Genomic DNA, 72,089 nt, shown 5'->3' on the forward strand with positions numbered 1-72,089 from the left:
CATGTATTGAGTACCATGCCAAGGTTACAGAAACACAAAACCTGCAATACAGTAATTGGCAGGGAGCATAGCAGTAATCAAACCTTTCAAATAACGAATGTAAAATACTAGTTTCAATTCTTAATAGGTGGATAGGGCTAGTTTTTAATCCATATCTCTTATTCATGTATTCATTTTTTGTCTTCTCTTAACTCCCCAGTCTGCAAAACTAGAGCAAACAGATAGGCTAGTTATTTTATGCAAGGTCAACAGAAATGTCAAAATAAATCAGAGAAGAAAAGAGAAATAGAGCATCAGAATATGATCTCAGTCGTATGATGATTATTAATATAGAATAAGAGAATTAATTCCATACAAAGTCAAGGTATCTCAAAAAAACTCCAAATTCCAGCTTAGCGAAGTAATGACGTTAATGAGATGAAAAAGTGTGTTACACTTACAGACTAAAAAAGTGTGCAAATGGCATCATCTCTGACTATATATCCTCTGCTTCCAAGCTTAATGCTTGTTGCTGCCATAAAGGAATTCACTTGGTGTGTGTTCACAATCATGGCTGAAATGTGAAAGACCTGAGCTCCCTGCAAACAAAACACTAATTTCTAAGTGTAAGAAACCTTCTTTGCGTGTCACAATGTGTTAGTCATGCCAACAGAAAGCAAGCTCAGTTGATAAGGTATTTTTCAAGTCAGATGTAAGAGGTTCACAAAAATAGCAGAAGGGTGAATAAACAACTGAATCAAAACACAGTCTGTATCATAGCCCTTTGAGGGGGTTCATTGCAACTTGTGTTTGGTTTCCTTAGCATTTTTTTCCTCTTACTAGCTTTTCCTTGTTAATGACTGCAACACTCAAGTGATATTTACCTACGACGGATAACATTAAACTAAATACCAAGTCACTTGTCATTTTGATCATTGGAAAATAAGATAAAAAACCAAAGGAACAACTAGACAGAAATACCCAACACCAGCAGGAAAGTGATCTCAAGTGTGACTGGCATTGTACAGCAAGCAATAAAGTGAATGAGACTTTATAACATCAGAGTCGGATGTCAAAGTTCAGAGCTTTTTATATTGTTGCTACACATTGCTGTCTCTTTTATGTGATAGCAGGTCTACAGTGCAGACTCCTTTACCGAGACATCTCTCTTTTTTGGTTCTGTGTGTAATGAGTCACATTAAATCAGCCATTTTGTTTCAAATTATGGTCCCAAGCAAGGTCTTTTGTCTGTGGAGTCTAATGGAAGGCAATTAATCCCTGGCAATATAAAGCTTTAATCATATGAAAAATGTCTAATCACTGTGTTTGTAATCTCTTGGAGCAGAATCTAATGCAGAAACTCAGTGCTCAAGTCCTAACTTTCCTTTTTAATGAATGTCAAACCCTGACTTCCTTTAAAGTTTAAGGCATGCGCTAACACACATGCTTCTGTGAAATACCTAGTTACGACTTTCAGAGACAAACACTGTGAAGTGAATGGGATTATTGTTTCAAGTACAGGTTGTTGGCTAGGTCAGTGTACTGCCATGCTGTGAGTCCTGCAAGAATTTGTGTGCTGTCCCTAATGAGAATTTCAGCATTATGAGTTCAGGGAAAGGCTCAGTATTTTTTTTTTCCTATTCTGATTTATCAGCTTTTTGACGTAGTAGCAAGATTTTTAACAACAGTAATGCTCTAAAACACACTAGAGTTATAGACACAAGAGAGAATTTGCACAGTGCTTATAGTCTGAAAATTTGCTTTTGCGTTTAACTGTGAATCTCTGAGAACTTCAGATAAGATATGGAGTCCCATGTTCATCAGCTGAAAAATTTCTTCACAGAAGCAGCTTTGCTTCTGAAGTGACAATAAGCTTCCCTGATACCGTGGCAGCCAGTCCTATATTTCCTTGCCATTCTAAGTAGCAAGAACAATTGTGCACAGGAGAATGTACAGCCTTGTGTACATCTATTAAGTTTTGCAGACAAAGACCTCTGAACATCAGTGGTTTTTGTCATGTGGACAACTGTTCATCAGCAACTGGACTGAAATAACTAGTCTTGGTCTCATGTGCTACACATTACACTACTGAATAGACAATGGGTGAACAGTTTTCAACTCTTATTGGGGTAATCTATTTGAAACAGATGGTTCATTAAATAAAGTCTTTCTCATCCATGCTCTTTTGGTTTTCCTTCACAAAGGAATCAGTTTCAGCACTTGGCTGACAATTGCAGCTGTTGCTTATCAGTTCTGTCCAGTCATACTGCTGAAGGTAGTGTTCATTTGCACAACTGCATTCATTTTCACCAATACATTCCTTTCCTAACACTCGCTACCCCTTTTTATATTCAATGAGTCTTAAACATCTCTGGATTCAGTTGAAATAATGAGATAAGATGAATTGGAAAGAAAATAATCTCTTAGACATGTATGCTCTTCTATCAAGAATAAATGGGTTGTGCAATTGAGATCTCACTAGAAAAAGGCCTTCAAATAGGTCAGCAATTCTGTAGGAATGATTCTGTACTAGTCGGGAATTTTAGTGTGTCAACTGCAAAGAGTCCAATCCCAGGTACTGACTTCAGATGGTATATATAACACAACTCCACCAGCGTTGCCAGAGACTATGGGTCATATTTAGTCTGCTGGCTCTTAAGCAGCAATAACTGAAAAGGAAGGGAAAAGGCAATTTTGTTCCTCCTACAGTTGACAGTTTTATGTGCTCCCCACTTTTTGATGAACAGCAGAATTTCCCTTTTTTCTCCTTTCATCTCTATTCACATGTCAACTTTTTGAGCTCAATGCTGAAAAATGTCACTTGTCATATCTAGACCCTAGTAATACTTTCATATTGACTTTCAGGCAGTTACAGCAATGCTGTTTAAATGTATATTGACTTACCTGTAACAAAGACACAGCTTTCAGTTTCTCCACAGTTTTGCACTCCCTGATGACACTATCCACTGCCTACAGTCTTAAGTCATCACTCAAAAGCTATGTTACACATATATGACAGAGCTGAAGATGGATGTTTAGTGTAAAAATCCCTTTGTCTGAATAATGTTTTTCATCTTAAAATCTCAAGCTGCTGTATCATATATTAGATGGATTAGGCAATAAGAAAAAAAAATCCCCCCATTTTTTCTTTTTTTTTTTTTAAGAACATTTTCAACACATATTCTGATACTGAAAAGAAACCTACTTCACTCGTTGCCTCAGGGTAAGTACTCATACTCCTCATCATATGGTCATGGCCTTTTTTCTGACTGACAAATAGATACACAAAAGGGCTGACACTCCATTCAACTCCCATTGCTCCTGAGGTACTGAGATTGCTGGAGGAAGTCCCCTGTCTCACTGAAATACCTGTGCTAACTTCCTTTCAGCTGCACTCATGCTTACAGTCCTTTTTATTTATTTATTTTTTTTTTATTGCTTCCAATAAGTCACCTTGGAACGTTGCTTTTGACACTATCATTCAGGTTTTCTATTCTCTTTTAACAAAAGCAGAACACATCTTTTCATTTTCAGTACTTTAGTATACTACGAAGCACTCAGCTAGTGAAGTTCACATTTGGACTGGCAGCTATATTATTATTCCTCCTCACCATGCCATTTTGTCCTAACAGTGGTCTCCAAAAGGTAAGACTGTGTTGTTAAGTCATCATTTATGACTCTGGCATAAACTTCATATTTGGAGGCAAGAAAATTCAGGACCAGTAGCCAATAGCAAAGACATCTTTCACAAATAAGCTTGTAGAGTTAGCACATGCCATGCCTTCTCACATGCATGTTAGGAAGGACTACACTGCTTGCCACTTTTCCCTTCCACTCCACCCCTCCACACCATTTCATATCATCATATAATCCACAGCACTAACTATGGAAGCTTTCTAATAAGTATTCCTGAAAAACTTTGTGACAGTAGTCTGTAAAAAGCCATTTGAGCTATATTTTATTTGCTCACAACAGCTAGATCCATAAAGCTCCACCCTTTTGGTATCCAATACACACTGGTGTGCAAAATAAAATATTAAATATTCCCACATGAAATATGTCCACATTGCAATATCACCAAATTCTGCCAGATGCTAAGTTCCAGTCAGTCACAATGCTCGTTCTTTAATTAATCTAATAGTTAGCCTCAAATAGTTAGTCTTTTCATGACTCAAATTGTCACTAAATGTCATTTCAGGTTCACAGGTGACTTTTTTATGTGCGGAGCATTTACATTGTCTGAGATATTACCACCAACACTCAGAAATTACCTTCTAAAACTGAATAGCATCTGCACCAAAGAATTTTTACTATCCCACATTTCATAAGTAAAAAGTTCAACTATATTCTCACATCACCTTGTCGATTTCAAACAGTGATTTCAAAAATATCATGTAGATTACTCTTGCCAAAGAAAGTTTACTTTGCAAAAATGCCTCCCACTTGACTGAGAATTACACTTAGTGTCCAAGAAGATGGCTCTTTACCCTAGGTCACTGTGACTACATACAGACAAATTGGCTTTGGATATACGTTAAATCTCTGCCCTGCTCAGTCTTTAATTTTAGAATTAAACAAATAAAGTGTTTTGTCATACAAATCAGTTTCTAAGATATCCTGGATATCTTTCTACAACCTGCTCTAAAAGTTATTTCTGCATTTTTCAAGTGCAGCAGCCAATTGATTATAAAGACAACCTTTACAAAACTAGAAGGTCATCTTGCATAGACAGATTGAAACCGTAAATTACTCCTAAGTCAAATCCTTCAGGTCTTACTGCTGTAAGATCCTTTGATTAACTTCAACAGCAATTTTTCACAGTTTGAGATTTCATTACAACAATAGCTTATGCTAAAAAAAAAAAAAAAAAAAAAAAGTAGTCCATATGCCTTTCCAGCTTATTCAGCGGTGTTCTTGGCACAAGAAAAATGTGCTAAAAGGGCTGCCCATGTTGCCATTACATCTGTGAATGCTCCTGAGCTTTTCAGGCAGCAACAGTTCCCATACTGACAATTATTAATGACATCTTGAAGAATTCTACAACTATTCCATTAGGGAAAATCAAGTATCATCAAAGGATTGCCAATTATTCCTCTTTTTCTGTGTCACAAAGGTGCCTGTCAGTGGGTGTCAAGGGGGATACATTTAGGTCTTTTACAGTCAGATGACAGGAGTTAATATAGGGACATCTTTATTATGGGGGAGAAAGGGAAGCAGAAAGAGGTTGGGCAGATTTTTTATTCTATTCTGTGTTAAACACCACAAAAAGAACACCTTTTTTTTTTTTTCCTTTTTTCTTTTTCCTAAAGGAGAGAAAAAACATAAAACTCATAAAAACTCATAAAGGAGGTCATATTTTCTCTGTCAGTTCTAGAATATACCTTTGTCATCCTGAAGATTATCTTTTTCTAAAATTTCCTCATGAATTCCTGAAGGTGTAAAGTGGGGAAAAAAGTAGCGAATAGAATATCAGGACAATGTGATTACGGCCAGGGAAGATGTCAGAAGGAGCTCTTTTATCTTCCTTTTTCCATTATTTACCTACTCATACTGCAATAACCATTTCCCTATCAATGAGCTTGTCACCTTCATATCCAAGTTGAAACACCAGACTGAATACTGTAACTCCCAGAATACAGGTGTTGCAAACCTGGCTTTGATATGAAAGAAACCTAGGCTGAAATTGTATAACTTAAAACGTTATGTCCTTAAATATAAGCAGTTAAATTTTGAGGACAGATGTACAGTATTTTTAAGCATAAATATAAAATTCTTACACAGTATTACCATTTAAAATAAAGCTTCCTGGTTAAAGTTATTGGAAGATACGAGAGTAATAATACAATTGACTGAAACAAGCCCTCTGAGGGATTTTTATAAAAATTATTTACAGTCTTCAGAAGTCAATCTTTTGAGACTGTTTATTCTATTCTTTTATAGTTGCCACCTGTTTCTAAAAGGAAAAAAAAAATTTCTTCATGCTTAGCAATGCAAAATGTAAATTATTGCTTTGTTCCTTAAATCCAGCCTATCAAAACCACTATGCAAACAAAGGACATTATCTGGCTTTCTCCATAAGTGGAGCTCGTTTTTTGCACTCCAGATGAATTTTTGCAGGGGTGGAGAGCAGAACAAGATTGGCCTAACTACAGGGAAAGAAGTGCAAATGTGTAATTTTTTTGTCCTTTTTTTTTAAGAAAACAAGGTGGGAAAGTATGAAGTCTTACATAGCCTGGCTTTTTCCGTGGAATTTTTAGGCACAGGGTGAATAACCAGGTTGCAGAGCAGAGTTCTGCCCAGATACTCCAGTGCATCAGCAGTGTCCCAATTGTAGGTATACTAGGAGGACTCAAGATTAGATCTTCTGTGATGATTTTCAAGATCATCGATTTTGTTCAGGAGGGAATGTGTTTTTTTCTGTTGCTGTCAGCACTGCCTGGTGAAAAGCAGTTTAGATTGTCCTTGGCATTATTAATTCTTTCCTCTCTTACAGTTATTCTTGCCGCTATATCAGCCAAGGTCACATAAACTGTTTATACATCTGCTTTAATTGAAGGCACAACAGACATTAAATGGGAGACATTACTTGCTTTCGCTTCAGCTAAGATCACTTGAAGGTCCATGTTTTTGATGTAGTCTTTTCTTAGATTAATTTCTGACTAAGCTGCTGAGTGTATTAAGATCACTACTGATGCAGACACTCTGTACTTGAAAGAAAATACCCGATTCACAGCATCTGAGGCCTGCAATTGATTTTCAGGATGAGAACCACAATGCTGAGCATTCAGCAAATGGTTGATTACTAGCGTCCCATAGAAAAAGAAAAAGTAAATACAGCTTTTTCCTCCCCATTTCTATATACTAACGGTACCTAAGAGCACATTCATGCAAGATACATGGACGTAGCGTGATAATCACTGACTGCACCAAGAATTTTGACAGTTGTGGACATGGGATGGCAGTATGCCATAATACCATCTTCTCCTTAACATGGCATAGTATGCTCTAGGCTTTTCCATTATGTTATCCCATGTGTAGAAAACCCTGAGTTGGTAATTAGCTTAAGAAAGAAATTGCACATGCTTCTATTTTGTTCTTTCAACGAAAGACTCAGTAAGTTGAATTAACTAAAACATTTAAAATAATTAAGAACTAAATATAAATTAGAGGTTGTTGATTTTCCAAAATGAGTTTTTCTTCCCCCTTTGTCAAAGATGAGAAGATTTTTCTAAAAAATGGAAAACTTCATGTGAAAAAATACTTATGACATTTCCTGGAAAGCTCTTCTATCGAAGAATCTCTTTCTACTTGGTTAAACTAGAATCAAAGTATTTCAGGTATGTAATCTCTTATAAAAGGTTTTGGTTTTAATCTCTTAATCACTACATAACATTTTTATATAATTGAAACATAAGAAATTGCAGAAAGGATTATTTCCAGTTCCTTTCTACAGCTGGCTTCTTTGGCCAGGCTGCAGCTCCAGTAAAAGGGATAGTATAATGAATCCTGGGAGTCACATATATGGATTTGCCATGGAATTTCTGTGTTCATAAAGGAACTATCACCCAGCCAGGGAAGTTTCATCTTTAGTGAATAGATGTATAAAAATCCAATTACATCTTCAAAGAAATTAATGAGGCTTAAAACAGAGAACATGTTTACGGCTGGACTGACTGAAGCTTAAAAAGAAGGCAGGATTTTGTGTTGTTTTCCTATTTTCATGTATATTTTGGGCTGCCTTGTTGCACCAAAAATCTTAGTATTTCAACTGAAGGGGCACTTAGCCAGAGAATATTTGAGGTTTCAAGAAGAATATCGGGAAGGTAATAAACTGAGATAACCAAAGACGTGAAATCTGTCTAAAGTTTCTTATTGCTGTGCTCATGGGACCCATTGTTTATCTCTCCTCTTCTTTTCTCTCAGAGACTTTAAGTGTCAGCACAGAAAGAAACCACATTTAAGAGCTCCTCTAGTGGAAAGCATAGGGCTGATACCCTTGTTAAGAAAGAAGAAAGGGCTCAACTACCTGCATTCATGTTACAGACAGACCAAAATATATAGGTTTGATTTTCATGCTGCTTTTAACTTGAATGATGCATGACAAAGTCCTTGCCTTTCCTGTACAGCAGTGGAGATCCTAATGGTGACATCTGCATAGACATTAGTGATGCAGGTAAGAAAAGTATGACTCTCTTGCATTGCCAACAGGTGCCATTGCACAGCCAGTTCATTTCATTAGCTTAAAGTTTCAAGCTGGATACCTTAAAAACCTATTAGCTTAAGGTTAACTGTCTAAGGGGATAGCTTGAAAAACTGTTTCATTAAAAGGTTCTGGGACTAAGTATCTTTAAGTCATGACTACCTGTTGTCAAATTTAAACTTTTTTTCTATTATTTTGACTGCTTTATGTACAATGAAGAAAGAATGAAAAAAAGACTCAAACTTACAAAGCAGCTAAACAATTAATTTCAGATGATTTAATAAAATTAAACTGAAAACAGTGTCAAGACTTGTATTATCTGATCCTGAGGATTCTCTGAATAAAAACAGCCCACCTACCAAGAGGCCATATTCCCTACTCTCCTTACACGTGTACCCAGGAACAGAAATGAAAATCTGAAAAAGATAAAATACCAAGAATAAAAAGTGTCTTGTCACATGTCCAGTGAGGACAAAAAGCAATCTATTTCCACAAAAAATGTTTTTCCCTTGCCACGGTGCATTATCAAAATAGGAATACATTGGTAGAAATACTAATTTCATCTTCAGTATACTTGATATTAATATCATACCATAAAAGCAATGCTGCAATCTACTGCTTTACTGATACAGCTTTAATCCACCTTATCCCCCCCAAAAAAAAATTCCAAACACCTTATTGGATAACATTGGCTCACACTCAATGGTAAAGTTAAAAATCAAAGAGAAAACTCATGTTCTAATGTATGAACATTTGGGATTGCTGAGAAATTCAGCTCCCTCTTTTAATGGCTGGCACGTTTTACCTGGGTATTTAAGTCCCTATGTAAAGTGAAAAGCTGTAAAAAGTTGGTTAAAAATTCACATTGCTCTTTGCCATGGAATTAATCTCTGGAATAGAAAAATGGTGGAAAAAACCTTTCAGTAGAAAGGACAAGCTTCCAAAAGGTGATATGTTCCACTTGTAAACAGACTGTGAATACAAGCACTCCCTCCACCCTATTCTAGCTTTGACATTACAATAGCACTTTGTACCACTCATTGATATTCTCCCAGCTGTCACCTACTTGGATCTCTTGTATGCCAGCAGGCCAGTTTTTATCAGAAGACATATGCCTAAATTTTTCCAGACTGAAGGATTCAGACACTTAAGGAAGAAGGGAAAAGCAGTAAAAAAGAAATGCACTCGCAACCCCAACCCTCACAAAACAACAAAACATACCCTATCATATATTGCAAAGAATATTAAATAGTTCTCATGCATGCAGACTTCTCAGGAAAGCTTGATTTCCCTGTAAAAATGGCCCTGGAGTTTACCATGTTTTTTCCTAAATTGAGGTGTTTGTGTTGTTTCAGCATTCAGAGAATATTTCAGAGAAGCCTAAAGGGGATATTACATAAGAAATAAAAAAGTGAGAGACTAAAGGTGTGACAGCCGTGAAACTAGATATACCACAGCTATGGAAAAGGTGTGCCACTGCAGACATACACTGGGACACTATTTTCCCAGATCTGGCCATGCTCCATACAGCTTTGATTGCATTTGCCTTACAGAGCATCGAAAAAGACTACCTGTGTACACTGTTAGCACCTCTTTTCTTCTAGGTGTATGCACCCTCAGTTCAGCTCTCAGGCCAGTAATTCACAAAGCAGCAGAAGTCTGTGCTGAACTGCGTGGAGCTCAGCAGGCACCAAGAAACCCCCCTGAGAAGCGAGGTAACACTAGGACATTTCACTTCCGCTGAGTTCTTGTTAACATACCCATGCTGCTGCACAGTTTGCAGACTATTGCAACCTCTGCTCACAGAGACATCACTGTGGTTAATTTTTCTTTACAACTTTAATCTGAAAACTAATCATGGTCTTAAAATATCTGATAAGAGGGTATACATGTCACCTACATGTACTGACAAGTAATTTTGAGTTCTTAGGAATTAATTATGAGTGAACTTTTGAACATCATGGAATCATAGAATAGTTTGGGTTGGAAGGAACCTTTAAAGGTCATCTAGTCCAACCCCTCTGCAATGAGCAGGGACATCTTCAACTAGATCAGGTTGCTCAGAGCCCCGTCCAACCTGACCTTGAATGTTTCCAGGGATGGGGCATCTACCACCTCTCTGCAACCTGTTCCAGTGTTTCACCACCCTCATTGTCAAAATTTTCTTCCTTATATCTAGGCTGAATCTACCCTCTTGCAGTTTAAAACCATTACCCCTTGTCCTATCGCTACAGACCCTACTAAAAAGTCTGTCTCCATCTTTCTTATAAATCCCCTTTAAGTATTGAAAAGCCACAATAAGGTCTCCCCGGAGTCTTCTCTTCTCCAGGCTGAACTACCCCAAGTCTCTCAGCCTTTACTCATAGGAGAGGTGCTCCAGCCCTCTGATCATCTTCGTGGCCCTCCTCTGGACCTGCTCCAACAGGTCTATGTCTTTCCTGTACTGAGGACTCCAGAGCTGGATGCAGTACTTCAGGTGGGGTTTCACCAGAGCGGAGTAGAGGGGGAGAATCACCTCCCTTGACCTGCTGGCCATGCTTCTTTTGATGCAGCCTGGGATACGGTTGGCTTTCTGGGCTGCGAGCGCACACTGCTGGGTCATGTCCAGCTTTTCATCCACCAGTACCCCCAAGTCCTTCTCTGCAGGGCTGCTCTCAATCCCTTCATCCCCCAGCCTGTGTTGATACTGGGGTGGGGTAGCAAACTGGTGTTTGAATGCTTTATTGTGAACCTCAAAAGTCAGCAGAAATGAGTGTCCCTGCTTATTTGAAGCTACTTTTTTTTCTGGTTTATTCCTCCTGTCATTCCTAGTCTGAACTCAGAGAAGCATCCAGAAAAGTAGAAATATGGTTAAGGACATTAAGCCATAAAAATGGAGCTCACTTTAAAGCTTAAGCACGGGGAACCAGTCTTTTATTTCATAACCTCTATTTAGGAGCACAAGTGACGTTCCTGATCAGGCTTCAGCAATTCCTCCCACCTGGAAGAATCCTTGAAGACGATGGAGCAAAGCATGACTCTTGTTCTAATGCATTTGATCCCTGGATGCCATCCTAAACTGCTACACAGATCCACTGATTTGCTGTAGGTTTGCTAATGCATAAACAGTAACAGTTGCATCAATTCCTCCAAGTATTAACTGATTTCTCATCTTTCACTAGGTATTACAAAATTTTGTGAGGATAAACAAAGCTAAGGTCTTATAGGAGGTAAGTTCGGCTTGGCTTTATTCAAGCTGGTATACTTCATCATCATCACCACAAGGCATTCAGGAACAGGAACTTGCTGTGCGGAAAGACTTTGGCACAGTATTTGCTCTTTGGAAAGGGTCTGCCTGTAGCCAAGAGAGATGTTGGGCTGGAAGGAACTCAGGTCATTGACAGAGAAGGATGGTTTGACATAGCGTGAAAAGCAGAAGTATGTGGCCTTGAGAGAAACACGCTGAGAGTTATTGAGGGTTTCTTGGGTGGGAGAAGAGAAGAAGGAACAGTTTGGAGAAGGGGAGGGAAATTCACATGGTGCATGAAAAAACTACATCTCTACTACCTCTTTCACAGAAGCAATGTCAACTGCAATCAGATGGAGTAGTGCAGGAGACTACACATTCAGATAACCGTGCAGGGACAAAAGCTACAAGCTAGATCAAATTCCTGGTGTCAGAACTCATCCCCTAGTCCCATTTACTTGTCTCCACTTCATGTAGAACCAGCTGTTTTAGAGGAATGCTTTGCAACTACCCCCAAAAACACGCACATGATGGTTTTGCCTTTGGGAAAGTCCCTTTCCAGCCCCAAACTCTTAAGTCAAACACGGAGTCCAGAGCACAGAGATCTGAGTATCCACTTTTCTTTCTTTTTTTTTTAAAAAAAACCCCAACTTTTAAGTCAAGCTGTAGCTATGTTCATTCCATATATTTAAAAGTTTTTAAGACTATACTCTTAGCTGGGTACCATAAAAATGCCTGTTAGCAACAGGATACCCAAGTACAGTATAGATCGAATATATCAAGTTCTTCCTTAATTATTAATTCATTTCACTTTATTGACACAGATGACCCATCTTCTTTTTGTTTATGTATAAGAAGAAATATAAAGTCTTGCCTGACCTTTACGCTGTTACTCTTGCTGGTGTTATAAAGATTAAATGAGGTGGGGTTCACAAAGCACTTTGGGAACTTTATGTTCTACTGTTATTCATTATTTAGTAAGACATGGGGACTTCCCATCTGGCCTTCAGCAGGTCTTTTAGTCTCTACACCTCTGCTGTACTATTTGTTTGTTAGAAAAAAAAAAAGTGCCTCTCAATGGTAACTCAGAAGGTTTCCTTTAGACAATTCATAAACCAAGTGAAGCAATCAATCATTGTTAAAATGGTTTGGTTTCTTTCATTTTGGACATTGGCAGTTTGCACATACCAAATCCTGGTATGTTGCTTTAGCTGTTTGCCAAGAGTAAATTCTGGAAAGATCCTCCACTAGGTCAGTTCAATCACCTCTTTCCTTTTGCTCTTTACCAGTTCTGGAGCTCTGTTTTGAGGTTACAGCAAAGCCCGGTGAGATCTGTACTGTGGGCATGTGGTTAGCAATTAGACATTAGTAGTGGCATACAAACTGCTTCCTTATCTGCCACAGCAGGATTTCAGCTGGTGCTTTGCAAGTGTGCCAGGGTATTCATGGGATGAACTGCCACAGATGTCTCTGCTGAATCTTCAGTGTTATTGACTCTGCTAAGACGGTATCTCTCAATAACAACTCATGCTGGAGCCAAACTTTTCTACAAATTCCATCTTTCCTAGACTCTGTGTCTCACTGCTGCTTGGATGACCTCATTAGGGTGATGAGTAGCTTTTGCAGGAAGGAGAAAGGACTGTATGTTACCACTAGTAATTTCTGTATATTTTATCAGCTATGGGATTTTCTTAAACTTCTCTATAGCTCCAGTGTTTCAGAAATACACCATCATGTAGGTGTTTTCCTCCTCATCCCTAGACTTCTGAAACTTCTAAGCTGGGAACAGGTTTTCCCAGATTGGTTTTTGGTTACAATTAGTTTAATCCTCCAACATTGAATGAAAATATACATCAGTTTTAAGAAAGTGTTATCATACTAAACCTCATATTTCTGCATATTGGAGGGATAGTATTTTAATATGGAAGCATGCAAATGTCCCCTTATGCTATGTGTTATCTAAACAAACTGGAAAACAACACATTAAACAACTGTATTGTATATTTAGATGGACTGTTGGATAGAGGCCAAGACAAGGGAAGGCAGAATAGATGCAGAAAGACAAAGTGGCTTTAAACCAAGGTCACTCAGCAGATCTGTGGCAGGTCCAGGAACAAGGAGAACTCGGACTCTTTGCTCACGAGGCAGTGCCCTCAGCAACAAACACTAGAAACTGTGTGCACACATTAAACAATTTCCCTAACCATTTCCATATGAAGTTTCAAATTTTCCTACACTAAAAATGTCAACATGTCATGTTGATTTCCCATTTTTGTATGACAAATCTTTCCCCCATCCTGATCATTGCTCCTACCACCTACACTAGTGTGGCTTCACTACAGTCCTAGAAAATGGTTCCACTACATCACACCAGAAAGGGCAAACACCAAGAACAACCAGGTGTAATCATTCTCCAGGTAAAGTATCACATGAGGGTTCAATCTTTTTCCAAATTTGGCTGAGTGCCTTTAAATGCATCAGTTTTCTATCATGCATGAACTGTTTTAATCCCAGTTCTTAATCACTCATGATAATATTTAATGTGGTGCTATATTATAAGTCCCTTATTGCACAGTTCGTTCTAATGATAATCATCTCTCTTATATGGGTATAGGTGGGAGCAACCATGGCATAAGTTCTTCTAATACACAGATTTTACTTTTTACATTGGATCTGAGATTCATCAGAACACTAATCTGGAATTCACAGTTCAATTAATTTTTCATTTTATTTTAATGTCCTTTCTGCAAAGCAAATCACTAGCATTTGTTTTATTATTATTATAAACTTTCACTGCATGGCTTCCCCAATCAAAACATATTACAAGAAAATTTCTTCTCTTTCCATGATTTAGAAATGGTTTAATGACAATAAATGACACATTATATTATGAGAACAATCCTCCTCCATAAACAGATTAAATTCTTATAAATCCGCAGCCAGAAAGCATTTTCAACTTTGTTACTTCAATGGATCCGCGTTCCACAAGGTCCAGTTCCATGCAGTAAAATCTGTGGCACACATGAAATCAGCTAAATATGAATGAATAACTCAGTAGGATAGCATTCTTGTGAGCACAGAATTGAAAATGCAGAATTTCTCCATACCTTATTTTCATTAGCTTGCTAGTGGTTATTTAGGAATGAAAGATTCCCTCCCCAAAAGAAGGTGTCGACATACAAATAAAGAATTGTAGGAGACAAACCCCCTGACTTTCAAGAAGACTTTTCAGTCTTTAACAAACCTCCACCCACAAAAGCTCCTTTTGCATATTTAACAGAAGTGCTATCTACTTAGAATGAACAATTGCAATGCAAAGATGAGCCTAGAGTAAAATTCCTGCAATTTAAAAATCCATAGCAACAGGACATTCAGAGTCTAGTCTGATTCCGTGCAGCTTGAGGCCCTCTTGAATCTGAAGGCAGCAAGTAGTTGTACATTTTTCTACAGAATGAAAAACCCCACTTTACAGCATATGAAGTTAGTTGCTATCAATGACTATTAATCACTCTGGTTGGGTTGTTGATAGAGTCAGTAATATTTGGCTTGCACAGCTGCACTATGATATCCAATAGGACCAGACTAAGAAAGAGAAAACACAGCTATCCATAGATCAAGCAGCTCTCAGACAACACGGGAAAGGACTGTAGTCTGATCCCTCTTGACAAGCTTGCTTGATGATTGCAAAGTACTTTGTATGTTTGCTATCTTCTAAATGACATTGAGAACACTCTTACTAAATAATACATGCACAAGTACAACAGAAGTCTAGCCCTTTCCAAACAGCATTATCCTTATTGAGGCTCCAATAAAAGACAAAAATATTTGAATCAGAAATGATTGAATCACAGAGCTCCTATGGAATGAAATATACAGATAGACATATACAAGTTAGTGGTTTTGATAGTAGCTTGTAGTCAATTAACTAAAAAGGCAGTCCAATAAAACTGTCTCTAAAATGATTTATGGAATTGGCAAAGATCGCCATGCCCTTGAGTAAGAGACACTGCAAAGCCACTCAAAGCATACTTGAACATGTATGTATGTAATAGTTGTAATGAAAGGGCAGCATCTCCCCACCAGCACTGAGCTGCTTTCTGCCTTTAGAAGAGACTACGTTGTTGTCCCCTCTCCCCGAGTAGTAACAGGGGGCAATGCAAAGTGTCTAGCTTTCCATTCCCACCCTATCACTCTCTTTAGAGAATGCATTGTAGTTCCTAAAGTACTTGCCAGGTAAACTTAAAACTCAGGAAAGCTTCACGTTTGTAATTAGTCATATTTGGAAAACAGAAAAGGTGTTCATCATTTATGGGCCCCAGCATAGCCAGGCTCTTAACAGAGACAGCAGGAGAACCTAAACCAGGGGATCCTCCTCCGCAGTCACCAGCATGCCAAGCAGATGACCAACCCTTCACCTTTCTCCTGGTGTGCCTTTCTCATACCCCACCTATTCTACATGCTTTCTCCAGGTGAAACCAAGAAGATCCAGGTGTTCGCTAGAAGTGCTGAATAAGGCCCTTACGCAGGCAGGAGTTAATTTGTTTAAATTAAGGATTATCAAATTATTAGAATAACCTGACTTGTTTTCAGTATAGTTCTCCATCTGAAGAAAAGTTCAATCTAAGTTCTGCAATTCTTCTCTTAAGCTCCTGCTACCTAAGTTTTCAGCTACCTATTTTCCCCTCAAAAATTTTACATTCTATTGGAGCAAATGAGCCAGAAAACAAAGCTGAGAGGGAGAGGATTTAGCTCCAGCTACAGGGTCAGCACAACTTTATATACACCTGACATTTTAATCCTCTCAGTTAAGCATGAACCTCAGCAGGAAAAAATACAATTTCTCAAACTAATTTCCATGCACAGACATCAGGGAAGAAATTCTAAGCAGATGAAACTCACAGCTGTTCACCACAGGTTTAACTCTAGATTTCTGTTTATCCACATGTCAAGTACCATTGCAAGATCAAACATTAAAGTTGCTCTTTAGTATCAGTCCCCAGGCCCCAAATCTTCATGGAGTGATCAGACTTTTGTTTCCTACCTGCATCTCTCTCAATTATAGCTACTTCTAAAGTGCTTTACACAGTACCTGATGTGTAATGATGTGTTTGGGGTTTTTTTTCCCCCAACTGGCAAGCGCTCTTGGTTTGGTGGTTTTGTTAAAGCACTAGGAATTACATATGAATGCGTTATGCCCATGATGAATGTAAGGGTTAATTATATAAACAGGTTAAGAGGGTTTGTTTTGATCAATTTGCTAGAGAATTGCATGCTGAGAGAATTTTCCAGCTTTATCAGAGTTAGTTAGCACACAAATCAATACACTTTTCTACTTGCATATGTCTTTCTCTCATGTCACATCCAATCATTATCTGAGATAATAGATTTTAAAGATGAAGACTTTTGTTCCTTGTGAACCTACCCTTCTTTCCAAGCTTGATTTTTCCATGAAGCCATAATGATGGGTTCAATTCCTATAGCAACCTATGCTGAGGTTAAAACACAGCATTGCAACTTCATTAGACTTTAAAGTATAAATAAAAGAGTGTATATTGAAGGAATGAAGTCTTCAGACACCTACTTTGCTTGTTAAAAATGAATAAAACTAACTAGAAAAATACAGTATATTGCTCTGTGTATAGCTTCTCCCTGAAAGTCATGACCTAATAGGTTTTTCATGAGATCTAGACAGTGAATACAAATGAATAAACAGGAATGTGGTAAAATAACATCAGTGTTGGGGAACTAAAAGTACTTTGCTATTGCTGGCATTTGAGAAACTCTGATACGATAGATATTGTGATGATCAATGCAGATGAGTCTTTCCCTAACAATTGCATATTTCCTTACATTTGAGAGAGGCTGAGTGTCTGATGAACATACCTACTATTCCACTTGGTGTACCCCGATGTAACATCAAATGTATAGATTGAAAAGAGATTCTATAAGGTAAAAGAGAACATAATTGCTACTGGCATGCTAAAATCTGTGAAATAAGATCATCTGTGTCATCCAGAATCTTAATTTTGGACCACTGCAGAGAGTAGAGGCCACCTTCATTCTGAGCAAAGAATGCAGTCAGTATTGCCTCCAGGGCCTTCATTCATAAAACCCAAGAAAGACCTGCTCATTCTTGTCCAGTTCTTTTTCTTTTTTCTTATTTGGTTGGTTGTTTTAAATAGATCCATTTCATCTTACCCTAATAATCAAGTAGAAGAAAGGCCAAAAGTGAAACCTGAATGAAAATCAAAGTTACTAATTCAGGAAAAATCCTACAAGGGTGCTTAGAAAGAAGAATATGAGTTCTCATCACTGGGATTCTGAAGCTTGCTTTGAAAGCATTTTGTCTCACTTATTATACTTCCATATTATTTGCTAGATAGGTACTACAAAGAAAAATAATGATTTTCATAAGATGAGTATGTAAATGTTGCTCAAGAAGATGCCTCAAAATATTGCTTGCTTATTAACATTTAGTTCACTGGCTTTTGTGTTTACACAATATTCCAAGAGTAAATATGAATGTGACTAGGGTAGTACTTCCCAACATAAGCATTAGTGTCATTCTTTTGGAAAATATCACCATGATTTTGACAAAATTATTGATTTTTTGTTGGCAAGGCTAATTAAAATTCCAATTTTACCGAGAGCAATGGATGCTCTTTTCTCTTATGGTGACAAACAACAGCAAATGCATGGCACTATTATTAAGCAATTTACTGAGATGAGAATCAGTTTTATTTCACCTATACAAAACTACATCACTCATTCATAAAATAATAGCATAAAGGAAAATAAATACAAAAACCACTGCAGCAAAGAGTGAAATGCCTTACCAAGATGACAGATGTATCTAATCTTATTAGGCACACAGACACTATGTTAATAATTGCATTAACACATGTACAAAACACAATTCTGCTAGAACACTGTTCATTTTGTCTGCTCATTGTAAACAGACTAAGTAGTTCTCTTCCTCACCTTCAAGAAGAATTTTAATTCTCTCTCTGGAAATAATCATCTCCTTAAATAAGCATCTCTTCCTTGCTACACTACTGTCTGATGAGGGACTCAAAGCCAATATCCTGCCTATGTCTCCAGAGCTTACTTCCCAAAGGAAGGTGTGCATCAGGTCAAACACTCTTAAGAGAGATTACAGTTCTCAAGCAATCCTGGTTTAGAAAGAGGAATTCCAAGAGTACTTGCCCCAGTCTGTATCAGGACGTGAAATTTCGTTCCACAATCAGCATATAAAATGTTATGTGTTTAATAGAATATTTAACTGTATATAAAAGAAAGCCTGCAGGAATGACATAACAGCATATAAAGTATCTTTATAGATTTTCTGTTTTAAAATATATCCAATTTCAGAACCTGTCGCAGAAACATGGACAATAAATGATTTTATTCTTCCTTATCCATGCTGAAAGACTTCTTTCTCATTTAAACCCAATTAAACTCAGAGTCTAATTCAACCATTCCAGAAGTATTTATTACACAATATAAATGCCAAATTGCCAAACAGACATGGGCTTTGCCTTGTCTCCCACAGAATAAAAATACTTCAGCTCATAAGCTGGCTTTTAATAACCTTCAGTCTATATATCCATTGCTCAAGGCAATCATTCAAGGAACTTTGGAGAGCAATGAAAACAGAAAGGGTGAATTTCATTCAAAGCTAAATAAGTTTAGTCAGCTTGGCAAGAGCAGTAGTACCTCCTTCCAGAGGGGTGAAAAAGTAAACATTACTAGCACCATTTCTGAAGCACTGACTACCCTGCAAATTAAAACTTAAATTTACTTATACTCCTGATGACCTGTAACAAGATAATTACTGCATGATACATAAAGAAATAATATTAAATAACACAAAAACAAGAACTGCTTCACATTGGTCCCAGTAAACTGATATTCTTCAGGCTTCACAAATACAAAGGGATTCATCATACAGCTGGTAGTAGGTTTTGCAGGGTTTAAAGTACTCACCCAATCAGTAAAAACTCATTTCTGTTGAATAAAAATAAATAAAATAAGCTACTAACAAACACAGTAAAGTACTTTTAACAAGTAGTAATCCCAGATAGTGAAAAAAACCCTTTGTGAATAAATGAGGGGGGGGGGGGAATGAGGAGAGGGAGAAATAAATGCCCCAAACTTTCATATGCAACTCCAGAAGAAAAGCGCAAGCCAAATGCCATGAAAATCCATTAAGATTAATCCACCTGCCTTGGTTCAAGGTTTGGTTTTTTTTTTAACATGTGAACAGCTATTATTGGCTGTTGAGCCATAGCACTTGCTGCTGAACTTCATTCAAATATTTGTATGGAGAAATCACATCCGTTATAGCATCATTCAACTGATGCTTAAATTTCCACTGGAGCAGAAGAAGCAAATCCAATTCCTAGTGGCCACGTTGCCATCAGTTCTGTCACAAAGCAGCTAAACTCATCACCACTCAGAGAAAAAAAAAAAAAAAAGTAGCAAAAAAGGGAGAGAACAATAGCCTTCCCAGTGACAGAGCTGCTCTGCCCTCATTGAAAACTTGTAGTAGGGTGGCCTGAGAAGAAAAAAACACCACATCCTTTCTGCCTACCAGAACTTCTCATGCGTAGTGGGAAAGACTTGATTCCTGTTTGTCAAATGAGTCCAGTAAAATCAGACCTTATTCAGCCACAGGAATAAAGTGCAAGGGCAAATGACAGAACTACACTAGCTTGCACCTCCCCTTGAAAGCATAGTTTTAAGGCACTTCCAGGCACCCAACTGCAAGTTAAGAAAATGCCAGCAGTTAGTACTTATCACTGGCTATATGTCAAATAGTGCTGGCTCCCTTTAGATCCACTATGTAGGGTTGGGCTGCACAATTTTTGAATCTTATTCTCAGCTTTTCTTTTTGATTTGTCACAAGAATTCAAGACAGGCTCAAATCAGTCAAAGTAAATTCAGCAAATCAGATGTAAGGGTAAGTTTCAAGCACTACAAGAGAGATAATATATCCATGTGCACTAGTTAAATTTGAATGTTTGAAAATATGGATTTCTATCTACTGTTGCAAATTGCTCTATCCATGTACTCATCCTGAGAGCAAAAAGGGTGCCTTTTTTAATCCACTAAGCTTTACTACATCATTATACTATGACCAGGAAGACATGCTGGGTTTGATAAGCAAGAAAACACTTGGATCTAAACACCAACAGTTAACAAGTTTCCAAAACGCTGGCCTTTGGGTGCTCTGACATTTTTCTTACCCTTCTGTCATTCACATGGAATTTGGCTGTTCACACTCTTGAGTACCTGACCCTATATTTTGAATTCACTTCCCTGTAACATTCCCTTCTCCCTTGATTCTGAGTCTTGCCTTCCCACAAAATGTAAACTAACACCTGTCCTAGACAGGCTTATCTTCAATGCCAAATGTCTGTCCTTCAGACAGGGTAAGGGAGAGGCAAAGTTGTGCCCCTGACTTGAATCGAAGATAAGGAATAAAAAGCTCTGCAGGACCAGATCTTAAATTCAAACAGATTGTGGAAGATTGGGGAACTACTGTAATGCAAGTAGGAAACAATACTGTAAGGCAACATATGAAATAAGCTAATTAGCATTTAGAAAGATATGCAAAGAACTGTCTGAAAGAATCTCCTCATCAAAATCAAGAGGTACAAAAAAGCCCAACCACATTAACTCTTAAATCCTGCAAAAATTGGCCTAGAGTACCAGAGAACAGCAAAGAGTTTTTATGCTCCAAGTGATATGTAATAGCTCAAGAATGATTCAGCAACAGAGGCCACTTAGAGAAGGCTGGCTTCAGTTGCATCACATTTTAAATATAGGCAATTTGAGTTTAAATTTATAAACCCAGTGTTCTTCCTGATGTTCCAGATTTTGCAATGCTTGTGATATGTGACTTCAAAAAATGAGGGCAGCACAAAGCTCTGCTTACACACACAGTCAAGGCATCAATGAACTGCATGGGAGTAAATCCTTCTTGGTAAAACTAGCATACAGTATCTGAGCTTCCTATAAAAGTTGAAGCATTGGACAAACTTTAGCATGCCACTGACCGGAAAGCAGTACAAATAAACATACAAACGTGGAGAACAGTCATCACAGACTGGAGAGAAAATAGAGCAGAATTTATGGCAGAATGAAACAACGCCGGGAGCAGAGGATAAGAAACAAGGAGCTAGATATCCAGTGAGCCAGGACAAAAATTAGGACATGAATTAAGCCCTCAATAAGTTAATTACTAACAAAATGTATTTGTGGGGTTTCCCTCTCCAAAGACAAACCGCTTTTTTCATGTGATACAACACATAGTTGTTTGCATGGTGGCAATATTGGCGTGTCATCGCTGCTGTACATCAGAGTACATGCAAAGCTGAGTCCTAAAGCTGTTTAGAAAGTGCTAATAGGAAGAAAACAAGCTCAGATCCCTAGCAACAGGGGAACACCTTAGCTTACACTAAGACTCTAGAAGCTCTAAACAGAGCCTAAAAAATGTGATTTCTGAACAATGTAATTTCCTATAATCTTTCTTGCAGGACTTTTGTTGGCTTAGTTATTACATGTGTCACTTCTTACTGCACAAGCATAGCTTATCTTTACTTAATTCTTAATGTACCTTGAGGGTATCAAGACCATTCATGGGTACAAACAGCCTGATTCTTCATCCCTCAAATCAGGTATTTCTGCAAGTATCCAGTCCTAAATAAGCCATCAGATTTGCATGCGCTCGACTCTGAACCAACAAATTAGCATGCAGACTGCAAAGACAATAAGCTAGGAAAAAAATACTCTTGATCCATTAAAACCCATTCCTCCTATGTGATTTATTCATGTAAAACAGGCAAAAAGGTAGGATTCAGAGAAATTTAAATGGCGCTAGTCAATAACAAACTGTGATTGACAAGAAAAAAATCTGAATGTTGATACTGAATAATAAATGATAGGGATCAAACAAAACTACAGAAAATTCAAAACCTATATAAAAATCTAGCACGCAGCCTTTACGAATATGATCTTCTGTGAGTGCAAGTTAGAAGGGTACCTAAGTGAGTTTCTAAACTTAGTATTTCAAGCACATTGACATCCAGTAGTTCTGTTTGGACTCAACTCAGTATGACTCCAGCAAAAAGTTGCTCCTAATGTTAACAATTAGCTATCATCAATCCTCCTACCCTCAGCTGGCTTTGAAGAAGATACACTAGGGATCAGTTTGGCCCCAGGACTTTGGTAACGAGCCCATGAAATCAGCACACACAAGGAACAAAACAAAAGCCCTAAAAACAAGACAAAAAAAAATGAATCATTAATGCTCTTTGAGAAATGTGCTAGAAATATCTACCATGAGAGCTTTCAGCAGATGTCACAATGATGAACAGTAAAATCAAAGGATGAAACCAATCTACAAATTTCATAATTTCAAGCACTGAGTTTCAATAGGCAGCTGTTCAGGTCGTCACTTTTCTTTACCCTCTGCATAATTTCCATGGCTTAAAACCAGAAAGCATATACAAATAAAAATTGCCACTTACATTTATACTATCTGATGTTCTACTACCATTAATTTTCCTTATCATGTGTTATTTCTCAGTACACAGTGTTAGAGCTGTCAAGATATATTTCCCTGGCTCTTGTCCTGTTAACATACTAATTCAAACACATGACAGACCAGCTTTCATGGCTCTGGCAGAGAGACTGATGCTGTATTTCTAAAAAACATATTTCTGGCAAAAAAGTGGTAGCCCTAGAAGTTGCTGGATAAAACTCAAGGGAAGAAAACCATAGCTAGGAAAGAAAAACAATGAATTTAAAGAAGGAATAAAAGCATATTGTTCTCTTGCTACATTCTGCCACATCCTTAAAGCCACAGTCAAATCCCACCCTATTTGCGGCCATATTCGAGCAAGTGCATGAAGCGATTTTTGTAGACAATTTACACACTTATGTTTTACCCCAGTTCTCAACCCTCCAGAGCACTACTTATAGAATAAGAAAAGCAAGGTTTTGAAACACCAGAAAAATAGCTTTCGTGGTGTATTTCAATTTCAATGGCTCTGCTAAAATTCCTTCCTTCAACTTTCTAAGAAAAACTCGTCTAAGAGAAGCAACGGAGGCAGTGTTTTGCATGCAAGATGCCTCTTGTGTAGATTTGTAAATGTAAGCTCTATATCAATCCCCTTCACTGTTTACTGAAATGACCCCTTAGTCATATCAGAAATACTCTAGCTTTAGTGCTCTTTATTTTAGCCAAGCTCCAGGAACAACACCAAAGCAGTCTCCTTCTAGTCATATAGTTTTGTTTCTCTTAAAGCAATGTCAAAAGAAGTGGAGGCAGAAGTCCTAGGAGGAGGAGACAGAATCCCTCAAAGAAGCCCCTCGAATTGCTAGGTTATTCCTTGCCAGCATCCACCAGTGTGCATCGCTTATAAGTCCAATGTAATTTGTTACATCATGCTATTCCTCTGATTGTGTTTAAACCATTCCATCACTGTTTGTAGCAGTTCCCTCCGTTAGTTTTCTTCTCCCATCTGAAAGCAGGACACCTCCATTCCCTGCTTCCATTTTTTATCAGCTCTAGAGGACTGTTTGGACAGTCTAATTGAAAGATACCATATAAAACATTATATTCAAGTGCACTTTAAGGAGAAAAACCTCCCAGAACAATCCTTCAACAGTCTAATACCTCTCTTTTAGGACTAATTTTTAGATGACTGGTAATGGTTATATCTCTTACTGTTAGGTCAGAAATATTGCATTATCCATTAGAAAACCACTTTAGCTTATGCTTAAACTATTACCAAATAAAATGCCTCTGAAGAGGACTTCAAGCAATAATCACATTTCCATTATTTGCTCCAGCCTTCTGTATATAATTTTATTTGCTCCAAACGCAGCATCACAGTTATTGTTGGGAATCAATGGCTTACACACTAACTTATTAAAAAAATCAAGTGTATGTAATCTTTACCACATATCACTGATTTTCTTATTCACTTTTTCCTTTAAACAGCTTTAATGTCACCTAAAGACCTTTCCATCTGTCATTGTCAGGTGTCTCTTAACCATCCCATTTTAAAATCACTTTTATACCTCAAGACCTTTCAGAGCTACAGGCTGTCATTACATTCTGGGACTGACAGAGAGCACTGCCATCGAACCCCAGAATTTCTGCAACCCACTGCAACTTTCTCAGGAGCCAGCAACCCCGGCATCCCTTAGCTGCTTATGCTACTGCAACAATCCAATGGATTTTTTCATTTATTTTCAGATCTTATCAGAGAAGAAACAAAGAAACCTACATAGTGGTAAACTGTTCATTGATCACATAAATGATATCTTAGAGACAGGTTAATTTTACCAAATTATTTGCATGCATCTGCCTAAGAGTTGGGCTACTACAGGTGCCAGAGAAGGGAAATGCCGAAGCTCTCGGCCACCTGCCAGGCTGGCGCTCACAGAGCAAGGAACCCTAAACTCTGCCAGCTGCGGGTTGAAACTGGTTTGACTGGTGGTTTCTGCACTGCCAGCTGCTGGAAAGTCACAGTAAAAACAGCCAGGTTCTTGGCTACTTGCTGGTTAGCTTTTGTAAGTGAATGAGGGAATCTGGTTCTCGAAGAAGCTCCACATACTGAGTGTCTCTAGACTGGCCAAGGCTCAAAGCGTTCCTGAAAGCTCATGATCTCATTAAATAAAACGACATTTCCCTGCCCGCTGTGCTCGCTGACTTGGACTGATGTTAAGATACATCGGAAAAGCATTTAAAAGGAAAAATCTCACATAAAAATATGATGGCATTGAAAAGTCCAGTTTAATTCATTTTGCTCATTTTTGTACACTCAGTCTCTGCCTGTATCGCTGTTCTGTGAACTAAGCTTTCTAGTGACAGAGTTTGGTTAAAAACTGGGGAGCTTTCAGTCATTTCTAGAAGCAGTGGAAATTGATGTTCCACTTGATTCTCGCAATAGAGAACAGGAGGTGGGAGGAAATGGGTTGTGCTTGGTCTCGATCATTAATTAATATGGTCTTTCAAAAGCCACTTTTGAAATTCCACTTAGAGAATGTTTTCTAACTTATTTGTTAAATTGTATTTAACTGTATTATTTCTTTTCCAATTCTTGAGCCAATTTTTCTGCTTTCTTTACATAGCTTATCAGAACATTCAATGGAGAAGACACTAAGGTAATACTTAATATAAAAATATATTCTGGTGGAAACAAGATTAGTTGAACACGGATAAAGGACCTATTGTTTTAAATGATATGACAATGTATTGTATGCACTATTTATAACTGGAGAGTAACATTGTTCTCCAATTTCAATACTGTTTTCTTTTGAAGAGCCCCCAATACCTGTGAAAAAGGTACTGGTGCAGCATCTGCTGCCATGTTGTAGTTTGCACAGATAGATGCACCATCAGTGGCTGCATCCTCCTGGACATGCCTTTATCATTTAAGCTTGAAATCTGGGATCAAAAACTATGAATTTGTGTCTATCCCAAATCTTTGTCCAAGAAATAAACCTGCACACAGTGCAAATCCTTTTCTAATATTAAAAATCTACGTCTCCTCTGTCTCTCCAGAGCAAATTACTGACCATTCTTCTCGACAGCCTTCTGAAAAACAGAGGTACCAAATACATACATACTATTTTAAAACAACAAGTCCTCTGGAAAATATTAGCCTCTGTTACACTGATGCAGAACATGAACTCAGTTTACTGTGAAATTGTGCTGTTTGTAAGCTATTTTCACTGGCTAGCTGTACCAGTCCCCGGCTAGGCGAGAGGTGCCAGAACACTATTCAAAAGCAGTTTAGCTCCCTGCTCCTGGGAAATGTGAAAGCCCCAGCTATCACTGTAACTTAATTGAATAGGAAACAAATAGCAGATGCCTCTTCTCAGATCTCAGCCCAGGCTGGTCTGTATGCTTGCATGGTGCTCTGAGGAGTGCTGGGACTCTGCACTTGACATGCCCAAAATGCCAGAGCTCGAGCACTGACCTCAAGCACTGAGACTTGACACGAAGACATGAGACAGCCTAAGGCTGAGAAGTTCAGTGCTAGAAATATTGCCAGGGGTAGGCCTACTTTCATGCAAAAGCAGACAGAAAACACTGAATTACAGACATAAGTGCTCCTACTCATCTAACTCACCTCAATTTAAAATACTTTTTTTGTACATGTATTTAAGGGTGTTGAAAAAAATCCCTATTTAAATCATTTCTCAAGAGCTTGGCGTAAGTGTCCCCATTCATCAGTTTGTGTTTTCAGTTTGCCTTAAGATTGCTGTCCATTGCCAAAGTTACTGCTGTTGAGATATGCCCATCTCCTCCTCTGAATGCCACATCTTATTGCCCAACCTCTGCCCATGAAGAACAATTTTTATGGGTGACATGGCTACATCTGCACAACATCAACATTTTGTTGTAAGAACAGATGGATTTGATCTTGCTTTGTTCACTGCTTTTAACACAGATTTGTACAGTTAAATCATGCTGATAGACCAAGAACTTTGCATATGCATGTGTGGACTGAAACACACACTTTCAGGAGGAGAACTGAGGACTCAGATAGGAAACTTCTTCAGCCTTACACTGTTTTTAGTATTTATCTTCTGTGGTTTTATCTCAGGCCTGTGAAGTTCTTCACAGGCTAACATATCTTACCAATGCTGTAGTACCATAGAAGACATTTCATTAACAGAAAGAGCACCAGCATCATATGAATGAGTAAAAAGATTAGTCATGTTAACAAAAGTGGTGAAAAGAGAGCATTACACTCTTTCATTAGACTAGAAATGTATTAAATTACCCTACTAGCTGAATTTAATACATTCTTATAATCCTTCCTTAATTCTTGTTGCATATTCAATTTTTCCAATACATGGAAGTTTCTTGGAACAAATCCAGCCACTTCATTCAGTTCTGGTTCATTTTACTTTTGCAGATCTATTACATGAAAAACAAACTTCTTTAGGGCAAGTATTTCCAGCTAAATACTAGGAATGTTCTTCCTGTAAATTTGGCTTCCCAAATGAATACAGTTCCTGTTTATTGAATACATACAGAATTATCTCAGATGTCAGTTTTATTTCTGTGAGATTTATTCTGAACTATTTCATACCTGAACATGAAAACTGAGCTTTAACTCACTTCACATTCATATTTTTAAAGCCAGGAGCCTAAACTCCAGCACCCTACGAACAAAGGTATGACACCTCCAGACCAAAGGCCTCTGCTATATATTTTAGAAAAAAAGATCATGAAGAAACTATTCTCATGCATTTCCCAGTTGTTAGCTGTCTCAGCTTAGTAGACCCTGTTAGGCTTTCTAGATGCATCAAAAAATTATTTTCAAAATGCATGCGCAAACACAAAATGATGCAAGAAACAATAAGAAGACAACATAAAAGCAAAGCTTCAACTTCTGCCAGCATCTGGGTTAGATTAAATAACTAATAACTCAATTGTAATTATATTGTAATATTACCTGAAAAGCTTTTTTAGTAATTCCACCAGAAGGGTGTATTCATAACACTGGCTTAATGGGAACCCTTGAGCCCCACCAGATTTATAGTAAAAAGCAAACAAACAAGCCTCATGAACCCTCTGGGGAGTTTTGCAAAGTAAAGTGCATTTATGGTATTGATGCAGATAAGCATTTTTCCTAAAAGCCAGTTCTTTTTACACTCAACAACTCTTTTCTTTTCTGCAGCTGAATCCAAATGTTTTACACTTTCAAGTGAAATTTTCATTCACTTATCTGTTTTGGTAGGTTGGCATCCTATAATTATGTTTTAATTAAATAATTGCACAAAGTAATATGCAGTACACACAACAGAGTAATATATGAATGAATTGTTCCCTGGCAATACCTAGAGCAACATATTAATGGCCTGAGTGAAGGAGAAAAATCAGAAACTAGTATCAGAAACAGACTAAGCAATAATCAGAAAGCCCAAAATAAAATCAGGGAAAAAAATTGCATGAAATTTACTGGCAGTCCCATTAGTGAAATCTTGTAATAGTTGTCACAAAGGAAAATGCAGCAAAACAAGAGGTGCACAGTTGCATGCTTGCACATTTTCCACTCCTGGAGAGTTTACTTGCTCTGTTTTGCACTTGTGTGTTCAAACTGGTATGGCGGGGCCTTGACTGTGGAGTAGAAAAGGGCCAGGTATTTTTAAATTTCTTTTTACATGGTGAGTTCTTCAGGGTAAAAAAAATTAACTTCCACCCAAAACAAATCAGGCATGGAGATCCTATTATAGGCACAAATAGTCCTACCTTGTGCTGTGCTGGGGTGATTATCTCCTTGTGGCAGCTCATTTGGTATTAAAGGTGTATCACCAACAGAGCACGCACAATGTAACAAAAGTAAGAACATGAATAATGAAATAAAAAACAGATTTTTTTTTAAACCCTTAGTACAGCTGGAAAACATGTCCACTCTGACGATTTACATTCTTAATGCCACAGCCCGATGTCAGACTACTTATTGCCATATTCAAACATGAGAATTAGACCCTAAGATGCTTGACATCAATATATCAAACAATAATTTAGGCAACAGCATCCTAAATTAGGTGTATGGAGACAGCCAAGCAACTACGTTCTACTGATTTTACAGTCACTAACCACCAGCTTGGTCACCATGCCTGCTCACACTTATACCTTCCCACATAAATAACATATACTTAATAAAATTTTTTAAAAAGGTAGAAATAATAGCGTAGGAGTTTTTTGTTTCGTTGGGTTTTGGGGTGTGTGGTTTTTTGCTATTAATTTTTTCACTGAGGCCAATGATGTATTTCAGTTTACAGCTGTGCTGGGCTATAGGAACACACACAGTTACTTAAGGTGTCAGCTGGCAGATGGTAATTTGGGAAACCGTTTAAGAGTCATGTTCTGCCACATATCCATGCAAGTGCCTGAATAATCAAAGCAAACTCTAGGGTAACCATGCAACGAATGACAGTATTCAACTGTGCCAACTCCACAAAAGCAAAGATAATACATAATGAAAGAAAAATGAAAACCCTCACACATTTTACACCTATGTAATTTATGCAAAAATCATCAGCTTCTTTACATATTATTTTGTATTTAGACATTTGTAGCTCTGTAATGAAGATAGGGCTGCAAGCAGATATTTAGCCTGTGAAGTCTGAGATCCACAATCCAGTCTGACACATTAATTCTTCCACTTATCATATCTGAAAACATCTCTTTGTTCAGAGTGAGGAAATTTCAAATCTCTCCTTTTACTGGTCAGATAGTAGATAAAACTACAAGCATGTATTAAAATGTGGGTTACATCTAGATAAGGAAAAGCAGCAGAAATACAAATTTCTCTGCCTTGCAGAACCACAGAAAGCACCGCAGAGAACTTGTTGATCTGACGTCACTCAAAACATCTGATGCTTTTATAAATTAATACTACACTTGATGTTTCCTGGAATTCTACCTTAATTATCCAAAGCAATGCCTGGCCAGCTCTCTAGAATTCTCCAATGGCTATAAGAAATTTCCACCCTCATCATCTCTCTCTGTTTTCTTACTTATTTCCAGCCTAACTTCTCCACGTAGCACCAGTTTCTAGAGACTGTGTCTCCTTGGCCTCTTGCACTTTGTCTCGCTCAAGGGCAGCAAAGCGCAGTGGCTCAGTGCCAGTGGTCAGCTTCCAAGACCTTGCTCACCTTTTCTGTTCTCTTTGGAAGATGCGCCGAATTTTGTTGTTGTGACTAATCCATAAACTCATTTGTCTTTTCTTTTCCTTGTAAAACTATGAAGAGTGGCAATATTCATAAGGAAACACTTTACTGATTTATCACTGGTGCACCCTGAGGTATCTGAGTAGCTTTTGCTTCAAAACATGAAGTGCACAGAAGTGCAGGAAATCAACTTAATATCTGAAAAATAACACCCTCAGTATAAATACCTGAGTTAGTATCTGAAAAATACCAGTTCTTAGTAAAAAAAAAATTTAGAAAATCAAAAAACTTTTGTCTTTTGGGGAAGAGAGCAAGTTCTAAAAGGACCTACTCTTTTAAGCATTTTAAACATTTTAATGAGATTTGAAGAGACCAAGGGCAGAAGTTCTGCCTGCGTTACTCAGTGTCAAGCTCCCCAAAGAACAGCATACGTATCTTATGATAGCAGTGGTAATGAAACTACAGTTAAAAATTAACTAAAATTTAAAATGAACCACCTTCATTACCTGTCATCATAAACCATTTGCCCAAACAGGCAATTTAAGGTATACAGAGATGATGATACTAAGGTTTGTGGGGGACTTCAACCTACCGGATGTCTTCTGGAAACACTATGCAGCAGAGAGGAAACAGTCTAGGAGTTTCCTGGAGTGTGTGGCAGATGATAACTTCCTGACACAGCTGGTGAGTGAGCCAACTAGGGAAGGTGCCCTGCTGGACCTCTTGTTCATGAAAAGAGAAGGACTTGTGAGCCATGTGATGGTTGGAGGCTGTCTTGGGCAGAGTGATCACAAAATGATAGAGTTTTTGATACTTGGAGAAGCAAGGAGGGGAGTCAGCAGAACTGCTACCTTAGACTTCCGGAGGGCAGACTTCGGCCTGTTTAGGAGACTGGTCGACAGAGTCCCCTGGGAGGCAGCCCTAAAGGGCAAAGGAGTCCAGGAAGGCTGGACATTCTTCAAGGAGGAAGTCCTAAAGGCACAAGAGCAGGCTGTCCCCAGGTGCCGAAAGATGAGCCGGTGGGGAAGAAGATCAGCCTGGCTGAATAGAGAGCTTTGGCTAGAACTCAGGAAAAAGAGGACAATCTACGACCTCTGGAAGAAGGGGCAGGCAAGTCAAGAGGACTACAAAGGTGTAGTGAGGTTGTGCAGGGAGAAAATTAGAAGGGCCAAAGCCGAGCTAGAGCTCAATCTGGCTTCTGCTGTAAAAGACAACAAAAAATATTTCTTCAAGTACTTTAGCAGCAAAAGGAGAGCTAAGGAGAATCTCCAGCCTCTAGTAGATAGGGGAGGGAACACAGTGACAAAGGTTGAGGAAAAGGCTGAGGTACTTAACGCCTCAGTCTTTAATAGTAGGACCAATTGTTCTCTGGGTACCCAGCCCCCTGAGTTGGAAGATAGGGACAGGGACCAGAATGGAGCCCACATAATCCAGGGGGAAATGGTTAGTGACCTGCTGCACCACTTAGACACTCACAAGTCTCTGGGGCCTGATAAGATCTACCCGAGAGTACTGAAGGAACTGGCAGATGTGCTCACCAAGCCCTTTTCCATCATTTACCAGCAGTCCTGGCTAACTGGGGAGGTCCCAGTTGACTGGAGATTAGCGAATGTGACACCCACCTTCAAGAAGGGTCGGAAGGAGGACCTGGGGAACTACAGGCCTGTCAGCCTGACCTTGGTACCAGGAAAGCTGATAGAGCAGATCATCGTTAGTGCCATCACACGGCATGTAGAAGATAACCAAGGGATCAAGCCCAGCCAGCATGGGTTTAGGAAAGGCAGGTCCTGCTTGACCAACCTGATCTCCTTCTATGACAAGGCGACCCGCCTAATGGATGAGGGAAAGGCTGTGGATGTTGTCTATCTAGACTTCAGTAAAGCCTTTGACACGGTTTCCCACAGCATTCTCCTGGAGAAACTGGCTGCTCATGGCTTGGACGGGTGTACTCTTCGCTGGGTAAAGAACCGGCTGGATGGCCGGGCCCAAAGAGTGGTGGTGAATGGAGTTTACTCCAGTTGGCGGCCGGTCACAAGTGGTGTCCCCCAGGGCTCAGCACTGGGGCCAGTCCTGTTTAATATCTTTATCAATGATCTGGACGAAGGGATCGAGTGCACCCTTGGTAAGTTTGCAGACGACACCAAGTTGGGCAGGACTGTTGATCTGCTTGAGGGTAGGAAGGCTCTACAGAGGGATCTGGACAGGCTGGATCAATGGGCTGGGGCCAATTGTATGAGGTTCAACAAGGCCAAGTGCAAGGTCCTGCACTTGGGCCACAACAACCCCATGCAATGCTACAGGCTTGGGGAAGGATGGCTGGAAAGCTGCCCGGCAGAAAAGGACCTGGGGAGGTGCTGGTTGACAGCCGTCTGAACATGAGCCAGCAGTGTGCCCAGGTGACCAAGAAAACCAATGGCATCCTCGCTTGTATCACAAATAGTGTGTCCAGCAGGAGTAGGGAAGTGATCGTGCCCCTGTACTCGGCACTGGTGAGGCCGCACCTCGAATCCTGTGTTCCATTTTGGGCCCCTCACTACAAGAGAGACATTGAGGTGCTGGAGTGTGTCCAGAGAAGGGCACCGAAGCTGGTGAAGGGTCTAGAGCACAAGTCTTATGAGGAGTGGCTGAGGGAACTGGGGTTGTTTAGTCTGGAGAAGAGGCTGAGGGGAGACCTTATTGCTCTCTACAACTACCTGAAAGGAGGTTGTACCAAGGTGGGGGTCGGTCTCTTCTCCTAGGTAACAAGTGATAGGATGAGAGGAAATGGCCTCAAGTTGCGCCAGGGGAGGTTTACACTGGATATCAGGAAATTTTACTTCACTGAAAGGGTTATCAAGCATTGGAACAGGCTTCCCAGGGAAGTGGTTGAGTCACCATCCCTGGAAGTATTTAAAAGATGTTTGGATGAGGTGCTTAGGGACATGGTATAGTGGTGGTCTTGGTAGTGTTAGGTTTACGGTTGGACTCGATGATCTTAAAGGTCTTTTCCAACCTACACGATTCTGTGATTCTGTGATTCTGTTTGCTCACTCCTCCTAACCAACCAAAGGCAGCTTTGCTCTACAGACAAAGAAAAATAATATCTGATATCTACTTAGCAGATCCTACCTTCTCACAAGATCTCAGAGCTATTGAATGGAAATATATAACAGGAATGGAAGTCTTCACCCAATGCCATTAATAACTCATGCCTTGACTAAATCTATTTCCCAAGCACTAGAGGAAACTAAACAGTACAGCGATGGTTTTACTTCTATACCTCTTCTCATGTACTCCAAAACACATCTGTCAGGACATCATGGTAACTCTATCGAAAATTTAGGAATTCAGTCCTACTCACTTCCCCTGTTTACTTGGTGACTATATTTTGGGATCAGTCAAGTGCCTAAAAAATTTATGCTAAGTTTGATTTCAATCCAATTCCACACAATTATCATGATCTTCATTTGTCATACACAGTCAGCTTCCATTACTTAAAAGACTGAAGTTCGGAGAAAGAACAGAGACACAACTAAATGAAATATTGGCCCAAACCCAGACCATTGAATCCACAGACTCCAGTTTTAAGGTATAATCCAGGTCCTATCTAATCATTTAGTAATACCAAAAGCCCAAATTCAAGTCACTGCATAGAAGCCTGTAAATATTTTTGGAGACTGGATTAATCTTTCCAAGAACAGAAACTGTTGCATTTCAGTCTTCAAATCTATTTAATTTATCTGCCGTGTAGAATATCAGTTGCCAGCATATATTGAACTAGGGAACATAAAACTCACAAGAGATTTCACATCTTGCTTCTTTACCTTTAGGACAGTACTCTTGTCCTTGGGTTGTTAAAGGGACCCTCAAGGTAATCTACTCTCCCCCTCTGTCTTATACAGTGAGTTTTGGCAATTTCATAGGGCATTGTGCAGCATAGCACCGAATTTAAGCTTTTAGTCATGGCAGCCGAAGTTACGATCCCATTCTTCAACATGCACATACTACAAAGATTCACAGGTCATGTATAAACACTTTGCCTTTTTGTGGGCCTGTAATAAAGTACTATCCATACCAACATGCAATGGTTTAAATGCAAAAAGGCCACATTTTTCATAAACTGTATTTTCTGACTATTTCTTACTAAATGTTTAGCATTGTTTTCCTTCAAATAAAAGAGCATAAAAGCAGAAATGCACACTAATTCAAGAGCAGAAATATTGAAATATGACTAGTCATTCCAATGAGGTAAGTTTTACATACCATCAAGTGAAGCAGGTGATTTTGGTTTTATTTCATAATTATTTTTTTTACTTATACAGCTACTCTATCATGTATTCCAGACACTCTTCTTCAGGAACCAAGAGGATAATCCTGGGAGATAAAATATTAAAATCTGGGTGGTGTTTTTAGGCATCAAAATTTAGTCATAAAGTTACAGTGCAAACACCTACCCCTGGGATATCAGAGAGAAATTTGACTAGATACATAGGGTTTGGAGCCATTTTGAATATAACGTGCAGCAGCTCATATTGGACATTTTTTATCTGCAATGTATCAGTGACAGACATTCTTGTCTCAGCTTGTTTTTACGTAGCAGGAAATACTCCAAAAGAACTTAGCGTTATGCTTTCTTACTTCTCTAACTCTACCTCTCCTTCATTATCTTTGCAATCACAACACTTTTACCTCTACCCTGATTAAGCTGTAAGACTTAGACTGTATAGGCGAGAGTAATATGAACGGGTACTAAAGTTGGCAAAAACCCGATGGCCACTGGGGATACACAAGCACACTTATGTACACACACACACACAAAATACACTGTTGATGTGCTCCTGAGCAGGCATTCAAATATATTTGTTTTATTCTAAATCAAGGCTATATATTCTTAGCCACTATAATTTTCCTGTACCAAAATCAGTCCTCAATTCATACAGAAAGCACTATGTACTGGCTTTAGTGTTTCTAAACAGACACACAAAGTAACAGGAGAAACTCAGTGACAAATTTCTCTTCACCTCCTACTTGTGTTAGTCTCTTCATTCCTTCCTCACACTTGTAGAAGAAGGTTACGCAGACATCAGCTTATGGTAAACCTTTGAAGGTAGATATGTCAGATGAATGGAGCACTGTCAATACTTGAGCTGCCTATTCAGCAACATCGCTAGTTAATGCAAGAGACTTTTGAGACCACAAGTCAAACTCAGAATTTTAAAAGGAAGCTTTTACAGAGAAGATTAGCAGGACAATATTAATTTCTTGGAGTAATTTTCATTTCTTACTGAAGTCTATTATTGACTCATTTAAACTGAAAAGGAAAAATGGACAAACTGGTCAACCAAATGAATTGGGGAAAGAGAACAGTTGTAACTTGGCACCCTGCACCCTGAAAAACCATCGAAGAATCACCTTTCTTTCTTGCTTTCATTTGCTCTGTTCCCACAAGCGTCCCTTCCTATCTCCCTGTCATGAAGGGAAAATCCTGGTCTCTCCTAAGCCCATGCAACCCACCTTCATTCTGCTTAGAAAGGTCCCCTGCGATCAGCAAACCTTGGAGCCGAAATCAGGCTCAGTAAACAACTTCTGGCATTGCAGAAACCGAGGCACCTCCCTATAGCTTTACTATTATATACCCAAATGCCTTGCCCACAGACTTCACTAGAAAGCAATCGTATAATCTGGTTGCTGGTAACCACATAACACAGCACAGCACACCACCAGAATCTGCACTGAGCAAAGAGCCTGAGCCATGCTGTACTAGAGCAAGTAATGCCCCATCACTACAGAAAATAAATAAGTCAAAGTCTACGGTAGATCTGAAACTTCAATTTAAAGAGCTGAACTGATGTTAAATTCAATGCATTAACAGTTCAGTCTTTGTTAGCAGCTGAGGGCAAAGTGTAACGATGGGTAATCTGAGGTAAAACCCATCAGGAACAACAAAATCCTAAAGCACAACCCTAATTCCATGCTAAAAAAACTGCCAGTGTTACTGTATCTGTAGGTAACTCTGGACTGACTGAAGGCAAGGCATCGATTACAACAAAGCGATCTCTTGGCCCAGCAACATTCTAAGATATTGTCTCAAGGTCCCAACATTTCTAAAACTAAACTAGTAGCTTAGCTCATGAGCACACAGACCTAGCATGGGAGAAAGGTTTCACACGTGCCACAAGGCTTGAGATGGGCTCTGGTGTTTTGACGGAGAAACAAGCTCTTAAGACACTCTGCTGACTTAATATATGAAATACCACACTAGCACTGTGAGAATATATTGCTAACATGCATAAGTGACTGAGTCAGCTACATATTGTGTATGTTTAGGTCAGTCACTCATAGCACACGGTACAAAACTGCACGCTGGTATTTATAGGTTACTGGGTCAACTGTATCCTGTGCCTAGGAAAGCAAATCTTCCATAGAATGTTGTAAGCCAAGGCATGTTGAAATCTGTCATTTCAGTAGTCCTAGAAAAGTATATCTGCACACTGACAGGACCTATGGCTGGCTGCTACTTCCATCTGTCAGTTATATCACCTTCAAAAAAATTAAAATGCAGAGTGTTTCAGAGATAATGTAAACAAATGTTAACATAATACATTTCATATTAGCCATATATCATCAAGATATAAAAATTACTAACCTCAAAATAATCATCTTTGGAAGATGAGAAATTAGCATTCTCTTTAATGAAAAGTGTAATTTTTTGCTTTTTGCTACCTGTTTCCAGAATAGTCCAAAGGCTTCTTCACCTTCATCAAAAACAGTTTTTCATATAGAGCTTAAAAGTGTTATAGACTTCCTGGTTTGTTTATTTTATTAAGTTGTCCCTCAATAATCTATTAGCAACAATTAACTTTCAATAAAGTCATCAAATCAAGCTCCCTTTCCCAAGGCTTGGCAAAAAAATAAAAAGTAGGCATCACAATATATCAATCCAGCTTAATCTGGATTTGTTTCTAAATGAAAAGAAAATTTAAAATTTAAAAAGAAGAATCCATATAAAGAAGTCCCAAGCTTCTGTGAAGAAAACAGACCTTGTTTAATTTCACCCTTCCTCTGGCTTCTTCAAATCTGCAACTTAAAAACTTAAAATCTACCTGAAGAGACATTCATTAAGAAAATAACACCATTAATCAACAAATAATGTCACTTAACAAGCAGTAATGCTAAGAGAAGCAGCAAAATACTGAATAATCACTAGACAGTACTGAACTTCAGAGGGAACAGTGAATATTTGGAGATATTAACTTGGGAATTTATAAAGTAGTAGCCTGCACCAGAAACCTGACCATGGCTTAAATGAATGAAGAAATATATCTGTAAGAGAATGTATTACCACGTATTTTTCATAGAAGAGGTTAATATTCTACAGAGAAACATTAGCAGACTTGCTTTAAAATATTCAGTCACTATTAACACTGAAAGTTTACACCATCTCTATTATGACCACAGAGCAAGCAAAACTTCTTCTGTGCCTAAAAAATTCTTTTAAGTACCCTTCCACGTTATTAGAAGGCACAGGTGTCCATAGCCAAAACCTTCACTGCAAAATGTTATTTCAGTGGGTGGTCCATAAGTCTATCACTAACAATTATGCTGTAGAATAAAAATTATTGAAGCAATTATTTCAGTCATACAAAAATGTATGAGTATTGAGAAAAGCTACTAATTGCATTTTCCCTAAGTATCTTCTCTGATACTTGAGCAATTAAATTGCTGAGACAGAGTAGGTTTGTTTATCTGTATTAGCAAAATACTGTGTATGACACCAGGCAGAACTGCATCCAAAATTATCAAGGGAAATGCCAACTGTAAAGCCAGTTTTGTTTACCATTTTTTCAATACATTACTAACAATTTCAATAACCTTAAAGAAAGTCTGTGTAGGCATAACAAAATTAACTTTTATATTAATACAGAAATAAAGGGCATCTCTGAGAAAAACGTTTTTTAAAAAAGAGCTCAAGCAAAGCACAATTAATTTCAATTAATTTTTAGTGTTTCTACAATACTGACATGCTGCTAAATACCAACTCAGAAGAAACAACAGACTGGCAGAACAAGTAAACTATTTAACAGGCAACTCTGATTTACAAGTAGGAAACAATTTCTTGTTCACTAGTCATTGGAATTACCTAAACTGCAAATCTCTGGTTCTGTGTGAAATGCTATTGAGGGATGAATAACACAATGAATATTCATTCAAAACTACATATGATTTTTTTTCATATCCACATTCCTTTTGTTTGCTTTATACAAATGTAAAAGGATGTCAAGCATCCCCTAGAGTATGGTTCATGAAAACAAATTCCAGCTTTCTATGTGTGAGTTCCTAGGGAAGCTACCATTTTTTAAAAAACAGTATGTATGCAACTTTTCCCTGCAGGAGACTTTTGGACAATGTTTTTTCATTGTATGAGGCAAGAACAGTACAGAAACCTCACCTGAGTATCACAAATAGGTAACAGTTTAACATTTGAGTAACAACATAATCTATGAAAAGTCTGGTTTTCAGAATTACCCATTCAATAAACTCAATCAGCTGAGGACAATGCGAGCTGTTTGTATGCAGCTCTACCAAGACAAGATAAAGAAGAATACTTTTTTTTCTGCAAGTTGTATTCTTTTCTAAAATAAAAGGGGAGAATACCTGGCTGTAATCTTAATCCTTCAGAGAGATGAGTGAGATAACATAGCTGAGTTTTGCAAGACTCAAAAATAGTGCAGGGACTTTTATGATTTATGACAATTCCCCAGTAGAGACAGAGCTCAACACAAAGGACGGTGTGAGTAAAACTCCCTAATCTTCATGATTTGTTCATCAGCATTTCTTATCATTAGAAGCGCCTTTGCCTTTTACAGTCCATATTTCTCCAAGCAGAAATAGTTTTAGAAGTTGAGTTAAACCAGGGGGCTCTGGCTGTGAAGCTGAGGTCCTAACACTAGTGCTGATAAAAGCAGTGCTAGTCAGCATCACTGCAGGATACCTAGCTGCTTCCCTCTGCTGACATGTCACTGCTGGCTTCGGACTTGAACTAATTCTCCACAGCACTGCTCTTCCAAGCCAAAAGGCATGACTGAACCACAGACAGTGATCTCCAGCACCGTGCTGCATCCTGCAGTTCTGAGAAGTAAAAGACAAAAAGACCCCCTAAAAAGCGAGTTATTTTTTGATGCTCAAAACCAAAACAAAAATATGAGGAAGACCAATTTTAAAATGGTTCAGAGGAAAAATGAAAAAGAAAAACTGCTTATGGTTGGAAATCAGCAAACAGAAATGCAAGAAAAGAAAGTCACAAATCCTTTTTCTGGTTGTTTCCTGACCAATGCTAGGCTTAGACTAGCTGCTGAATAGCTTGGGAGAAACACAACCATTTTCTCCTCTCCTGTTTGTGATGAACTGTGGATGACCAGAGGAGCCGAAGCATTCCTTACAGTAGCAGTCACTGGATGCAACTCTCCCATATAAGGACCCAATCCAGAGACTTTGCAGAGAGGGTACTAACATACAACTGTACATCATTATTTCTGAATCTATTCTTTTTGCTTCTGCTTTGTACTAAGACAACAGAAATGCTAATTTAGGTCAATAACCCATTTATGCTAGGGCAAAGTCCTAGTATACCAAAGTCTACCAAATGTATACTTTTATGCTAATAGTGTAAGTGATAACGCTGTTACAACCTTTATCCATTTCCTTTCAACTTCTTCAGCTTTTTGAAACTTCAACAGTTACAAACATCTCAAACCAAGTGTTATCTAGCTACATTTACTTTCCAACCTCTCTCCAAGTTACTTGCAGCCACAAACCATTTCGGGATCAACTAACCTGAAAAGCACCAACTGATAGGTTTGAAATCTTTCTTAAATGCACTGATGAAACATGTGCAAGTACATCCACACACAGTGCAAGGCACAAAAATCTGTCCCAGAGCATCCTTAACACAGGATGTCTAATGACAAGATGGTAGTGAAGAAGAGAAGTATTCTGCATGCCAGAGCTGCCCTTTCCATATGCTGGTAATATACTGCTGGCAACTGAAAATACACACACAGCTCTGACTATAGGATCGCACAGAGACTGCCTCTTTCTCCCCCAGGAGATTTTTCACTGAACATGTTGCCAGCCGTCTAGCTCCAAAAGGCTTCAACTTGTGAACTGGAAGGTTTAATTCTACACTACGGAGAAAAGCCAGGCACACAGCTAAGGACAATCTTGCTACGTACTGAACTCCTCTGCCTGCTGTTCCAGGCGTGTGCCACAGAGACCGTGGTAGCCCTCAGCAATGGGACGGATGCGCACAGTTTCACGAGCAGATCTATGAGCAACAAACTGCAGCCTCATCTGGCTCAGCCAAACCCTGGGCTGCCCTTTTTCTGAAGGTTTTCTGCGTGTCCTGACCACCTAATACTAGCATCAGACTGATTTTAAAATGGAAGAACAAACTTCACTTCTAAATGAGTAAAGTGAAAGAATTAAGTTTTAAGCCTGGTTTTTTATCCTTTGTCTGGGCTATGGAAAAAAAAAAAAGTAAAACAAAGAGCTGGAATTAGGACTGCTGGATGAAAGGCTAATGATTTAGGGGTGGTTTTGAACATCACCAAGCAAGGCTGGCCAATTCCACCTTTCCTTTCCCTCATGTGTAAGACTCGTCCCCTGTATGCATATGAAAACATTTAGGAGGGATGCTTTTGACATCTGACAGAGGACACATCAGTATGTGCTGGACACTTGTTCCCTGGCAACGAGGCTTTTTCTCTTAGCAACAGAAAGAAAAGAGTAAAGCTTTTCCAGAGAGAAAAGAGTACAGACATAAGTTTTATAGTACAGCTTTTTGTAGGAAAGATGGCTGCTTTAGATCTCTACAGCACTGGTAGCATAGGGACCCCAACTGAGTTGGTTTGTGGACATCAACATAGAAAGAATATTAAAAATAAACTTACAACTAACCATTTAATTAGTGGATTTCATCTGCAACTTTAATGAGCCTTCGATTTCAGGAATGGTTGCATGTGTCATAAATACTTATTCTGGGCATTTGAAATGTCCACAGGAAAAGAAAAAAGAAAGTTATTATTTTTCCAGTTCCTCTGCTCCCAAATGTTCTAGTACTGCATCTGTGCATCTGCATATCTGTGTGACAGCTCTGAAAAAATCACTTCCCGGGTCTGAGCAAAACAATTCAGACATACACTCAGCTAATTTTAGAATTACTTTTTTAATGAAACCTTCTCATAAACTATAAAGAAAAATGGAAACATTTTTCCCCTGATTTCCTGCCCCCCGTTCATCCATCCCTTCATTACATCTTGCTTCACCTTGTAACAGTCTCTAGCCAGGAGTAATCTTGCTGCACTTTGGGTGCAAATTTTGCCTGCAATGAATGCCTGGGATGTTCATGCCAGAAGAACAGCACTATCCCTCACTGTTTCTTGTGCACAGTCCTAAACTATTAAGTGGTTCAGGCACTGAGGTGCTGCCTCTCTCCTGGTTTCCTAAGCTCCTGGCCACCTTGGTTTTGGTTTGAACTTCATTTGCTGAGTTTAATTTGTGTGCTAATTAAATGTGCTCCTGCAGTGTTATTGACTACCACAGCTTTATTTAGGTGATTTGCAAGGGGGTCCTCAGGATCTGTTGGAGGGCTCATTTATTCAGCTGTCCTTCAGCTGAAGATTGTTAGAGCAACCTGCTAAAACCCTGAGATGCTGCAAGGCCTTTCAAAGGAACAGAAGAGGATTCAGCAGCTGCCCAGGACATGGAGGTTAGGGGAGAAGGGACTGAGAAGGAGCAAAAATCCTTCTCCTCCATTACTGCTCCAGACAGTGAAAACTGCCAGAGCCAGCCGCAACAGAGAATTAAGAAAAGTCAAAGCTTTTTAGCCTGGCCTCTTAGAAACTAATGCCTAGGCAGTCAGGCTGTCTCTGTGTTTCTCTCCCAAGACATTTCTAACTTCATTGCTAAATTTCATTGAAACTGGCCAAATAACATGAGTAATAAACCATTATGTTCCTACAGCTTTTCACAAAACAGGTACCTAAGCAGTAGAAAGTGACTTCACGGGCTACAGCACAAGCTCATCTTTTCCATGGTACCAGAAATATTTCTTGAAAATCACAGGAAAATACTTCAGTCAGAAAATACCTTCTCAGACCTTCTCAGAAAATACCTCCTCATACTTTCTCAGATAGAAAACCTATCCACAAGACACAAATGTATTGAAAGTCAAGCTATACTGCTCTTGAAATGAGGTTTTTCAATATGATTTCTGCTGCTGAGACTGACCACAAATATTTTGCAGAAGTGGGGAAAAAAATACGATTAGCATGTGAGTGCCAGAGGAGGGATATCTAGAAAAACACAGGCAGAGAGAATAAATACACTTTTAAAAATCAGAGGCAAAGGACCTTTAAGATGAGGAGGAAAAAAAATATTTATAAATCTCTCTGAAACTCTTCTTTGCAATTAGGATGAAATAGCTGGCACTGCAAAGTGTTGCCCACAGCATTTTCTCTTCTGTCCAAGGAATAATGGCTTGCACACATTCTGAAGGAGTAAATGGAACTACCAGCTAAAAATTACTTGTCACTTTATTACTGATGCCTGCAATAGATACAAACGTGTGGAGACAAAGCTCAGAATTTTAGCTAGGCTGTGACTGTTTTTACAAGTTTACTTTCCTACCTATTCTGTCGATGTAATTTGCATAGTTGGATCCCTTTGTCAGCCAAAACGGCAGAAATACTTGGAAGCACATTGTACTTCATCCTACTGGAATCCCATTTTAAGTTTATCACTGTCATTTGTATTCTCCAGACCTGTATTTTCCCTTATGAACCAGTCTCCCATCAGCACAGCAGGTAAGGAAGGCACCTGTGTAGTAAACATGAGCGAGTTAGAGGACAAGGATGAGCACCGCTGCCCTCTCCAGAAAAGCCAGCAGTAGATGACGGCTGATGCTGTGCTGTGGTTAGCTGTCAGAGGAAACCAAGAGAGGGAAGAGAGACAAGTAAATACAAAAAGTCTCTTTAAAACCAAGTTAACAGTTGCAAAAACCTGCAATTCAGAAAACTAAGAAGTAAGTGCCAGGAGGCAGAGATTTGGGACTGCTGGATATTGTAGATGGCAGGAAAAACATCAGGTCAGCCGAACATGAGCGACACCACCCCTGAAACAACAAGTAGCCCCAGAACATCCCAATGGTCTGGCCTGAAAGGCATGACTGCTTATGACACTTAGGCTTCTTTCTTACTTATCTGGTATTTCATTTAGGTATGTCTCCAAGCCCCTTCACTGCCTTAATGTTGTCTCAGGATCTGATATTAGAATAACCAGGGGTTATAGATCATGGGCATGGGTTGCAAATCACATACAACCTTTGTCTTACATGTTAAGGATTTTTATCTTTCCTCCTGTAAGATCAAGTGAAAAGGACAGAAAAAGCAATTCAGAAAGAAGATCTACAAGTCGAAATGTGAACAAATACAAATTTGCATCTTAATAACTTTGTGATACAGAGCTCAGCATAACTATTTGCATTATTTGCTTTGTATATCTCCTTGCTTAAACAAGGGTCCCTTACTCACTTGTTTAAAATACATTATCAGATATAGAAAGGTTACTGGGGAAATATTTTTGAGGACTTAGGTTTAACACATTTCACAAGACATTTCACAAGTTTATATATATTGATATCATATCTAGGCCAAAAGATAAACCAGATAAAGGTTTTCTGTCTGATATGATGACAAAAAAACCTTGTGACAACAGGATTAGATATATAGATAACAACCCAGATAGTTATATTCATAGATAGAATATATAGAACATATATATTTATTATCTATCTATACACACACATGGATATATGCTGTCCATGTCAGGGTCCCTTTATCAAAAACAAAGGTAGAATTAGCTAAAATTTAAAAGTACAACAGAAATTCAAAGGCAAAAGACAACCTGCTTGAGGAGGGAGTAGAAGCAAATTATAGAAAGACAGCTTGACTAAACTGGGTGAATTTATATACTCTGAACAGTGTTACTCAGAGTGGGAAGATAAATTGTGGGAAGATAAACTGATAAAGAAATGAGAGTGGCTTCAATTTTCCACTTGTTTCTTAAGAAATGAAAGTTTTCAAATAAAAAATATGGGTCCCTATGTAGAAAAGTTATTTTGCATACTTGTCCCCACCCCACCACCAATAAAAACACGCTTTTTACTAAGTTTTATTATACCTTTTTTCCCACTGAAAGAGAATGTAGCTTAGCACAAGGAATAAAAGTTTGTTTTCAAATAGACTGAAAGAGCTATCTGTAGCCTTCAAAAATGAACCTTAGCAAATAGATCCACCTTTGCTCCAGTTTTCTCATCTGCAAAATAAGGATAATGACACTTATCTCTTTTGAAAAGCAATAAGATGGGTAGGTGATATGTAAGAACTTCGTATCCACCTAAGATCTGGGTAACATTACTGCTATGGTAATCTCATGTTTTTCCTGAAGAAGTGCAGAAAAGGGAACCTGATGCTTTTAAAAAAAAAAGAGCTAAAAAGCAGCAATTCTAAAGGCGTCTTTCAGTGCTCTTTTTACCTTATTGAAGCCTATGGAGAGACCCATAAAGTAGATCTTATCTGTTTTCATTCTGCTGTTTCTCATCAAATCTGTTTGCTTTATCAGGTCAGCAAACCACAGGACATTTTCTATCTTATCTCTCATGATAAAGATTACAGACACGGTATGAATTAAAGTCAGCCTAAAAATTGCCCAACTTCTACCTAAGTAACATCACAGTTCTGTAAATGAGCTCTTTTTTTCCTTTTATTAATTAATTCTTTTTACACTAAGGAAAAGCATATGATCTACATTTGATTTATAAACATGCAGTTATATATCATCACATATAGGATATTTTCTAAGAAAGGTCTTGCTCAATAAGAGAAAAAAATCTTTAGAAAACACCCTAAGTAATCATCCATTTAATGTAGGAAGCCATAATTTATGACTTCAAAGTTACATTTTGTAATCTAGTAGAACAGTATGTACATTTGCATCAATGAGGTACCATGGATTTTACAGGTTTGTATCTTTTTTTCCAGTTTATAAAGGGCAAAAACCAATTCCCAATAATATCTTTAAACCAACTTTTAAATATAAATAACTTGAAGCCTCGTTGATTTTTTTCTTCCATTTTTTTAAAACTTGTGGAGAATTTTCCTAGTTGTTCAGCTGCCTTACAGGATTAAGAACAAAATCAAAACAGAATCAAACACTTTTTCTTCATGAAATATAATGCGATAATTTAACCTATCATGAAAATGGATGGTGACTATCAAATGAAGAGCACATCCTACACTGTATTTTCATATGCAATATAAAGCAGGCTTTTGTAATGCTTGCCAAAGCAGCGTCTGGTAAACTAGTGATAAAACTGATAATGGAAAAAGCATCTATCCAGCCTTTTATGTCCAACAGTGGGAAGTAGGAACCAAAACCAAGAAACGACATCAAGAAAGCTTAAAAAAAAAAAAAAAAAATCTGCCTTTATACGTGTAGCAATCCTTTGAAATCTTACCAAGTTATTGGGTGTTTTCTTAAGGGTATTTTCCTGTTGTACAAAATCAACAGATGATTAGGCATTTTATCTGACATAGTGTGTGCAATGTTTAGAAAAATATGGAATAAAAGACAGAGGAGGTGATTTTTACATACAAATGACTCACTGATATAATATGTGTTTGCCAATTAATCAATATCTTAGCAATGCCCCCACCTGGTGGCCAGGTGGGAGATTTTGCTCACCCAGGTAAGAGATGCAGAAGGGGAAGTATACATCTGTACAGAAGTGCCCTTACTCCCTCTTTTTCTATCTGGAAGCTTTGGTAAAAGACGATTCAGCACGGAGGTGGGTTTGTACTACTCAACCTACCGGCAGATCATCCAGCTGCTTCCTGAAACACTCACTCACCAGCCTGCCACAGGTGTTAAGAGGAGATGGATCTCGTATTCTAGAATAACTGCCCACTATGGTCAGAGGGAGGCAACTTTCCTAGGAAACTGGATTGACCTGGGCCAAAAAGGGTTTCATCTTTCCAGTATCAGCAGTGGAAGCCCTCCCGAGTGATGGCTGCCCTATTCTGTCACGGTTTGGAGGATGACCACCAGGCAGAGATCCATGTGATCTGGCCACCAACAGATCTGACAGCCAACAACCAGCCCATCTCACCAAAAGAGTAAATAAAGCATAATTCAGGCTGGCGAACCTTGATTTTTTGAGTCTTGGCAGACTGGGTCTCAGGTCTTCACTCCAAATGGACTAAAATAGGTTGGTAATGCCCAGCTATTGACCGAAGAGTCCCAGTAAAGGGATGATCACAGTTTTTGTTTAATCAGTTAAGTAAGCAAGGCCTGTGTAATCTTTTCTTGTGAATCCAAGTCATCATGAAAATAAAAACAACACTGCAATTCCAAATTTTTGTAAAAGTAGATTTGTTCCTACTCATTTCGAGGGGATTCATTTGAAAGCTTTTGTAAAAGAGAGGTAATTTTAAGGTCATGTGTCTGCCAGCTCTGAAAAAGCTAAGGAAGTGTATAACTCTTATCACTTACCGTTGAAAAGACACAATTATGTCAGCATCCACATTTCCTAAATTACCAGTATTGGAGATTTAACTTCAAAGACTTTCAATTTGCTGGTTACCTTGATCTCCCATAATTTATTTTTTGATTAATTTCTTTTGATGGTCAGCTTAAAAACTCAAAACCAGGGTTTACTTGCATGTAGCAATTCAAATAAGGAGTCCAGATAAGTGGCAACCATTCCAAAAAGGAAGGACCTCTTGCAAAACTGATTTTGCAATTGTTTCTGGTTCACTGTCTTTTTCAAGACTTGCACGGTTCTATCTGAGATACATGGTAACTGTATGAATAAGATGTCTTCCAACACTGCAAACAGAAAGAGGCTCCAGGCAGTGTCTGACCATGGATTAGATGTTTATTATACTAAAATAAATAAAATTACCTAGATTGCAAGGCTTCCAGCAAAAAGATGTTTTACCCGTTCTCATGTTGTACTGACGATGTTACCCACCTGTCAGACTGAATAAATGAACAGAATTAAAGCTGTTTTATTGCAGGAAACAAACATGAAAAGAAATGCCAGTGAGAGGTAACAATTACTCAGTCCGTAACTGTTTATTGGGATTGGAAACTAAAACTGCAACAAGGGAAAGGGACCTGGCAAGCAGAGAAGTAGAACTGTACACAGCACTCCATCCTCTTTCAATTGCTTAAGCTAATCTCTGTTTTGTTTTTAATACTAAAGTAAGGATAATAAGAAATGAAACAATTGTAATAAAATATCAAGGAGGAATTAGTTATACCTAGATGCATTTGTCTTGCACAGCTTCAGTTGCATTTTGAGAGATGTTCTGTCACAAATTTGTAGTTAGTTAAGCGCACATACGAATGGCAAAGCTCTGTCTCCCATCCCTTATCCAGATAAATTCTAAGTAACATTCCACAAAGAAAATAAAAAAAACAGGTTTCAAACACTGACACTGATCTTCACAGCATATGCTTGGCTACTAATAGGTTTTTAAGTACAAATATTTTTCCAAGATTTTTGTTTTTTTAAATTCCCCAAAAAATGTTTTATCTGCCATAACATCAGGTTATAGTAACCTGATGGTTAGCAGTAGTATGTTACAGTAATCAGGTTACTATAACCTGATGTTATGGCAGATACATACCTCTCTAGTACTGTCTAGCATAAATAATCCTGAGTTTCACATTTGAGAAATATTCCAGCATTAATGTTGACATTTTGCAAGTTGGAATATTAATAAAACTCAAGTTCTCAAGTCCACAGAAGGGAAAAAAACAGGATTATCTGATGAATTACTAATTCAACTCATTTCTTCAAGGAAAAACAAAATCCAGAAAACCCACACAAGTTGTTTAGGAAAAGTCTTCAGGCAACAGGAGTACTCAAAAATAAAGTTATTACAAGATTAAGATGTTTGGCTAACCTATGTAATCCTTGCCTGAATCATAGTAAAAGCAGCAGCAAAAGTATAGGGAAAATCTAGTGTAGGTCTTTCAGTAGATGACTGACTGGCTTTGTAAGCTATAAACAGCAGTTTATAACTTATAGTATTATAATACAATAACAGCAGTTATTACAGAAGCTCAATACCTGAGAAAAAGTCAGACCTAATATTCATACATTTGACAATGTCATTATGTGTTATTTTAGATTTATAGATGGTACAATGATCTTCTACAAGGAGCTACAAAACTGAAAGAAAGAAAAATCGCCTTCCAAAAACTCAAAACCAAGGAAATGCAACGATTAGGTTAACTCTCCCTCCAAGTTAGGAACTCTTCGGTAATATTATGACATCAAATCAGAGAAGGAACAAAACACCTTACTGCAAGATTATAGATAGATACACCAAGACATTGAAAACTATGGTTTAGAAAATAGTGTTGAAGTTCTCATAACATACATGTAAACTATAGCCAATTTTTCTTTAGAAGAAACAACAAAATCAACAAGAGTTACAAAATATTAATACCAGTCACTCTATTATTAGGACACTTTTTGTACTACATAATGATGAATTGAATCATATGGTATTGTTTCACTTTTGACCTCCAAATCTCTTCCCTCCCAGCTTTAAGATTAATCTTCCAATTTTCAGGTTTATGCAGTCATTCAAGCATTCTATATGCTGACTCATACTCTTGCCAAGAAAAGAGGTAAGGTTTGCAAATAGTTTGAAGTCAGTGTTTCAATTTTTCAGATCAGCATTCCTTTGCCCACAGAAACAAACAGTGTGGATTCATGCAGGAGACTCCGCAAATATTTAGGTAGCCTGAATATGCAAAAGCTTCGTAATTCTGTTAATTTAAGACCCCATTCTGAGGTTGGCATATATTTACTGCAATAACTAATAGTCTTCCCTAAGAATGGACAACGGTATTCCTTTGGAACTGAAAAGCTGCTTCTGGCATCCATGAATACAGTTGAAAACCGAAGCTCACATAGTTAAGGTTACAAAGGTTATACAGAACACTCTCCCATCTTCAAACACACTCAAACCCTAGCAAGTTTTCTGTTATAAAACTTCTACATTGTCATACATTTTTTCACCTGTCCACACTAAATGGTTAAAGGACAGAATCTTATGAACTTTCCTTTTTTCCCCCCATAAATTGTGAAACATGCAACGATGAATATCAATCTGCTTCCACACCACTTGAAACCTCCGCTGCACAGCCTTCTTCGTCAGGAGTAAACATTTCCAAGCAATTCTCAGCAGTATACAGATGCACAATAGCTACATAATGTGATCGAAAGATCAGAAATTCAGACAGGATTTTAAGTCACGTTGGGTTTTTTGTTTTGTTGGGGTTTTGTTGGGTGTTTTTGGTTTTTTTTAATCCTTGTCAGCTGGTTTCAGCACTATCAGAACTTTACCAAAACATGCTGACAGAGACTCATTCTGCTTAGGGACCTCTGCAAGCCTCAGAGCAAGGTGTTTTATTGGCTGTATACAAAACTCTTACTAAACACTCTGTGACTAGTTGTCACACTTTGGCATGAGAACAACTTTATTGACCTTGTATGATGTTCTTATGTATTTGTCGAAGAAGGGTTTTCCTTACAATCCAACTCACGGTTATTTTGACTGTGCTCTTCAAACAGAACTATACAAGTAACATGACCCCCTGCAAACCATAAAATAGAGGATTTCCATCCCTTGTCAAAGAACTGGGAAAAGATTGGGAATGAGATAGTAGGGCAGATCAGAGACCAATGCAGCAAAAGGTTATTCCCTTTGATATTCAACACCACACCATTTCAAAGGAGATTGACAAGTCAAGTTTTAAAGGTTCCCCAAAGGAAAAGGATATCAGTGCAGATGACTGACAAAGCTGCTACTCTGGAGATCAGCAACAAGACTGAAAGTTGGGACTTCCTAGAGAAAGTTACTTTCACTAGTTTCTCCAGCTGCTTATTTCCCAGTCTCTCCCACAGCCTGCACATAGTTATTTCTTTGCACCCCTATCGCTCTGTTAACTTCTAGTTTTACTGGCATTCATAATACCCAATGATGCTTGTCTAGTAATTGTTTTACATTTTTAGCAGTCTTCCACAGACCTTGGGAATAAACCAAATCAGTGGATATAATGAAGATAATGACACTCTTCACTTATCTTCTGATTACTGTGCTACAAGAAATACTGGGTTAAGGCACCATTACTCTTATTTCTTAAGTAGTTATCACATGTAGCTTCTTGGCCTCACTTTCCAGACCACACATCATTTCCCACTCCATATCACTTTATGTTTAATAATGAATAGGGTAGTACTCATATCCTTTGGCCTTCAGTAGTAAACACTGTATTGTAACCAGTGTCCCAAACCATTAAAGGAAGATCTTTTGTCTCTCTATTTTCAGAATAACGCATCTCCAAATGTATTGTGTCCCTTTGCAAGAATGAGATCTGGCATCTTTCACATGGACCACCATTTATTTTATGTTAAAGACATTGGAGGCTGTATTACTCTCATACATGTGTCTGTAGGAGTTTTCCAGTTAGGACATTAAGTACCAGTAATGTATTCCACAGTGTGGAGTACTATAAAGACACCACAGTTCTGTCACCAAAATAAATTCCAACATTTGACACAAAGCAAAATGTCTGACAGATCCTTTCAGACAGATACTGTTACTGCCCGTTTCCTACTCATAGGCCAGTGTGTGTCTATTAGCTTGTTAGGGCATCATTAAAGCTTATCTATTTTCCTAAGCCTTTGGAACTGCCTACTTTGAAACTTAAGACAGCTGCAATCACAGCTTAAAAGACCTATTTATCCTTAGACTTCTGCCCTTCCCCACACATAAGGCCTTTTCTAGTGTGTATGCTACAGATTTTTTTCTGTAGCTTCTTTATATATTTCTCAGGAGATAAAAGGGATTACTGTAAAGTGCAAGTAATCCGCTGACCATACTGAGCTCTAAAAATGTATTTTAGCCTGTATTCCCTGCCTCTGCACTATCTTACCAAGAAAGGCAGGGACAGTTAGGGCAAACTCTTGCGCAAACTTACAGTGAAAGCAGACGAATAGCAGTAATTTGAAGTAGATCAGTGTCACACATATTTCTCTTGAGATTTACGGTTACTTGATCTGCTGAGTTTTGGCCAAACTGTCCCTACTAGAGAAAGCATCAAACGATGCCAGGGGACCTTGAGTATGAGACCACAGGTCAAGAGCCAGACTTACCAATCAGGAGATATCTTGAATGTTTATACAATTTTCCAGTGAGACTTTCTGATCTAAGATCAGGCATCTTTTGTGGAAGCTTCAGTTAGTACGCTGCATTTAAACATACTACAGCTAGCAAACACCTGCAAACCCAAAAGTTGTCCATATTAGAAAAATTGTCCATTAAACATATTCTACATCAATACAATCACAAAGAGTAAAAAATAACAAAACAAAGTGCAAATATGACATAATTCATCTCTACTCCTATGAAAACAGGAGACCTCAACCACAACAGCAGAAAAAATATCTTTAGGACCAAATTAAATGGTAATTGTTTTTATTAAGCCCACTGTAACTTAAAGAAAAGCATTTGTTTTTCACATTTGATTTTAATCTGATTTTCATTTTGGGTCTCCTGGAAGTTAATAGCCTATACAAGATTTACAGGAAAAGACATACAGCTCCTTTATCAGTATAAGCTTATCAGGAGTGTTTCAATATTTTTCCAGGATGATTATGTACCTGATACTACTTCTCAAGGAAAAAAAGAAAATCATTAAGTGGCACTCAACACTGCATTCAAGTAGTCTAGGCTCTTGAATACTTGGTGAGAGAAGAATACTTTAAAAAAGAAAAATGGTAGAACTGCTTAGTTACAAACACAATGTAATGGTTTTAATCACGGGAAAGAAATAGGCCAAAAATCAACTGCATCAGAACCCAGGAAGCACGCAGAAGAATAAACAAAAATAAGCTAGAAAACATCCCCAATTCAAGCTAATCTGACATTTTACTCTCTGCTAGCAATGTGTGAATTTGCTAATCCCAAGTACTGTTTTTCTCTAGTTCTCTAGTACAGGAAAGCTATGCAAAGACATCTGTATTTGTGGGTCTCCTCCACTAATTAACATATGGTCACCACATGAGACATTGACAATTTTATACAGTTGGTCTTTGCACTTTGTTAATTTATCTTAAAACAGAATTACTCATATCAGGAGTAATTTTGAGCACTATTCCTCTGCTCTCGCCAAACACCAGATCTGTAAAAGCTGTTTTTAGGTTCTCTGCAGATATTCAGAAAATTCATGCTAAACTTCTGAGAACAGCTTGAACATGCTGCCTGTTACACAATGCAGCATTTGCATTAAAAAAGTAAAAATACAGACACTCTTAGGGAATGGAGTGACTATATTATATATTTATTGAAGGCCAGTTGTCCTCTGCCCACATTGTTTCAGGAAAAGAACATTTCCTAAGAGGAAAGAAAAATATTTCATGTCCATCTTACAGCAGTTTTACAGATACTGGAACCATGATACACACCCATCAGGAAACAAGCCTGGTTCTTAATGTTCCCCTGCCGTATTAACTTGAAGTGAGATTTCTTTTGTGGAAAAAGGGCCTATTTAGGCTTATTTGTGCATTATGAACATTTACCCAAAACCCAAAAGGAAATAGGATGGCATCAAGTGCCGTAAGAGAACCCTTGATACCAAGCAGAAAAGAGAAATTGACTAAATTCCCAGCTCAAGCACTTTGGTTGGATTTTTCTAATAAGCACAGTGGTTATTCTGAAGCCGTTTTGGCACTGTCCTCTGGCGCTGCTTTAAAGGCAACATATTATTTGAGACTTTCAAATCCTTAGTATCACCAGTCGCTCTTGCAAAGTTCCTCCTGAGCATCTTCAGTGTAGTCCAAGTGATTGCTAGCGTTTCTTATCTTTATAAACCAAGCACTTATCCTTACTGGGGGAGGATGGAGGAAGAACTTAACTTGTCTTATTTAACTGGAATTAACCTGGAGTGAAGCCCTACTGAGGGCAACATAACTTGTCATTATCACATTTAACATGGCAAGTCAAACTTTACACAAGGTCATACTGCCTTTCTCAACCTCCTAAGTCATACAGCAACTAATCTTTACAATGTCGTCACTAAGATTTTGCTTTCTGTTAAACTGAATTAACTAATTCAAGACAACACCCCACTGCACCTTTATTTTTTTTTCAGTTATAAGGAAGCTGAGACACAATTCTACCAGAGGAGATTTTTAAAGACCAGCTGTTTGGTTATCCTCTGTAATGCAAGTTCCATTTAAACAGCATCTTTAAATGCTGTTTTTAACTGAATTTGGACAGTCTTCCCTTACAAGATTCATGTGTTATGTTTTAACAAATCAACTAACTTAATTTCACAGTCCTACCACCTTTCCTAGTTAACACTAGATTAAACCTTAATTTATTAAGGGTCAAAATTTATGTCCCATGTTTTTCTATGTTTAGTTTCTACAGAATGTTCAAATATCACCAGTTAAATTTCTTGAAATTAGTTATTTAATATGTATTTATACATATTTGCCTAGCTAAAAACTGACCTGTCACAAGCTGTCTCCAGTTAAAGGCTCCATTTTCATGGAAGCTTCCATGAACAGTATAAAAAAATCACCTCGTCCTAAAAAGCACTCCGACCATGTGGTTGCATTGTTTTTTTGTAAAATAAATGTATCCATTAGATACAAAAAACTCCAGAAAATATCCGTCATCCCTGCACTTTCTTGGTCAACTTGCAAACTGGCAGGCAACCACCACGACAACCTTGACCTGGATAGTCCTGGGAGCCCCAGGGGTCAACCAAAGACACTGTCAAAGCAACTGTGACTCATTCGTACAGAGCAATTTCCAGGTGTAGATGCTTTCCTAATCAGTAAGATCAGTCTGATAGAAGTGGTCCTTACAGTGAGAAATTATTGGTTCTCTTAAAACAACTCAAATCTCTGAAGAATTCAGGCAGTTAGCAGCTCTACTCAGAATACACGCAACAGCAGCTATCTTGAATAAATGCACTCGTTAATTTTCTGTGCTCCCCTTGCCATGGACAGGGCCAAATGTATCACTGGGTCACTATCAAGAGGTAGGTCACTCTCATGCCCTTGGCTGTATCTGCAAACACACGTAGCACTGGTGAAATTAGAAAGATGCTCTCCCAGTATGGGTCTCCTGATGGGCAGTGAAATCTCATTCCCCAAAACCTGCCCTTAATACAAATGTTGATAAATGCAGACAAACAGTAGCAGACAGTAAACATCTGTTATGTTTCCTACCACAAATAGAATTGAATCAACAAGCAATAAATGGTCAGCAGAGCATTTGAGTGTAAATGAAGTTGCAACTCTGCCTTTCACAGCTGATTTACTAGTTTGGGAAAAAAAGCCAGACTGAAAACAGCAAAGTTACATTTAAAACATGAGGGGACCGAGCTCAGAGAAACTAGTGGTCTGATCTGAACTTGAGCTTAGAGGGGGGAGAAGAGGGCCACATCATTTCCCATCCCTCATGCTTCCTTTGTCTTTTATATTAGAGTACCAAGGAGTTTCTTTCTGCAGTGAACACCTTACAAGGCCTAAATCACTGCAGCCCACCGCATTACTTGGATCATCAGTTGGGCAGACTGCTCCTCTCTGCCTGCAACCTGCATAAACTTAATAGAGACATTGGTGATGGGAGGGAGTCATGAGAGAGAAAACATGAGCACCGGCATGCACGAAGCACCTGGGGGGAGGGTGAGCGAGCGTCTGTGTAGTGCTTGGTTGCTGACGGGGGCTAAACCACGACAGCGCTCAAAGCTTAAAACAAAACCCAAAGAGAAACACCAGCCCACTTAAGTAATTTTACAACAAAATTCGTGTATCGTCTTAAAATGTCAAAAAACTTTGTAGCAGAGGATTCATTTAGCCACTGACAGTTTCCAACATAGCTAGCTGGTTAATTGCTGGTTAAGCAATTTAGACATCATCCCCCACATGGACTTCGGCTACTATTAGTCCTGATGAAATTGATGGCCAGGTCAATCTGGCACATAAAACAAGCTGGAAAGAGTTAAGATTCAGGCACTTCTACTAGTAGATCCCATCCCTTTTGCCAGGGAATTTGCAAGTTGAGGGTGACAGAAAGTATTAGACTGTTTTTCTGTCTTGGAAAGAAACAACAGTGAGAAAAAAAAAGTAGATAAATGAAAAATTAAAAAATGGCTTGCTGAGATGACAGTGGAGTAAAACTCGGACAAAGCAAGGAAAATAGCAGTTTGAGGTAAATTGCTCTTTTGTGTCAAAGAAAAAAAACAGAGGTGAAACAGAGACACTGCAAGAAGTTTACCACCAGCAGTCTAACGGGGGGGGGAAAAGCTGGTGGAATCAAAAGTTTAGTGGAGAGGAATTATCCTGTCAACAAAAATCCTTTTTCGACTTTTTCTCCAATTTGTCAAAGGATCGTTTTGAATCCAACTGCTGTCTTCTAACACACTACCATTCCTTTCTTGAATGGTATTGTCTGAATACGTAATATGTTGTCTGTTGGGTCACTCAGGTCATTACTGAAACATCAAATATAGATACAGGTGAGATCGTTGCTGAAATCCACTCTGTAAAAGTGGACATTTTGACAGTAACCACTGAGAAACACTCTTGAGATGGCCAGCCATTTGAAAAGCTGTATCGAACTATATATTATTGTTATTCCCCTAACCACTGTTTCCCAACCTTGCTTATGAGAGTGTTATGTGAAACATGGAAAGCTTTGCTACACTCAGTGACATCTACCACTGCTGCTTCTTTATGCACAAGCCCCTTTAGCAGTCCTGTGAAGAGACTAGACTGCTGCAACAAGATCTCCTGACAAGTACATAACAGCTCTTACTCATGTCCAAATTCTTACAAGTATGTTTTTCTGTTATTTGCTATGATATTCTCTCTAGAAATCAAAGTAGTGCTATGACTGGTTAATAATTTGGTGGCTCCTTTTAAAAGACCAGGCCCCTATTTGCCTTCTTCCCAGGCTTCTTGTATACCACCTATGTTTACAACATATTAGAGTTATCTTCAACAGTGGCATTTCATCAGCCAAGTGATATTTTATGTTTAAACATAAGGAGGGGTTTTTTATTAAATCAAATATATTTAAAACACCTAAATTACCTAAGAAAACTGCTAGCTAAAAATGTTTCTGATAAAAGCAAAATTAATACCAGTATAAATGTCCAATTAGAAGCTGACTACAGGCAAGTTAATTTATGTCAAAGGATAAAAAAAGTCCTTATTTGAATCTTAATTTGTTTTTTATAATACACAACATATCTCTGTTTGGCTTGTTCAAAACTTGTATGATGATTGACAGCAACACATTAAGATACAAATGCCAAGCAGGCACTATACTTTCAACAGCAGGGTAACATCCTACAAAACCTGAGCACAATGCAACAATCAGTGTGCATACTTCTACAATCAAGGTGGTATGAAACTCTTCAGCAAAAATACTCCAACTTATTCAAAGTATCATTCGCTTCATATAAAAGGTACTTCTTCAATTTGTTCTTTTCAAAGGCATATACAAAAATCACGATATCTCCTGTTCCTAATTTCTTTGACTACAGGCAGATTATCCCTCCTGCCTCTTTTATGAGCAACCTCATAAGTACTGTGTCTACTTTCAGCATACAAAAACCTGCAAGCCAAAGTGTTGCTGAATTCTGCACACCAGGAAGCCACAATTATTCTTCCCACACAGGGGAAATAAGCTAGCACAGTCTAGTTGGGAAGTGCATATGTGGGCAGGTCCCCCTTCTCTTTTGCTGTCCATTAGCGGCAAGTACTTGCACAAATTTCTTTTACGACATAAGCACTAAAAGCAAAGAGAATATACCTGTCTGCAAATGTTTCTTATGAATTGCTAAAAGACATGAAATATTAAAGGTGGTTAAATATGAAGGGAAAAAGATACTGGGAAAAAAAGCGACACTGCTCTCTAGGAAAGTAAAACTATCTCCACTAGACCTCAGGTCAAGTGTATGCTAGAATAACAATTTTAATATGCAATACAGAGTGTCTACAATTCATATAATTTAAAATGTTATGGACCCAGACATTTTTCTTATGCTAAAAAAATATCTTCCCTCCCATATTAGGGCAATGATGCATGAGCCAGACTGATCCTACATATATTGAGAAGTGGAGTACAAAATGGAGAATTCCAGGCTAGGACATCTTTTCCCATTTTAGACACTTGCAATATTGAGAAAACTTTTTCTCAAGCATTTGGAGAGGTGAGAGCAGCTATAGTTTTCACCACTGCAATGAAAAAGGGTGCCACAATTTCTTTGTAGACAGTTGAGCTCTTTTGGGAGGGTTGCTCTAGCCACTGCAGTCTCCTGTTTCAAATGAGATGTTTTACACTAACAAATATCGCTACACATCCCTCCAGAGGGTTAATAGCATGAAACTATACAAAAACTAACTTCATAAGACGAGAGGGACCCTTTGCTTGCCAGACTTCTGCTGGCCCTCAGGTGACTCTTAAATACTTAGCACTGCATTCTGTACTACAGCTAGTTGGCATTACAAAATATTCCACAGAATAATGATATACTAAGAGGAAAAATAAAGCACTGTGTTGGTTGACTCATGTGGAAAAATATTTATCATGGAAACCTCTGATACAGGAAAAAAATGCTAACCTCTGTAAAATTATCACTTTCACATAAATTTTAGTTTCCTTTTTTCCCCCCACTGTCACTAGTTTCCACTTTATAAGCACAGTGACGAATGTACGCTTTCATGGGCATTTAATTCTCAGTTGCTGAAAGGATTTATGAACCATAATTATCTTTACAAGACAATACAAACACAGTAAGATACAGGGGAAGAAAGTAAGATGACAAATTGAGATGTGAGAAACAGAGGTTTGCGTGGGGTCTTATCTTTATGTTCTGGCACTAGAAATCAAAGATGAATAACTTCTGCGTAATCTATTTATCTGATTGATGTTGGTAAGACTGTATTACAAAGAACAAATCCAATAATTTCAACGGTGGTCTATCAATTTACAGCATCTTACAACCAATCCTAACGATTACCAAGGTGGTTTACCTAGTGAATGTTGCAGTTTTGAAGTGCCTTTAATGTTAATGCAGAAGTTACATTTGCAGAGCCTTTCTCTGGCAAAGTGGTTCAGTGAGTTTGGAAAGGAGTCAAGATCCAGCTGTGACTAAAAACCTTGCTATTAAGATTTAATATATACTGCACATCCAAAACAGTTTTCTAATATATATTTGTTTTCCTGCCAATTCTCCCCCACCCATTTCTCTCTTCAGTACAGTTCCACAGGATGCAGAATCTGGTCCTCAATCTCAACATCAGGCACTGGAGGCTGCCTCCTTTTAGCCCCACCTTACACCTTCTTGCAGGAAGGGTGCAAGATGAACTGCAGCTTTCAGGCTGGGGCCCTGGGCCAACTACAGCAGTTTTTTTCATATTTTGATTTGTGGACCCCTAAACAATTCTGATTATTTGAATTATAAACTCCCTGGGGTATTTTGCATTTATAGATCAGTGCAGCACATTTGAATTTTCTTTTCTTTAGCACTTTCCATGTAATTCAAGGACCCCTAATGGCCAATCATCCCCCTACCTGCACTACCACAATAGAAACTTGTGAGCCTAGCCCATCTGCAGCAGTATATACTTTAAAAGCAATTCACTGTGGGTTCCGGGGTCTTTAAAACCTAAAGCTGCTGCACTGAAGCCTAGTAGGGCATCCATGCGTCACCTCTTCCTCCTCATCTGAACAATTAATGAAGGTGCCAAATGCAGGCATAGCAGAACTGACTGAGGATGTCAAAGAAACTCTAATCATTATTTTTGTAATTTAAATGTCTTTGCAGAAAGTCCTTAACGTGTGGCATTACTTTGTAGAGCAAGTTCTGCATACCTGTGAGATAACATATTTGACTTAAGCTGGCAACGATCATGTCTCTATCTGTATATCAGCAGACAGACACCCTAGTGATTAATTATTTTTTTATCACATGCCTTTGGTTGTCTAATCCATTCTCAGCACATTAGTGCATGCCTTTTAGGGTCTCTTCAAACAGTTTGTGCCCTTTAGAGGTCCTGCAAAAAGATCATCTTCAACAAAAAGTTGCGTGGGGCCCCCCCAAAACATTAACTGTCCTTAGAAAACCAGAATAAAGGGCTTTCTACCAATAGTGAAAATCTTGTATTTCAGCTCTGAATGGGACAGAAACACACTGAAATTCGGTTCAAGACATCCACGAAGAGTATCAAGCTTTATCCACCAATTTATTAAAAAGGATGTTAACAGTTATATAATATGGATGTGGAATGAGGTATAGAGAAGCTACTGAAAAACTGTCATATTTCTGATTTTACAAAGCAGCTGTTACACTTTTTGTCCTGAGGTCTACACCATTCAATTTCTGGGTTACTAAGAGAGGTCTTTGCCCCACAAGTAAGGAGATATGACTTATTTTTAAGATTAACATTAGGCTTTGCAAACCTATGTTAAATAGAATAGTTGAGATGTTTAAGCTTTGCAAAACAACTAAGCCTTTAAGTGATATAAATTTATATAGTTCCCTTACTAGATGATCAGCAGTTTACAGTGATCCCAAATTTACCACTATAGAAGGTTATACTAACATGATAAAATATATAACTTGAGCAAAACACAAGATCGTTACTTAAACTGGTACATGATTACACATCCTCCAATAACCCTAAAATCTGTTGGACAAACCATTTCTCCCCATTTTATGAAGCCTTTATCGGTGACTTATCAACTCTACAACATAACAGAGAAAAAAAGGTGGCATACTCCATTTTCTAGAAGAGAGCAAGGGAGAAAATGGGGACAGGCAAACCCAGCTGCACTCTGAAAGGCTTCATCCATTTTATTTGCACACTGTTTAATCAGCATCGCATACAGTCTAGCAGAGTGCTTGTAATCCATCCATTAAAATGGGCTTGTTCTATAGTTCTATACTACCATCCACTACTTTGGTACTCTAGAATCAACTGCAATTTCTTCTGCAAAGTGGCAATAATTATTACTTGCTCTGGCATTTGTGGATGTATGGGATGTAGATGCCCAGGAATTGGCAGCGGCAGGCTGCAGGAGAGGCCAGGGTCTGCCCAGAGGAGGAGAGGCAGTGGAGCAGAGATTCCCCTGCAGCCTGTGAAGATCCCACACCAAAGCAGAGGAAAAATGGAAGGAGGAAGGAGCAGCAGAGAGGAACAGTTATGGACTGACCATAACCCCACCCTTCACCCCACCAAACAGCACCTCTGGGCAGGGGTAAAGGAGTCAGGAGCAAAGGAGACAAGTTGAGCCTGGTTAAAGCGGGGAGGAAAGGTGTTGCTTTAACACTTGCCTTTTTAATTCTCACTACCGGAATCTATTTTACTTGGCAACAAATTATTTATTTTCCCCAGGATGAGTTTGTATCTCAACCTAAAAGCTTTCTCATCCTATTTTTTCCCCTGCATCCTGTTAAGGACTGGGGCAGGGGGGAGGGTTGGCATGGTGAATGAGCATCTGGGTGAGAGTTTGGCTGTTAGTCAAGGTTAACTCACCACACTGGGAACAGATAGATTTTTGAATATAAGTCAACTACTGCATTAGACTTAACTTACCGTTCTGAGCAACATGTATGTATGCACATAAATTCAGTGATAATTCTTATGGTTTGGAATTTAAGCTCTATTTCTTTTGGGTTTTGTTGCATTTTTTTCTGACACATTAAGATTTCAGACTCAAGTTACACACACCGATTTGACTCCATTACAACAACTAAAAAAAATATAAATACACATATAATAAAACAATATATATTAAAATGTATTCCCATGAAAAACGTTTAATTTTGTCTGTGACCAATCACTATCAAATCTATTCTTCACTCAGTCCTGTTTCACACTTGCCTAATCTTAGGTTTAGATAACTTAGTACTGAAAAACCACGTGGCCACCATGTTTTTCACATTATAAGCCTACCAACACTGAGTTCATTTAAGGTAACAGTCAACAGACATACCTTTTAGTGAAGCTGCAGGCAATTTATATAGCTATGCTGCCACTTCTACAATTAGAAGATTGTGGATGCAATCTGGTTTCTGGTAGGTTAATATAAAGAAAGTCAAACTGCAAGTTGCTACATCAGTCATGCTGACTTTGTAGATGTAATCAGTTAATCAATGTCTGGTTAAGCTTTTGATCCCTACAGACACTGTGAAAGTTGACTGCAAATAAAAAATTCCTGGAGTTTGTTAGAAACTAATTTCAGTTAGATGCTTGCAATGTATGAAAGTTGTACCAAGAGCCTGTCGGTTCATACATAGTGGAATAACCACAGGCATGTTATCAGTACAGTTAAGGGACAGATCACAGCTAGCACATGTAAAGTAGGACTAGATTCATTTTGTTCAACCCCAAAGCCAAGAGCTAATCTCTTCAGAACAAGCTGCTGTGAAAGTACATGAGTTCCCATGAAAAATTAGGATTACTGAAGTGAGTTCAGCCATTATGAAAGGAAACTTCAAATGTCACCTTTTTGACAATGAATAAACCTACCTGCTTCTTATTTCTACCCAAGTAGTTAGAAGAAAGTCTGATGCATTTAGTTCAGTTCCTCCTTACCGAACTATAGACTATCTCAAATTATATGTAAGAAACCTAAGAGATGAAACAAATCCCAATACAGCACTACAAATTCAGGATTATTATATTCTGACTAGTTCTCCCACTAACTCTCAATGGCCATATTCTTTAGAATACAGCTTCATCATGGCTTGTTTATGACTGAAATAAACAAAAACTGTTGCACTAAGCAATAACAATTTCCTGTTTCCAACATAATACCTGTGATTGAGTGATACTTTGAATGCAAAAAGAAAAAAAAAAGATTCAAAGTTTGTATTGCTCTAAGTAGTCATATGTGCAACTACAACAAATGTTGCTGTTGCAAAACAATTCAATACACTGATGCATAAAATAGTTTCTTCTGTTTTGTTTCTGAATCTGTGAAATACACAACTGGCTGTCTCTTTCAGTATCAAGGTAAATTAATGTGGCTTTTATCAAGATAGAAGAGCTGGGAAAACCTGAGGAAAGGACAAGGAGAGCAGAGGATTGACCACTTTGATAAGTTGACCCTCCCAACTTAGGCAAGGTTTCAATTTCTTCACCCCACAGATCATGACATTTGATAGAAAAAAGGCTGCAGAATTACAAGTATCACTTAAGTTCATTCAATGAGATATGCTCTACATCCTCTTGCAGCCATCAGTAGAAAGTTTATTGCAAAAAACCTGCAGGACATCATATCAGTTATAGGCATTTAAAAAAAAAAAGAAAAGAGATTCCTGTCTCAGGCAAAGAAATTTCCATTTTGCAAAAAAGGAAAATGTGAATGGAGTTTCAATTTCATGCTTTGCTATTCCAAGAAAATCAATAAATGAAATTAAGGAGAAATATTTCCAAAAAGAGAGCAATCATCTTCAGCTACTCTGGGACAGCTAAGTTCTTTGGTCCAATGCTGTTCAAATTAAGCAGCTGACAAAGACTGTATCTCCACACTTCCTGTCATGATAAACTGATAACCAACACTCCACTTCTCTACTACTAAAATGACAAAGGCATGCCAGATCCTGCATCCCTCCTTTTTAAAAAAAAGTTTTAAAAGAAGGTAAGAGAATTGGTAATGTTTAAAAAATTTTAGTGTTCTCCAGACCTAAATTGAAATGCCTTTTAGAGCAATTTCAGTTGGAAAAAAAATGTAAGTGTTAGGGTTACAGTTAGTCCACTTCCTAATAATTTCTCCTTATTTTATTATTTCAAACAAGAGGCAAAAGAGCTACAGAAAAGGTTTACGGAGCTTGCTAGAGAAGCAGTCTGGACTTGGAAACTGAGATTACAGAAGGTCCTTAAGAGTAACTTTATGATAATCTTTTTGCTTTCTCTGTACTTGTTCTTCAGTCAGCTGTGAAAGTTCATTTTTCTATACATTAATTTCTTTCTTGATATTACAGCAGAAACAAGAAGCTCAAGTTACCAGCCACAGCTCATTGCATTAAAATTGCTACTAACAAGTACATATAAATCTCCCATCTTTAAAGTGTTTACAATGTAAGTATACCATAAGAGACAATAACAGAGAGGAAGTCAAGATATAACTGACATCCTCCCACCCCCTGCCCAAATAAACATGCCTTAAAGTATCTTTGGCTGCTTTATTTACCATTTGATTTCAGTAATTAAAGACTTTCTGCATGCTCGCACTTCTTCCAACTAAAAAAAGAATAAAATACTAATCGCCCCTAATTCAGAGTACCTCAAAGCTTCAAAGTCAAAGGTTTAACGTCTGGTACCTCAGTGTACTCTAGAAATTTTACACCACTGAAGAAGAGGCCAATGCATCTCAATGATTAACACTCCTGCTTCACTAAATTATGCTTTACAGCTCTTGATGACTAAAAATACTATTTTTTCCTAAGCTTTTTGTTTTTAAATTAAAGTGATCCATGCAATTTTATATGATATTTAAGCTGTATTTATAAGGGAAGCTAGAAACAGAGACAAAAATAGAGTCTATATTATTTCTTAAAAAGGTCTGAAGCCACTAGAAGTTTGTTTTCTTGGGACAACAGTGAGATGCAGAGTTATTAGCATTTGCTTGAGGTAATTTCCAAAATTAACCAACTTCGCCTGAAGTAATGTAACCAATCAAAATTTGTGGTATTATTGTTTTTAATACATTTACAAAATTGAATAGAGCTAAATCTTGTAGAAGATCTGGACATGGTCCTCGGTTCTAGGTGGCCCTGCTTGAGCAGAGGGGTTGGACCAGATGACATCCAGGGGTCCCTTCCAACCCCAACCCTTCTGTGAGGCTGAATGTATTTTGCATAAATTATCCTGTGACTAACCCTCCAGATTTGATAACATGCAAATGCAACCATATTTTGCACAAGCTATTCATCCAAACTTGATGGAAGCACACTGTAATCTCATTGAGATATAGCACCAGCAGTTCTCAAAAAATCAAATTAGAAAGGGAATAAAATGTAGATTAGTAGGTACAGTTACAGCTTTGAATACTACCATTTAATTCCACCATTTTATCATTTAAACATGCTTGTTTTTACAGTTTCTCTCACTAAAAGCTTTACATCTTCTTGCCCCAGAAATTTCATTCTCATCTCCAAACCTAAATAAGAAAGCTTAGTTTTCTATCAAGTCATGTTTCAATGTGTTCAGCTCCATTAAACCTTTTGATGTCTATTATTGTCAGCTAATGATGCAGCGTATGCTTTTCAGATTAACATATTTAACGTTTTTTCCTCATCTCTTCTCTGTCCACCCAGTTTCATGACATTTTATGTCACGAATCACCTACATCTAAAATTGGTCAAAACATTTAAAAAGTTACCAGGCAGAGGAGAGACCAAGATAGCATGACTCTGTAAAATAGCTTTCTTTTGAGAGCCATACTGAAATCACAAGATCAAAGGATCAACTTCATTGCTATGCCAAACCCAATTAGAAGCATATCAACGTTAATAAAGTACATAACACTACCGTTTTTTTATATAGCTAACACACCTCTTAAGACCTGGAATGCTAACTCTTTCTGCCCTCTGTGTTAAAAAAAAAAAAAGGCTATTTTTGTTCTTGTATTCAGCATCTATAAGATAGGGGTAATATGTAAAAACCTAACTTGAATGCTGTAAAACTATAATTTACTGTTCTTTAGTCAATTCTTCACCATACAACTTAAGTTTCTTATAAAATATTAAGGTCTTGATCCAAATCCTTTAAGTGCTTTGCACAGAAGGTTTTATAAACTCAAAATTGATTCAAAACAGATGTTACATGAGAGGATAGGAAGCCCCTAAAAAAAATCAGAAGGTCTTAATTGCCAATGCATATATTTTATTTGAACACAGGTTTCACATTACTCGCTAACGAGCAGCCTAGGAAATACTCCAGTAAATCTTGGATTTCAGAAAGCATAGATAGCTGGAATATTTGTAGTGTTCTGTTATGTCAAATGTTATTTCAACATACCTTTCCTGTCAGTTCACTTCCATAAAGTAAAAACTAACTTCAGAGGAACAACAATGCTAGAAGCATCCAGAGATAATGAGTGGAAAGGAACAACTTTCTCTACCTAGACTGTAATCAAATCATGGAAACGTGGTCACAACTATGAACTGAGGCCAAAAATTGAAGATATCAAAGCAGATCGGGTACTTCCATGCATATATAGGATGCACTACTGAGGAACAAAGACCCTGAATGGCAGCACTTGTTGACCGAATTTTGTGCATTAAGGCTAACTACCAGGTACTGGAAACCAGGATTAGCACTGCAATTAAGGACTGATTACTTTACCTCTGCATAATTCCAGGATTGTAGGACACCCAATTCCAGCCTGGAAGCCCATTGCATGGACCTGTCTTTGCATCAAAATGGCAGATCAAAACTTTCTGATCCAGCTAGGCAATGCCATACATCCCAAACCAGTCTGTAACCTCCCTGGCCTGTTTGATGAAGTGTTAAAAACATAAAACCATAGAAAATTCAGGTTGCAAGGGACCTCTGGACATCATCAAGTTCAAACCTCTGCTCAAACCAGGGTCAAGTAGAAGAGTTCAATGTTTCCACAAGACATCACTATTCCTGGCAAGTTCTGGCGATGCTGCCCTGACTAAAAGACTTTCTCTGCATTGTCAGTATTTGTATTTGTACTTGCGCATTTTTCAGGGAGAGTCAGAAAATGTTTCTAGATCTATATAAGCATTAAAACTAAATTAAACAAAAACACAGTGCTAATGCTGCTTGGCACAAAAAGGGAAAGGGAGGAAAGAGGGAATTGCTAGAGCAATCTTAATTCAAGTCTATTGTTTAAAGGAGCTGAAAGCATCATGGATAAATCTGGTCTTACTCTTGCGGCCCCCCAGTTTGGGACACTTATGTAACAGAGCATCTCTCTGTGTGGTGTAGCACAAGTAATTGGCAAGAATTGCATTATCTGCCCATCTGCTGCCCATATACTGGGCTTTCTTTCAGCCTTTCCTGAGTGATGCCCTCTTAAAGGCCCAGGTCTTCGATTCATAACACTAATTGCTGTCTCTGCACTGAGCTGGAGTTGTTCCTTATTTACACTCCTGAAGAAGCACTGTAAGATTAACTGTTTAAAGTACCTGTTCAATTGCTGTGGCAGAGTTCTTCAGACTGACCCTACATCAGCACAATAGTGACAGAAGTACATTTGCCCCTCATGCAAAGTAGGAAAAGCAGTAAGACTACGAAGGGCTATACTTAACTCACAAGCTTTTATCTGTCCACAGGGTGCTGTGACTAACATTTCCTTGGATTCTAGTTGGCTGTCCCAACTCTGCAGGGAAAAGCCATCAAAGCCACCAATCAGCACCAGGTTTCACACACAACCACAACAAAACACGAAGCACCCATGTTCTTAAAATACATTTTTAAATTACTTCATATTTGGGCAAAATGGGTCTTAAGAAAATGTTGCAAAATGGAGTTTGGATGTGATTCTCAGCATCAAAGTTAGAGCACATTTTAAGAAGCAGAGAATTAGTGTGTTAAGTTTCAGATTTGGGAGTGGCTGGAAATCATTATTCTGCTAACAGACTTTTTGCTTCAGTCCCCCCCCTGTCATTTTTTTTGAGAATGCAGAATAAATAAGATCATTTGTTTTAATTAAGATGCAGCGTGCTCTGTGCACAGGGTAAGGGTCAAGAGTGATGCATCACCTTAATACTCAAAACAGGGCATTTCACTTTGTGCCAGAACTGCTATGAGTCAGCTGCACAAAAATGAATGTTAAGCCTTTCAGGGAAGGAACTCCATTTGCAAAAAATTGACAGAGAAATGCAGACTAAAGAAGATTAAAATATTTCCACCTCTAAAAATCAAAGGGTAAATGCAAATATCTTTTATTATTTTGTTAAGGTAACCCATTGCCAAACATACTTTGGGGTTTTACCTTTTCCCATTGCAAAATGTCACTGTTTTAGAACTTGAGAGGAAGTGCCCTATACTCCTTCTCTGTTTCTTAAATGAACCTTCAGCATCTTTCCTATTTTAAAAATAAAACAAGTGAAATAGCAGCCTTTTTGTATTTATCTCCTAGTAATTCAGCTTTTATCATATGTACCCTAATTTACATGCCGAATGAAGTGTTCAACCAGTGATCTCATCCTTCTCCTAAGAGATATTACTAAGATGCATAGTTCACTTGCTAACTAGAATTTCCTGATCTATCTAAAATCTTGCTATATTGAGCTGAGTGAAAGTAATGGAGCTGCATCAGTTTTGGAGTTTTCTCTCAGGAGTTCATTAAGTCTAATGCCTGTTGCTTTATTTAACTGTCATGTAGCTAATAATCCTTCTCCACATAAGGTGCTGCATTTTCCAAAAGTGCTTTTCTTTACCCCACCCCCCCGCCCCCAATCTATCTCCAGCCAACTCTTCTAATGTTGTTCTAATATACAGTGCTGCACAGCTATCACCTAGGTATTTTTTCACAGCTCGTTTCTGCCCTCACTCTGGTCGAAGGTCTCATGGCTTTTTTACAGAACATGGGTAATGTTGAGTTTTGTTCAAATATCAACTTAATTTAATTTAAAAAACACCACAGTTTATAAATATATTCCTTCTGTGGGTTCCAGTCAGTTGTCACTTCCCACTTCACTGTTGCAAGCTAATGCACGACGGCTATGCTGATCCACCCTCTGAGGCATTTGCAGTTCAGTTTAAGATCAAAAAATGGAAGCATCACTTAAGTGAAACCTTTTATATCCATCTCTCAGACAATTTCAAGGTATCAATGACCTTTATATTGTAAGCACTGGTATCCAATACAATAAGACACGCTGTGAACACATTAGGTATGAAATAGTGACCAATATGTGTATGTATCTATACATGCACATTTCAGAGCAGGATGGTCACTTAGGTTTTATTTACCTCACTGATGATGACAGCAGATGTTACTCTGCAAAACTATTAAAATATCAGTAATTAATTACTGAGAACTATTATAGAGTTGTACAAAAAGTCACTAATTGCTATTTCTGTCCTACAGTTCCTTATTTGCTGGCAAAACTCTTTTCCACAGCAATATTAATACTGCGCTTACTTTCTTCAGCATCCACAAAAGAAACCCGTACGTTGGACCTTCAGCCACAGTTAAGGGCTTTGCTCAAAAGCTTGTCTGCTCATTCCAACAATATCACAGTAGTTCCAATTAAAGATATCTCCTTTCCCCATATATTCTGCCTCACACAAAAAACATGCTCTAACAACATTATCTCAGTCTTAACAGATCTGCTCCTCTTATGTCTTAAATTACACTTGCCTACTCTGTATGTAGGAGAAAATCACCATCATGTAAAACTATCAATCACATATGATGCCATTTATATTCTAGGTCTCTATATGCATCTGCAACCTTGGTTACTAAATTCCTGATCCATACCAAGTGGTACACGTGTAACAACCACAAAGGTAACAATCAAATTGAATGGGTATCAATAAAGGTTTGATTTGGTCTTCGAGATTGATTTAAACAAAGATAGTAGAGTTGCCAAGTGGAAAATCAGAATCTTCTAACCTGTAAAGTACACAAAATTAAAGCTAAGAAAAGCTATTTATATTGAGATAGTTACATTGATAACCATTTTTTTCTGAGCATCTAGAGTTCCTTTCCTATCTCCACAGGAACTTCTGCCAGTAAATGTAACATTTGGTACCAAGCAGAAAAATTATAAGAACATTTAAGAAATTGTGGGCCTGACTTGGTATTACTTACACAACACACCCATTTCTTTCTCTAACTCCTCTGTCTGTTACTAAATTTAGTTTGATTAAAGCATGAGCTTCCTTACTACATAAATGGTGTAATCAGTTTGCTAAATGTAAGTGTAACAAAGAACAGGAAAGAAAATGAGAAATATGTATCTAGTATGTCCCCTTTAACCCCAGCCTACCTGTGAGTGTATCCCATGTCCATTTAAGGGACAAGATGAGTTGATTCCCATTGAAGTGAATGATGACTACAGCAGACCTCAGCCTAATGCAGATAAGTATTTTACAAAATTTGTATTTACAGTGAGAATGCATGAGGAATGTACAGTGTGTGAGGTTGGTATTAAAAAAGAATTTGCTAGTTTGAGTCAAGACCAGGAGGCAAAACCCAAATGTCATCTGATTCTTCTAGCAAACTACACAAAGTTGAGCTAATGCTCAGGGTCAGGCTCTAGCATCCCTGTCCAGTGGGCATCAAGTATTTCATAGCTGGCATACCACCATAGAAAAGTGCACTCAATGACAAAATGTATTATTTTATAGTTTCTTATAGTTTTACATTAAGAAGTCTAGTCACGTCAATACAGCTGACCAACAGCTACTCCATCAGGTCCTCTGAATTTTTTTCGGGAAGTTAGTCCATATTCATAAGGAAGCTCCAGGGAGCAAACTGTGATCACTACTTTTACCAGCATAAAAACCATCAGTACTATTTTAATTGTTTACTGTGGTGTAATACCACTATTTGGTAGCTTCTGACTTAAATATTTCATAGCTTAAAATGTACTCCTGCCTACTTCAGACCAAATAAAATCAATTAAAGAGATTTTGGTTTGATCCATTCTGTCTTTTCTCAAACTCACAAGATTGTGACCACAAATGGAGGGTTTACGTGTCAGGGAAGATTGTCTGGGAAATACATGAATAGTTTACAAACATCCAGGAAGCTTTGTAAACTTCTTATCAACAACTCCCATTCAAGAAATCATCTCCTATCCCTGCAAAATTGTCTCAAAGGTTAATTTCCGCACACTGCCCCGGCCTGACCTGGCTGAGGGCAGGTGACAGACACGTGGTGTAACTCTGCTACAGCTTGTCTTCTCGAGGACTCTTCTCTAACCTCCTCTTCACATCACGGCAGCAGCATGCACATGAGGATTATCAAGACACACAGAACAAGAAACATGACTTGAAAAGAACCAGTCTTCAGTTTGTAGATACAGCGGTTGAGGATGCCCAGCATAACTTTCAACCTGGCCATAGTAGCTCAGTATGCAAAGCAGTGTTGATCCCTAGCCACACAGCTGTCACGGCGAGTTTTTTTGTTAGTTTGTGTTTTTACTCACTGGCTTTGGCTAACTGCTTGCCCCATCTTCCAACTGCTTTTTCCTGTTCCAGTGTGTTTCTAGTACCTGCTGCATGATGAGCTTGCGCAGCACTGCTTAATATGAATAGTTTATCATAATGAAGACGATGCCTAGGAAGTAATTTCATCACACAAAATATCAAATGAAAATATTTCTCAGGTTTTTTCTTATACCACTTCAAAGTCTTCTTGGTCAAGGCCAAATGTTCAGGTATGCAAGACTGTGCAGTCAGGACAAGCAGTTTCCTGTAAGATGTGATATTATGTGTCTCATTAAGTCTTTCCACATATATCCAGCTACTGTTTTTTGAAAGAGTTAAATGAATTAAACAGCAAGACAATGTATGAGAAAATATTTCAAATAAATATTTCCCTACTTATTCCCTTTAAACAGAAAGAGGAATTAACCAGATAGCAAACCCTTTGGTTTCATTTAACAAGGATGATGTAACAGGCTGTTATACATGTGATCTGCGATTTTCTCCCAAGGCTGGCCTTTTTAATGTTTATTTCTCATACCACATACTCTTTTCTTAGTTATGTTAAATGGTAGCTAAAAAACCTGCATTGTTGCATTATTAACCAAGTCATAGCTTTTCTTGTTTCATGCTCAATTTACTTCATACTTCCAAGTGGACTTCTGCCTGATTTTCAAATACTGCAGAATGGTTGCAAGTCTAACCTAACTCTTCTCTCTAACAGCAGAAACAACAATCTCTGTTTTGAATCAACAAAGCTTTATGATTTATTTTTTGTTGTTGTTGTTGAAACAGGAAAAACTTTTCTGGATTATTTTAAATGGTTTAAAACTTATATAATTGCTGGATTAAAAGACACTATTGAAATGACAGAGCTAATTAACTACGTTTCCTAAAATAGCTGAAGTTTTATAACTGTTCAGTGGGAAGACGAAATATATCAAAAACCATTCACCCAAATAAAGAGGAGAGTCATTTACTTAAAAACATTATCACTGCTGACTTTACAGTTAAGTCATGATCTTGGGCAATACAGGAGGATATTACTGAGAAAAAAATATGAACTTTAATGTTTATAGTGCAAGCATACTTGAACCTGCCAGCACATGAAGTATCCATTTCAACTGAACTAAACTTTCATGTTTCCTTTTTTTTTTGCTTTATTACTTCACTTAGGGATTACCAGGGGGATATGTGTTGATACCTAGCTTATTGCTAAAAAAATTTAACTTGAATTAGAAGCAAAATTAAACCTTTCAGAGTTTAAATACTGGACTGGATCTGAGAATTTACATGAAAATAAGCATCAGTTTTTCAGATTTTAACATTCAAGTCATGAATTTTGAGTCCAAGGCCACTACTTAGCTTCACAAGTCTGCAAAGACTCCCCCTCCTCTCTTCTACCCCACCCCATCTAACTTCTGAAGTTTAGAAACAGAACTGGGTGCTTCCTTTGAGAAACACAGAACTCTCATGCTACTAAAGCAATCCTTCAATATGCAGCATGAAAGCACAGCAAAGTGCTCCTTTGCCACTTGTTGCAAGACTGCAGACTGGAACGAATTTCTCTAAGGTGAGGTGAAGATATGAAAGGTTATTTAAAGATTGGGTCCTAAGGAAAGATTACTTAAAAGATTGAACTATTGATCTATTCTCCTCCCTGCCTCTCCCTAATCTGATCTCTC

Source organism: Ciconia boyciana, chromosome 1, assembly GCF_034638445.1.
Source record: "Ciconia boyciana chromosome 1, ASM3463844v1, whole genome shotgun sequence".
NCBI lineage: Eukaryota > Metazoa > Chordata > Aves > Ciconiiformes > Ciconiidae > Ciconia > Ciconia boyciana.